This window comes from Delphinapterus leucas, chromosome 7 (genome assembly GCF_059928025.1).
Source record: "Delphinapterus leucas isolate spDelLeu-1000000601 "Yukka" chromosome 7, BTC_Dleu_Yukka2, whole genome shotgun sequence".
NCBI lineage: Eukaryota > Metazoa > Chordata > Mammalia > Artiodactyla > Monodontidae > Delphinapterus > Delphinapterus leucas.
The window spans coordinates 83,907,570-83,979,658 of NC_143135.1; the positions used below are offsets into that span (position 1 = coordinate 83,907,570).

Consider the following 72,089-nt stretch of genomic DNA (forward strand, 5'->3'; position numbering starts at 1 on the left):
TATTGTGGTTTTGATTTGCACTTCCCTGATGATTAGCATCTTTTTCATGTGCCTGTTGGCCATCTGTGTGTCTTCCTTGGAAAATATCTATTCAGATCCTCTGCTTATTTTTTTAATTGGGTTGTTGTTTTGATGTTGAGTTTTATGAGTTCTTTGTGTATTTTGGATATTAATTCCTTACTAGATATATCACTTGCAAATAGCTTCTCCCATTGCGTAAGTGTTCTTTTCCTTTTGTTGATCTTTTCCTTCTCTGTGCAAATCTTTTTCATTTGATGTAGTACTGTTTGTCTATTCATGCTTTTGCTTCCCTTGCCTGAGGAGACATATTCAAAAAGTAATTACTAAGACTGATGTCAAAGAACTTACTGCCTATGTCTTCTTCTAGAAATTTTATGGTTTTAGTGCTTAAATTCAGTCTTCAATCCATTTTGAGTTGATTTTTCTACATGGTCTGAGAGAGTTGTCCAGTCTGATTCTTTTCCATGTAGCACCATTTATTGTAGAGGCTGTCTTTTCATCATTGCATATTCTTGCATGAAAATAAGAATGGGTTTATTTCTAGGCTCCCTACTCTGTTCCATTGATCTATGTGTCTCTTTTCTGCCAGTACTGTACTGTTTTGACTACTGTTCAAATCAGTTCAAAATCAGGAATATGATACCCTCAGCTTTGTTCTTCTTTCTCAAGATTATTTTGGATATTCAGAGTCTTTGGTGTTTCCACAAATGCCATTGATATTTTGATAGGAATTCCATTGATCTGTAGATTGCCTTGAGTAGTATGATCATTTTAACAATATTCGATCTTCCAATCCATGAAAATGGTATATCTTGCCATCTGTTTGTCTTCCTCAATTTCTTTTATCAGAGTCTTTTAGTTTTCTGAGTATGGGTCTTTTACCTCCTTGGTTAGATTTATGCCTAGGTATTTTATTCTTTTTAATGGAATTATAAATGGAAGTGTTTTCTTAATTTCTTTGATACTTTGTTGTTAGAGTATAGAAATGCAACAAATTTCTGTATTTTAATTTTGTCTCCTGCAACTTGACTGAATCCATTGATGAGTTATATATATAGGTTTTGGTGGCATCTTTAGGATTTTCTATGTATAGTATCATGTCATCTGCAAACAGTGACATTTTCACTTCTTCCTTTCCAATTTGGAATCCTTTATTTCTTTTTCTTGTACGATTGCTGTGGCTAGGGCTTCTAATAGTAAGTTGAATAAAAGTGGCACAGGTAGGCATCCTTGTCTTGCTCCTAATCTTAGAGGAAGTACTTTCAGCTTTTCACTGTTGAGTGTAATGTTGGCCATGGGTTTGTCACATGTGTCCCTTATTATGTTGAAGTATGTTCACTCAATAGCACTCTGTTGAAAGTTTTTTGTTTTTTGTTTTTGCAGTACACGGGCCTCTCAGTGTTGTAGCCTCTCCCGTTGCGGAGCACAGGCTCAGCGGCCAAGGCTCACAGGCCTAGCCGCTCCATGGCATGTGGGATCTTCCCGGACCGGGGCACAAACCCATGTCCCCTGCATCGGCAGGTGGACTCTCAACCACTGCGCCACCAGGGAAGCCCTGTTGAAAGTTCTTTTTATCATAAATAGTTGTTTAATTTTGTCAAAAACTTCTTCTGCATCTCCTGAGATGATCATATGATTTTTTTTGAATTTTATTTATTTTTTTATACAGCAGGTTCTTATTAGTTATCCATTTTATACATATTAGTGTATGTATGTCAGTCCCAATCTCCCAATTCATCACACCACTTCTTGTTTTTTAATATGGTGTATCACATTGATTGATTCACAGATATTGAGCCATCTTTGCAGGCCTGTGATAAATCCCATTTGATCAAGGTGTATTATCTTTTTGAATTCTGTTTGCTAATATTTTGTTGATTGTTTTTTGCGTCTATGTTCATCAGTGATATTCGTCAGTAATTTTCTTTTTTTATCAGGTAGATTGCTTATCTCAACTTCTCTTAGTTCTTCTGGGGTTTTATATTGTGTCTTTCTTTGGATCATAATCTTCTACTGCCTCATTTTGCCTAATTTGCTGTTTTTATTTCTATGTATTTAGTAGGTTGGTTACATTTCCCCACCTTGGAGAAGTAGGCTTGCGTAGGAGACTTTCTATGTTCCTAGCAGTGCACTCTGCTCTGGTCACCAAATCTCTATGCTCTAGGGGTGCCCCCTATGTGGGCTATGTAAGTCATTCTATTGTGGCTGGCTGACTGCTGTATGTGATCTGGTAGGCATGACAGGCCTTGGTCTGGTCAGTTTACAGGCTACCAGCCACTGGCAGGCAAGGTAAGGTCACAAAGTGACTAGCTGCAGGGCTCTGGGGGGCCCCAGGGCTACTGCCAGCCCACTGGAGTGTGGAGCTTGATTCCACGATTGGTAGTTGTGGAATTGGGGGTTCCAGATCTAGTGTCAGCCTGCTGATGGGCAGGGCTGATTCCTGACACAGTTGGTTGCAGCTGAGGTGTCCCAAAGCTTATGTCAGTCTGCTAGTGGGTGGGGCTGGATGCTGGGGGTTGTGGGGCACAACATTGTCTCAGAGCTGGTTTTGTCCTGCTGGTGGGTGATACTGGGGCCAAAGGGATCCTTGAGCTGGTGCAGCCTGCTGGTTGGTGGGCTGGTCCTGACATAGCAAGCTGTGGGACTGTGGTAGTCCTGATGCTGGTGTCTGTTCACTGGTAGGCAGAGGTAAGGCCTGGTCCCAGGAGAATATTGAAGCTGATGTTAGCCTACTGGTGGGCAGAGCTCAGTCTAGAGTGGTCTCTGGCTGCAGGGCCCTGGTGGTCTTGGAATAATTGTCTGCCAGTTGGAGGCAGGACTGGGTCCCATGGTGTCTGTGGGCACAGGTGGTCTTACGGCAGCTGGCCTGCTGGTGGGTAGGCCTGTGTCCCTGCCCAGCTAGCTGCTTGGCCTGAGGTGTCCTGCTCTTGGTGCAGACAGGCTAGTGGGCAGGACTAAGTCCTAGTGCTAATAAGCTAGATGGAGTATTCCAAAATGCTGCTTGCCAGCACCATCATCCTTCTCATACAAAGAGTTTCCCAAAAGTGCTGCCACCAGTGTTTATGTCCCCAGGGTAAGCTCCAGTTGCCTCCTGCCTCTCTGGAGGGTCTCCAAAATCAGCAGGTGGATCTGATCCTGGATCCCAGAGTGTGAGATTTTGTATGTGCCTTGTAAGAGTGGAGTCTATATTTTCTGTAGCTCCCTGGCTTTCCCAAAAGTAAGCCTTAGTCTGATGGGCCTTGTAGAAACAAACTGAGGACCTTTTTAATTTGGGTGTTTTTTATAGTTTACTGAACCCAGAGCCAACTGACCTATGGTCTACAGCTGGCTTAAACACTAATTTGCTCTTTTCATTGTGCTCCTCTTGACTTCAGTTTATTTGTAAAATGAGGGAGCTGGACTAAATGTTCTGTGCCGCCCTCCCAACCCTAACATTCCTTCTTTACTAAATGAGACGAGTTTTGACTAGCTGAAGTTGAACTATATAAGCCTTCTATTTTTAAGAGCTGTAGGAGGCATGTTATCTAGAAATGCAGTTGTTTATGTGCCTTGACAAATAAATAATCAGTAGAGTATTATGAGAATAACTGAACCCTTTGATTACTGGGGATTTTGATATGTCCCAGAGTTTTGCATTATTTCATACACTTCATATAGGTATGGGAGATTGAGTAATAGATATCCTAACCTCAATATAAATCCTAAAGTTATTGTGTTTTTCAATAAATTCCTAGGAAAAACACATTGTTTTCATGAACTTTCTCTAAAAAGTGAAGTCTAGTGTTATTTACCAAAGCACTGATCTTATTAAAGCATTTGTGTGTGTGTGTGTGTGTGTGTGTGTGTGTGTGTGTGTGTTGCTCTGCTAAGTGTTTATAAGTTGCAAGAGGTCTGTTTAATGCAGGTTTCTCAACCTCAGCACTATTGATATTTTGAACTGGAAAATTCTTTCACATGGGGAAGGTGTCCTAGGAATCTCTAGCTCTACTGGGTAGATGCCAATAATAGCTCTCCATCCCAGTTGTGAAAATAAAAAATGTCTCAAGACATTGTCAAATGTCCACTTAGGGGCACAGATGGACCCAGCTGACAACCACTGGTTTAGTGCAGGGCAATCCTCTTTAGCTAGAGTATACTGACCAGATGGATGCAAACGTTACCGCTTGGTTAACAAATTAAATAAATTTTAATCTTGCCAAAATGAATCTAAATCTCTCATTGACAGTTAAAAATAGCTCTCTAAAGATGTGGCACATATATACAATGGAATATTAGCCATAAAAAGAAACAAAATTGAGTTATTTGTAGTGAAGTGGATGAACCTAGTGTCTGTCATACAGAGTGAAGTAAGTCAGAGAGAGAAAAATAAATGCCATATGCTAAAACATATATATGGAATCTAAAAAAAAAAAAGGTTCTGAAGAACCTAGGAACAGGACAGGAATAAAGATGCAGACTTAGAGAATGGACTTGAGGACACGGGGAGGGGGAAGGGTAAGCTGGGCTGAAGTGAGAGAGTGGCATGGACATATATCCACTACCAAATGTAAAATAAATAGCTAGTGGAAAGCAGCCGCAGAGCACAGGGAGATCAACTCGGTGCTTTGTGACCACCTAGAGGGGTGGCGTAGGGAGGGTGGGAGGGAGATGCAAGAGGGAGGAGATATGGGTATATATGTATATGTATAGCTGATTCACTTTGTTATAAAGCAGAAACTAAACAATTATACTCCAATAAGGATGTTTTAAAAAAAAAGTAGCTATTTTGTCTAACTGCTAGATGCAAGAGGCAGATTCTGAATGTGGCAATCAGTGACTTCCTTATAAGGTAACAACTCCTGGGAAATCTCAAGAAGTTGCTGAAAGAAATGTAAAAGAAAATGGAGTCTGATGATTCAGCTTGTAAGTTCTCAATGGTATCTCCTTATATCCAAGAGTAAATACTTTTTCTGAGTCCTGTTCCATTATAGTGACAGTAACAGCGAATCTGTGCTATTTTTGTGTCTGTTGATATTCTTGTGTATGTTTTAAGGTAGTCTTCTAAAAGATAAGGGTTTTTTTAAATAACCATTTCTCCATCCACCTTCTCAAGAATACCAGGGTTTTTATCTTCAGGCTTTTTAGGTTATAATAATTCTTAGTATGACAATGTAGTTTAAAAAAAAAAAGAACAGCCTCAGTTCTTTTGAAAAGAGGCAGGGGTGGACCCATATAAGCCTTCAGTATAGTTGGTGGGGTATGGAGTCTTCTTCTCAGACTAAAAGCACAGAATATAGAGGCTGTAAAATGTGTCAGTTTGATACCCATTTCTGCTGTTTTACTGCTTAAAAAGATCACAGGTCCAACATGACAATCTTATATTTAAGATCTGTGTGTTTTTTGGCAATCTTATATTGCACAAGGTAATTTAATATAAATAAACCTTCTGAAAGTAAAGAAATATAATAAAATTTTTCAAAATGCTTTGCTAATTTTAGAGAAAAGTGTGTTATGTTTGTTTATAAGGAATACTACCATTCATTATGTAACTGAGCAGGACCCTATGGGGCCTTCCCGAGACAGGCTTTCCCCATATCCTCTGCCATAGCTCCTCTCTGAAGTACCTAGATAACAGTATTTGATGCACATTCCCTGAGTTGTTTTACAGATGTGAAAACTCCCCACCAAATGGAAGAAGTTAACTACTTCATGACCATGAGCACATAGCCCCAGGTCTCTTGGAGACTAAGGAATGATAATGTTTACCCTTGTGACACCTCCCTGTTACCTCACCATCATCCAATCAGAGAACTGTGCATGAGCTGATCACATACCCTGCAAACCCCCTCCCTCACCTGGCTTTTAAAAATGCTTTGCCAAAACCCTTCAGGGACCTCAAGTTTTTTTTAGAGCATGAGCCACCCTTATCCTTGCATCACTCTGCAATAAACCTTTCTCTACCCCCAACTCCAATGTTTTGGTTCGTTTGGCCTCACTGTGCATCAGGCACAGGAACTTGCAATAACAATTACATTTTTTTTGTCTTTAAATCCAAACAATCTCTCATCAGAAATAGGCCTAAATTTTTAAGATAGTTTGTGTTCTTTAAAAATGTACATCTCATTTCTTCTCCCAGCCAATATGAAAGAAGAGGCTGAGTTTACACTCCCACCCTCAACAATTAAAAATCTGGACAAAATGAACAAAAGGACAGTTTCATGACATTGGGCATTAGGCAATGGAAGATAGTGATGACTGAGAGAAAGGGAAAAAAATGAAACATATGATTTCCGTGGCGTATTTCTTTGGGGTACATTCAGGCTGCAGTGCAAGGAAGGACAAATCAGGAGGAACACAACAAACCCCCCAAGTTGAAGAGATGAAGCTGAGAGTCTATGGAGAGCAAAAAAGCTAGAATTCACAGACAGAGTACCACTAAGGAGAGAGGTGCAAAAAGACCACCAGAGATCTTCCAAGGAGCCTCCTATATGTTTCTTAACTTACTGATTGTTGTTTGTATGTGAGAAAACTACCTGAGCCCAACAGGGAAAAACACCTGAAAGGATTAGAGAAAAAGTTCCTTGAACTCACACAAGACTTGGAAAAAATGCCAGAACCCATCAGGAAAACTGGAAAACCTCATAAATCATAGACATTGGGTATAGTACTCAGACGGTTCTTGCCTCACTAGTGGGGAATAATTAGCCCTACATGAAACACAGCTCAAGACTTGCCTAAAAATTTTAAAAAGCAAGACTTGAAAGGAAAAAATGAAAAAACTTTCCAAGTACCTTGACTACATCCCAGGACAAAGCTCAAGAATATTTATAAGAATATAAAAAATATCGAGCACTCAACAAAGTCAATTCATGATACCTAACATGCAACCGAAATTTACTAGGCATTCAGAAAAGCTGAAAAATATGACCCATAATAATGAGAAAAATCAGTCAATCAAAATTGATACAGAACTGGAGCATAGGTTAGGATTAGCAGACAAAAATATTAAAACAGGGGAATCGGGAAGATGGCGGAAGAGTAAGAGGCGGAGATCACCTTCCTCCCCACAGATACACCAGGAATACATCTAATCGTGGAACAACTCCTACAGAACACCTACTGAATGCTGGCAGAAGACCTCAGACCTCCCAAAAGGCAAGAAACTCCCCATGTAACTGGGTAGGGGAAAAGGAAAAAGAATAAACAGAGACAAAAGAATAGGGACGGGACCTACACCAGTGGGAGGGAGCTGTGAAGGAGGAAAAGTTTCCACACACTAGGAAGCCCCTTCGAGGGCAGAGACTGCAGGTGGCGGAAGGGGAAAGCTTCGGAGCCGCGGAGGAGAGCACAGCCACAGGGGTGCGGAGGGCAAAGCAGAGAGATTCCCGCAAAGATGATCAATGCCGACCGGCACTCACCAGCCCGAGAGGCTTGTCTGCTCACCCGCCGGGGTGGGCAGGGCTGGGAGCTGAGGCTCGGGCTTCGGGCGGGGCGCAGGGAGAGGACTGGGGTTGACGGCGTGAACACAGCCTGCAGGGGGTTAGTACATCACGACTAGCCAGGAGGGAGTCCTGGGAAAAGGCTACACCTGCCGAAGAGGCAAGAGACTTTTTCTTCCCACTTTGTTTCCTGGTGCGCAAGGAGAGAGGATTAAAAGCGCTGCTTAAAGGAGCTCCAGAGACGGGCACGAGCCGCGGCTAACAGGGCGGACCCCAGAGATGGGCATGAGACGCTAAGGCTGCTGCTGCCGCCACCAAGAAGTCAGTGTGCGAGCACAGGTCACTATCCACACCTCCCTTCATGGGAGCCTGTGCAGCCCGCCACTGCCAGAGTCCCAGGATCCAGGGAAAACTTCCCTGGGAGAACGCACAGTATGCTTCAGGCTGGTGCAATGTCCTGCCGGCCTCTGCTGCCACAGGCTTGCCCTGCATCCACACCCCTCCCTCCCCTGGCCCTGAGTGAGCCAGAGTCCCCAAAGCAGCTGCTCCCTTAACCCCGTCCTGTCTGAGCGAAAAACAGACGCCCTCCAGCAACCTACATGCAGAGGCAGGGCCAAATCCAAAGCTGAGACCCAGGAGTTGTGCAAACAAGAGAAAGAGAAATCTCTCCCAGCAGCCTCAGAAGCAGCGGATTAAAGCTACACAATCAACTTGATATACCCTGCATCTGTGGAATACATGAATAGACAATGAATCATCCCAAATTGAGGAGGTGGACTTTGAGAGCAAGATTTATTATTTTTTCCCCTTTTCCTCTTTTTGTGAGTGTGTATGTGTATGCTTCTGTGTGAGATATTGTCTGTATAGCTTTGCTGTCACCATTTGTCCTAGGGTTCTATCCATCCGTTTTTTTTTCTTTAAAAATTTTTTTCTTAATAATAATTTTTTATTTTAATAACTTTATTTTATCCTTTTTCTTTCTTTCTTTTCTTTCTTTCTTTCTTCCTTCCTTCCCTCCTTCCTTCCATCCTTCCTTCCCTCCTTCCTTCCTTCCCTTCTTTCTTTCTTTCTTTCATTTTTCTTTCTTTCTTTCTTTCTTTCTTTCCTCCTTCCTTCCCTCCCTTCCTCCTTCCTTCCTTCCTTCCTTCCTTCTTTCCATCCTTCCTTCCCTCCCTCCCTCCCTCTCTTCTTTCTTTCTTTCTTTCTTTCTTTCTCTCTTTCTTTCTTTCTTTTTCTTTCATTCTACTTTTTCTCCCTTTTTTTCTGAGCCGTGTGGATGAAAGGCTCTTGGTGCTGCAGCCAGGAGTCAGTGCTGTGCCTCTGAGGTGGGAGAGACAACTTCAGGACACTGGTCCACAAGATACCTCCCAGCTCCACATAATGTCAAATGGCAAAAATCTCCATCTCAACACGAGCACCCAGCTTCACTCAACGACCAGCAAGCTACAGTGATGGACACCCTACACAAAACAAGCAGTGGGCTTCCCTGGTGGCACAGTGGTTGTGGGTCCACCTGCCAATTCAGGCGAGGCAGGTTGGTGCCTGGGTCCGGGGTACCCCCGCGTGCTGCAGAACAGCTGGGGCCGTGGGCCATAGCCACTGGGCCTGCACATACGGAGCCTGTGCTCTGCAATGGGAGAGGCCATGGCGGTGAGAGGCCTGCGTAACACAAACAAAAAAACAAACAAAAAAAAACAACTAACAATACATGAAAACAACCCAACACATTAGAGATGCTGTCTAAAATCATAATATGTCCACAGACACCTCAAAACACAACACCAGACGTGGACCTGCCCAACAGAAAGACAAGATCCAGCCTCATCCACCACAACACAGGCACTAGCCCCTCCACCAGGAAGCCTGCACAACACACTGAACCAATTTTAGCCACTGGGGACAGACAACAAAAACAACAGGAACTACGAACCTGCAGCCTGCAAAAAGGAGACCCCAAACACAGTAAGATAAGCAAAATGAGAAGACAGAAAAACACACAACAGATGAAGGAGCAAGATAAAAACCCACCAGACCTAACAAATGAAGAGGAAATAGGCAGTCTACCTGAAAAAGAAATCAGAATAATGATAGTAAAGATGATCCAAAATCTTGGAAATAGAATAGACAAAATGTAAGAAACTTTTTTATTATTTTATTTTATTATTTTTTTGTGTGTGTGGTACATGGGCCTGTCATTGTTCTGGCCTCTCCCATTGCAGAGCACAGGCTCTGGACGTGCAGGCTCAGTGGCCATAGCTCACGGGCCCAGCCGCTTTGCGGCATGTGAGATCTTCCCGGACCGGGACACAAACCCACATCCCCTGCATCGGCAGGTGGACTGTCAACCACTGCACCAACAGGAAAGCCCAAGAAACATTTAACAAGGACCTAGAAAAACTAAAGATGAAATAAGCAATGATGAACAACACAATAAATGAAATTAAAAACACTCTAGATGCAATCAATAGCAGAATAACTGAGGCAGAAGAACGGATAAATGACCTGGAAGATAAAATAGTGCAAATAACTACTGCAGAGCAGAATAAAGAAAAAAGAATGAAAAGAACTGAGGACAGTCTCAGAGACCTCTGGGACAACATTAAATGCACCAACATTCAAATTATAGCGGTTCCAGAAGAAGAACAGAAAAAGAAAGGGACTGGGAAAATATTTGAAGGGATTATAGTTGAAAACTTCCCTAATATGGGAAAGGAAATATTTAATCAAGTCCAGGAAGCACAGAGAGTCCCATACAGGATAAATCCAAGTAGAAACACGCCAAGATACATATTGATCAAACTGTCAAAAATTAAATACAAAGAAAACATATTAAAAGCAGCAAGGGAAAAACAACAAATAACACACAAGGGAATCCCCATAAGGTTAACAGCTGATCTTTCAGCAGAAACTCTGCAAGCCAGAGGGGACTGGCAGGACATATTTAAAATGATGAAGGAGAAAAACCTACAACCAAGATCACTCTACCCAGCAAGTATCTCATTCAGATTTGATGGAGAAATTAAAAACTTTACAGACAAGCAAAAGCTGAGAGAGTTCAGCACCATCAGAGAAGCTTTACAACAAATGCTAAAGGACCTTCTCTAGGCAAGAAATACAAGAGAAGGAAAAGACCTACAAAAACAAACCCAAAACAATTTAGAAAATGGGAATAGGAACATACATATAGATAATTACTTTAAAGGTAAATGGATGAAATGCCCCCACTAAAAGACACAGACTGGCTGAATGGATACAAAATCAAGAACCATATACATGCTGTCTACAAGAGACCCACTTCAGACCTAGGGACACATACAGACTGAAAGCGAGAGAATGGAGAAAGATATTCCATGCAAATGGACACCAAAAGAAAGCTGGAGTAGCAATTCTCATATCAAACAAAATAGACTTTAAAATAAAGACTATTAGAAGAGACAAAGAAGGACACTACATAATGGTCAAGGGATCGATCCAAGAAGATATAGCAATTGTAAACATTTATGCACCCAACATAGGAGCACCTCAATACATAAGGCAAATACTAACAGCTATAAAAGGGGAAATCGACAGTAACACATTCATAGTAGGGGACTTTAACACCCCACTTTCACCAATGGACAGATCATCCAAAATGAAAATAAATAAGGAAACACAAGCTTTAAATGATACATTAAACAAGATGGACTTAATTGATATTTATAGTACATTCCATCCAAAAACAACAGAATACACATTTTTTTCAAGTGCTCATGGAACATTCTCCAGGATAGATCATATCTTGGGTCACAAATCAAGCCTTCATAAATTTAAGAAAATTGCAATTGTATCATGTATATTTTCCGACCAAAACGCTATGAGACTAGATATCAATTACAGGAAAAGATCTGTAAAAAATGCAAACACATGGAGGCTAAAGAATACACTACTTAATAACGAAGTGATCACTGAAGAAATCAAAGAGGAAATAAAAAATACCTAGAAACAAATGACAATGGAGACAAAACGACCCAAAACCTATGAGATGCAGCAAAAGCAGTTCTAACAGGGACGTTTATAGCAATACAAGCCCAAGTTAAGAAGCAGGAAACATCTCGAATAAACAACCTAACGTTGCACCTCAAGCAATTAGAGAAAGAAGAATTAAAAAAACCCCAAAGTTAGCAGAAGAAAAGAAATCATAAAAGTCAGATCAGAAATAACTGAAAAAGAAATGAAGGAGACAATAGCAAAGATCAATAAAACTAAAAGCTGGTTCTTTGAGAAGATAAACAAAATAGATAAACCATTAGCCAGACTCATCAAGAAAAAAAGGGAGAAGACTTAAATCAATAGAATTAGAAATGAAAAAGGAGAAGTAACAACTGGCACTGCAGAAATACAAAAGATCATGAGAGATTACTACAAGTAACTCTATGCCAATAAAATGGACAATCTGGAAGAAATGGACAAATTCTTAGAAATGCACAACCTGCCAAGACTCAATCAGGAAGAAATAGAAAATACGAACAGACCAATCACAAGCACTGAAATTGAAACTGTGATTAAAAATCTTCCAACAGGGCTTCCCTGGTGGCGCAGTGGTTGAGAGTCCGCCTGCCGATGCAGGGAACACGGGTTCATGCCCCGGTCTGGGAAGATCCCACATGCCGCAGAGCGGCTGGGCCCGTGAGCCATGGCCGCTGAGCCTGCGCGTCCGGAGCCTTTGCTCCGCAACGGGAGAGGCCACAACAGTGAGAGGCCTGCGTACTGCAAAAAAAAAAAAAAAAGAAAAAAGGAAAAAATCTTCCAACAAAAAAAGCCCAGGACCAGATGGCTTCACAGGCGAATTCTATCAAACATTTAGAGAAGAGCTAACACCTATCCTTCTCAAACTCTTGCAAAATATAGCAGAGGGAGGAACACTCCCAAATTCCTTCTACGAGGCCACCATCACCTTGATACCAAAACCAGACAAGGATGTCACAAAGAAAGAAAATTACAGGCCAATATCACTGATGAACATAGATGCAAAAATGCTCAACAAAATACTAGCAAACAGAATCCAACAGCACATTAAACTGATCATACACCATGATCAAGTGGGGTTTATTCCAGGAATGCAAGGATTCTTCAATATACGCAATTCTATCAGTGTGATAAACCATATTGACAAATTGAAGGAGAGAAACCATATGATCATCTCAATAGATGCAGAGAAAGCTTTTGACAAAATTCAACACCAATTTATGATAAAAACCCTGCAGAAATTAGGCATAGACGGACCTTTCCTCAACATAATAAAGGCCGTATATGACAAACACACAGCCAACATCATCCTCAATGGTGAAAAACTGAAAGCATTTCCACTAAGATCAGGAACAAGACAAGGTTGCCCACTCTCACCACTCTTATTCAACATAGTTTTGGAAGTTTTAGCCACCTCAATCAGAGAAGAAAAGGAAATAAAAGGAATCCAAATCAGAAAAGAAGTAAAGCTGTCACTGTTTGCAGATGACATGATACTATACGTAGAGAACCCTAAAGATGCTGCCAGAAAGCTACTAGAGCTAATCAGTGAATTTGGTAAAGTAGCAGGATACAAAATTAATGCACAGAAATCTCTGGCATTCCTATATACTAATGATGAAAAATCTGAAAGTGAAATCAAGAAAACACTCCCATTTACCATTGCAAGAAAAAGACTAAAATATCTAGGAATAAACCTACCTAAGGAGACAAAAGACCTGTATGCAGAAAATTATAAGACATTGATGAAAGAAATTAAAGATGATACAAATAGATGGAGAGATATACCATGTTCTTGGATTGGAAGAATCAACATAGTGAAAATGACTCTACTACCCAAAGCAATCTACAGATTCATTGCAATCCCTATCAAACTACCACTGGCATTTTTCACAGAACTAGAACAAAAAATTTCACAATTTGTATGGTAACACAAAAAACCCCGAATAGCCAAAGCAATCTTGAGAAAGGAAAACGGAGCTGGAGGAATCAGGCTCCCTGACTTCAGACTATACTACAAAGCTACAGTAATCAAGACAGTGTGGTACTGGCACAAAAACAGAAAGATAGATCAATGGAACAGGATAGAAAGCCCAGATATAAACCCATGCACATATGGTCACCTTATGTTTGATAAAGGAGGCAGGAATGTACAGTGGAGAAAGGACAGCCTCTTCAATAAGTGGTGCTGGGAAAACTGGACACGTACATGTAAAAGTATGAGATTAGATCACTCCCTAACCCCATACACAAAAATAAGCTCAAAATGTATTAAAGACCTAAATGTAAGGCCAGAAACCATCAAACTCTTAGAGGAAAACATAGGCAGAACACTCTATGACATAAATCACAGCAAGATGCTTTTTGACCCACCTCCTAGAGAAATGGAAATAAAAATAAACTGATGGGACCTAATGAAACTTCAAAGGTTTTGCACAGCAAAGGAAACCATAAACAAGACAAAATGACAACCATCAGAATGGGAGAACATATTTGCAAATGAAGCAACTGACAAAGGATTAATTTCCAAAATTTACAAGCAGCTCATGCAGCTCAATAACAAAAAAACAAACAACCCAATCCAAAAATGGACAGAAGACCTAAATAGACATTTCTCCAAAGAAGATATACAGACTGCCCACAAACACATGAAAGAATGCTCAACATCATTAATCATTAGAGAAACGCAAATGAAAACCACAGTGAGATATCATCTCACACCAGTCAGAATGACCATCATCAAAAAATCTAGAAACAATAAATGCTGGAGAGGGTGTGGAGAAAAGGGAACACTCTTGCACTGCTGGTGGTAATGTGAATTGGTACAGCCACTTTGGAGAACCGTATGGAGGTTCCTTAAAACACTACAAATAGAAATACTATATGACCCAGCAATGCCACTACTGGGCATATACTCTGAGAAAACCATAATTCAGAAAGAGTCATGTCCCAAAATATTCATTGCAGCTCTATTTACAATAGCCCGGAGATGGAAACAACCTAAGTGTCCATCATCGGATGAATGGATAAAGAAGATGTGGCACATATACACAATGTAATATTACTCAGCCATAAAAAGAAAGAAAATTGAGCTATTTGTAATGAGGTGGATGGACCTAGAGTCTGTCATACGGAGTGAAGTAAGTCAGAAAGAGAAAGAGAAATACCGTATGCTAACACATATATATGGAATTTAAGGGGAAAAAAATGTCACGAAGAACCTAGGGGTAAGACAGGAATAAAGCTGCAGACCTACTAGAGAATGGACTTGAGGATATGGGGAGGGGGAAGGGTAAGCTGTGACAAAGTGAGAGAGTGTTCTGGACATATACCCACTACCAAACATAAAATAGATAGCTAGTGGGAAGCAGCCGCATAGCCCATGGAGATCAGCTCGGTGCTTTGTGACCACCTAGAGGGGTGGGATAGGGAGGGTGGGAGGGAGGGTAGAGATATGGGAACATATGTATATGTATAACTGATTCACTTTGTTATAAAGCAGAAACTAACACACCATTGTAAAGCAATTATACGCCAATAAAGATGTAAAAAAATATATTAAAACAGTTATTTTAATTGTATTTCATATATTCAAAAGTTAATTTGATACCTGAACGATTAAAAAAAAAGTTCAAATTGAACTTTGAGAAAGGAAAATCACTATATCTAAGAAGAAAAATACTCTGGATGTGATTAGCTAAAGATATGGCATTACAAAGGAAAAGATTAGTAAATTTGGAAATAGAAGTGATCTAAAATAAACAGAGAGAAAAAATATTTTAAATTAACAGATAAACAGAAATATAATTATTTAATTTACAATTGTGTTTAATGCTATGAAGGAAAAAATAGGGTTTTCTGTCAGAATAACTGGAGGGAGAATAATACATTTTCCATTTATTAGAGCATACTAGGTACAAATAAAACCTGATTTAAATTGTAACACAACTGGTTTTATTGTGTTACAATAGAAAAGTAAATGTCGTTTTTTTTCTTATAATTAATCCATTTGTTCATTTATTCCACACCATCCTTGTTCATTGATACTATTGATATAATAGTCCAGATATTTGGCTCACAAAAATGACCAAGGCCCCAGTCCCTTTCTTTGAGGAGCTAGGAGTTTAATGGTTCAGCAGTACCTCTTATTAAAATAATCGCATACCAAATGAAAACATAAATATTTCGTTTTCTTTTTTAGATGAGAATAGGCATTCACTCAGGCTCTGTGCTGGCTGGAGTTGTTGGGGTAAGAATGCCGCGATATTGCCTGTTTGGAAATAATGTCACTCTGGCAAGCAAATTCGAATCGGGAAGTCACCCTCGACGCATCAATGTCAGCCCAACCACTTACCAGTAAGTGTTCTTTGGCCTTCTCCCCCTGTCTTTGGCATTGCGTTATACTAGTAGCCTGTCACTTGTGAGACTCTATTTTTTTCTTGATCCTGTTATTATCTAAGATAATATGAGTAGATCCATCCAGTCTGAAAGATAGCAATTATGTCACAAAATTTAATTTGCACCCTAAGAAAGTACATGGAAAACCTGACTTGACTGAGAGGTAAATGGAGGTTTGTCATTTCCCACAGTCTCTGTCTTCCTTAGGTATTCCTGTTTAAAATACAGGAAAGCAGGGTTTTCCCTGGTGGCACAGTGGTTAAGAATCCACCTGCCAGTGCAAGGGACATGCGTTCGAGCCCTGATCCAGGAAGATCCCACATGCCATGGAGCAACTAAGCCCATGTGCCACAACTACTGAGCCCACGTGCCACAACTACTGAAGCCCGCATGCCTAGAGTGCATGCTGCGCAACAAGAGAAGCCTGTGCACCTGAATGAAAAGTAACCCCCACTCGCCACAACTAGAGAAAGCCCGCGCACAGCAACAAAGACCCAATGCAGCCAAAAATTTAAAAAAAAAATAGAGGAGAGCAAATGTTAAGGGTCTGCAACACACTAGAAATCCTAACATTTTCAAAATGTTTCTCAATGTTTATAAAAATCAAAGGAATAAGATAGAAAAGATAATTGTCTCTTTTTATTCTTCTAAATAATGAATATAAATAGGGACTCTCTAAAGTTAAATATATACTAGATACAGAGTAAAACTTCAAACTCTATTTGTCTTAAAGGTTGTATTTGACAACTCTACACATTTTGACAGCTGAAGTCATCCTTGTTTTGTGCCTGGTAGATGTCAAGCTCCAGGCGTTAGCTATTACGTGCCATATGGGCAGAGACCAAGTCTTTTTGGTTCATGGTTATATCTACAAAACTTACCCAAAAAATGTTTAGCACATAATAAGCACTCTATTAATATTTATCAGATTAATGAATAAATGTACTGATAAGATAAATATCTCTATACTAAGAAAATAGTATGAATATCTCCTACTTGGTAGACTTTGGCCTAATGCTAAGCTTTGGTGTACAAGCGATTTCATTAGTTCCATGATTTAAATGACTTAGAAATCACATTGTAAAACTGTAAAGTAGAAATGGTGACCATGGATATTTTTATTAGCATGACTACCATGTTAATCCCAGGCTAACAAAAAACCCCAGAAGCAGAAACTTTAAATACATAGATAATAAATGTTCATTTATAATAACAAACAAAATGGTGACACTTTGAAGCTTTTGATACCACATATATACAGAGGGAAGTTAAGGTTTCTTAGATAAAAGACAAGTATTTCCAGATTCCTGAGGAGCACATGAGAAAGGGGAAGAAATTACAAATATAAAATCAAGATAAAGTTGCTTAAGAACTACATGTCATTTTTAGGGTATTTATATAAGGGTTTTGCTTCTTTTAAATTTCTCCCTATTTTTCTAACACAATTCTGGGCATAATACATATGATATGATAATAGTTTCCATATTAAATGGAATTAGGAAGCTTCTCAAGATCAATGCTCTAGATCACTGCACTTTGTTCTCTAGACCATGGGGTAAGGAAAAGTTCCTGAAGATCAACCACCTCACCTACATACTCCTACCATGGTTATGGTTTTTCCCATCATGGAGCTAATACATATGTTTCCTCTTTGTATAAGTGAGTGTAGATTTATAGAAACTCCATTTAAAAAAAATTATGTGTAAAGAATGGGTCAACCATGTGAGGAGTTATACTCTGAGCTTAAATATCATTGCTATAGCTGGCTTTGTCTACATGTGACCAATAAAGGAAACCCCACAAGCAACACAGAGTCTGTGCATTTGGGTGTTGTCTTTGAGTTTTAATAATCTTTTTCACATTGGTGGGAGTTTGTAATTATCCTTAATGATCAATAAAGTCTGAAGAATTGAATCATTTAAAACACTGTGAGCATTGAAATATTTTGTTCTGTTATGATCTGTCCCCCCACCTCCCCCCCACCAAAACACAAATGGAGACATAGATGAACAAATTGAACTGCCTTCTGGGTAGATTATAAAAGATACTTTCTCTGACTGGTCCCAAATCTTATAATTTCTAATAATACTTTATAAAAATATTTTTATGTTTGGTCTATCCTCAAAAATAACACTTTTCTTCCAACTGTTTCTGTGTTCCTCCCTCCTTCCCTTCTTTCAACAAATACTTGTAGAGTACCTACAATATTCCAAGCACTATGATAGTCACCAATGTTACAGCAATAAACAACATAAATATGATCTTTGCCTTCATAGAGGAGACTACCAGATGGTAGATGTATACAAATAAACAGTTTATTACAATAGACTAGTGCTGAGGTCAAAAGGACATGATGAGAGTATTAGAGCAACACGAGGAGTGGACTAAAATAAGGATGAAGAGATAGACTGAATTCAGACCAACTGAAGCTGTAATTCATGTTAAGGGATTTCAACTTAACACTAAGAGCAAAGAAAGACATTGAAAAGTTTTAGCAGAGGAGTGACTTGACCAGATTTGTACTTTAAAAAGATCTCCAAGGTTGTAGAGAGAATAAATTAGAAGGTGAGAAGGGCAGCAATCCAGTGCTTGAAATCAGGTAATCTTATTCCCGTTTCCTTGATGGAAATGTAGCTAATTACTGAGACCCTGGAATCCAAACCATTTGCTGTTTCGACTTGTCTTCCATGCTTCAGAAGAGTGATTGGACTCAATGACCTTTGACATCCATTTTTATCTGGGATACCATTAAAAACAATATACTTTGGTTCCTGGTAAGCTTCTAGAAAACTAAATTTAGGTATATGATCTCAGTGTGACTTGGTTTTCAGATTCTGGATGTGTTCGTGCCCAAGTGGTTTCTGTTGGTTTTATATACACCAGTCTATACACTTCAGCTATGTATAATTGTTCTATTCCACATAGCACAAGTGATTTATGAATCCACAAGTGTAGAGTATACTTCCCTTTCCCAGGATACTCAAAGTGAAATGCCAGGTGGATGTTTCATGGACATTCTCTAAGAGGAGATAAAATTGAACTTTCTTAGAGCAAATAGGAATTTGTGAAGTTAAACTGAGTATTCAGCTCATAAGAGCTTGAAATTTCCAATTTTCTTTCCTGAATTAAATGCTGAAAAATGTTCAATATTGTCTGGTTATTTTGAAATCTTCAGACAGGTTTCTAAAAATTTTTATTTTAATATTTTAATTTCATTGGAGTATAGTTGATTTACAATGTTGTGTTAGTTTCAGTTGTACAGCAAACTGATTCAGCTATACATATAAATATAATCATTCTTTTTTAGATTCTTTTCTAATATAGGTTATCAAAGAGTATTGAATACAGTTTCCTGTGCTATACAGTAGGTCTTATTTGGTTATCCATCTCATATATAGCAGTGTGCAGGTATTCATCCCAAGCTCCTGATTTATCCCACCAGCGCCATGTCTCCCCTTTGTTAACCATAAGTTTGTTTTCAATATCTATAAGTTTGTTTCTTAAATGAGTTCACTTTTATCTTTTTCTTTTAACATCTTTATTGGAGTATAATTACTTTACAATGTTGTATTAGTTTCTGCTGAATAACAAAGTGAATCAGATATATATATACGTATATCCCCATATCCACTCCCTCTTGCCTCTCCCTCCCACCCTCCCTATCCCACTCCTCTAGGTGGTCTCAAACCACCAAGCTGATCTCCCTGTGCTATGCAGCTGTATCTTTTTCTAAATTAGATTCCACATACAAGTGATACCATATATTTTTCTTTCTCTGTCTGACATACTTCACCTAGTATGAGAATCTCTAGGTCCATCCATGTTGCTGCAAATGGCATTAATACATTCTTTTTCATGGCTGAATAATATTCCATTGTATATATGTACCACATCATCTTTATCCATTCCTCTGTCAATGGAAATTTAGCTTGCTTCCATGACTTGGAAATTGTAAATGTGCTGCAACGAATATTAGGGTGCTTGTATCCTTTTGGATTATGGTTTTCTCTGGATATATGCCCAGGAGTGAGATTGCTGGGTCATATGGTAGTTCTATTTTAAGTTTTTTAAGGAACCTCCATACTGTTCTCCATAGTAGTTGTACCAATTTACATTCCCACAAACAGTGTAGGAGGGTTCCCTTTTCTCCACACCCACTCCAGCATTTATTGTTTGTAAACTTTTTGATGATGGCCATTCGACTGCTGGGAGATGATACCTCAGTGTAGTTTCGACTTGCATTTCTCTGATAATAAGTGATGTTGAGCGTCTTTTCATATGCTCCTTGATCATCTGTATGTCTTCTTTGGACAGCTATCTGTTTAGATCTTCTGCCCATTTTCTAATTGGGTTGCTTGTTTTTTTTGACCTAGAGCTGCATGAGCTGTTTGTATATTTTGGAGACTAATCCCTTGTCGGTCACATCATTTGCAAATATTTTCTCCCTCTCTGGGTTGTCTTTTTCTGTTGTTGCTGGTTTCCTTTACTGTGCAGAAGCTTTTACGCTTCATTAGATCTCATTTGTTTATTTTTGTTTTTATTTCCCTTACTCTAGGAGATGGGTCAAAAAAGATCTTGCTGTGATTAATGCTAAATAGTGTTGTGCCTATGTTCTCCTCTAAGAGTTTTATAGTATTTAGCCTAACATTTAAAAGTCTTTAATCCATTTTGAGTTCATTTTTGTATATGGTGTTATGGAGTTTTCTAATTTCATTTTTTTTAACATCTATATTGGAGTATAATTGATTTTCAATGGTGTGTTAGTTTCTGCTTCATAACAAAGTGAATCAGTTATACATATACATATATTCCCATATCTCTTCCCTCTTGTGTCTCCCTCCCTCCCACCCTCCCTATCCAACACCTATAGGTGGTCACAAAGCACCGAGCTGATCTCCATGTGCTATGTGGCTGCTTCCCACTAGCTATCTATTTTACGTTTGGTAGTGTATATATGTCCATGCCACTCTCTCACTTCGTCACAGCTTACCCATCCCCCTCCCCATATCCTCAAGTCCATTCTCTAGTAGGTCTGCAGCTTTATTCCCACCTTACCCCTAGGTTCTTCATGACCTTTTTTTCCCCTTAGATTCCATATATATGTGTTAGCATACGGTATTTCTTTTTCTCTTTCCAACTTACTTCATTCCATATGACAGATTCTAGATCCATCGAGCTCACTACAAATAACTCAATTTCGTTTCTTTTTATGGCTGAGTAATATTCCATTGTGTATATGTGCCAAAACTTCTTTATCCATTCATCTCTTGATGGACACTTAGGTTGCTTCCATGTCCTGGCTATTGTAAAGAGAGCTGCAATGAACATTTTGTACATGACTCTTTCTGAATTATGGTTTTCTCAGGGTGTATGCCTAGTAGTGGGATTGCTGGGTCGTATGGTACTTATATTTGCAGTTTTTAAGGAACCTCCATACTGTTCTCCATAGTGGCTGCACCAATTTACATTCCGACCAACAGTGCAAGAGGGTTCCCTTTTCTCCACACTCTCTCCAGCATTTATTGTTTCTAGATTTCTGATGATGGCCATTCTGACTGGTGTGAGATGATATCTCATTGTAGTTTTGATTTGCATTTCTCTAATGATTAATGATGTTGAGCATTCTTTCATGTGTTTGTTGGCAGTCTGTATATCTTCTTTGGAGAAATGTCTATTTAGGTCTTCTGTCCATTTTTGGATTGGGTTGTTTGTTTTTCTGTTATTGAGCTGCTTGTAAATTTTGGAGATTAATCCTTTGTCAGTTGCTTCATTTGCAAATATTTTCTCCCATTCTGAGGGTTGTCTTTTGGTCTTGTTTATGGTTTCCTTTGCTGTGCAAGGGCTTTTAAGTTTCATTAGGTCCCATTTGTTTATTTTTGTTTTTATTTCCATTTCTCTAGGAGGTTGGTCAAAAAGGATGTTGCTGTGATTTATGTCATAGAGCGTTCTGCCTCTGTTTTTCTCTAAGAGTTTTATAGTGTCTGGCCTTACATTTAGGTCTTTAATCAATTTGGAGTTTATTTTTGTGTATGGTGTTAGGGAGTATTCTAATTTCATATTTTACATGTAGCTGTCCAGTTTTCCCAGCACCATTTATTGAAGAGGCTGTCTTTTCTCCACTGTATATTCTTGCCTCGTTTATCAAAGATAAGGTGACCATATGTGCATGGGTTTATCTCTGGGCTTTCTACCCTGTTCCATTGATCTATCTTTCGATTTTTGTGCCAGTACCATACTGTCTTGATTACTGTAGCTTTGTAGTATAGTCTGAAGTCAGGGAGCCTGATTCCTCCATCTCCATTTTTCGTTCTCAAGATTCCTTTGGCTACTCGGGGTCTTTTGTCTTTCCATACAAATTGTGAAATTTTTTGTTCTAGTTCTGTGAAAAATGCCAGTGGTAGTTTGATAGGGATTGCAATGAATCTGTAGATTGCTTTGGGTAGTAGAGTCATTTTCACTATGTTGATTCTTCCAATCCAAGAACATGGTATATCTCTCCATCTATTTGTATCATCTTTAATTTCTTTCATCAATGTCTTATAATTTTCTGCATACAGGTCTTTTGTCTCCTTAGGTAGGTTTATTCCTAGATATTTTAGTCTTTCTGCTGCAGTGGTAAATGGGAGTGTTTTATTAATTTTACGTTCAGCTTTTTCATCATTAGTGTATAAGAATGCCAGAGATTTCTGTGCATTAATTTTGTATCCTGCTACTTTACCAAATTCATTGATTAGCTCTATTAGTTTTCTGGTAGCATCTTTAGGATTCTCTATGTATAGTATCATGTCATCTGCAAACAGTGACAGCTTTACTTCTTCTTTTCTAATTTAGATTCCTTTTATTTCTTTTTCTTCTCTGATTGCTGTAGCTAAAACTTCCAAAACTATGTTGAATAAGAGTGGTGAGACTGGGCCACCTGGCCTTGTTCCTGATCTTAGTGGAAGTGGTTTCAGTTTTTCACCATTGAAGATGATGTTGGCTGTGTGTTTGTCATATATGGCCTTTATTATGTTGAGGAAAGTTCCCTCTATGTCTACTTTCTGCAGGGTTTTTATCATAAATGGGTGTTGAATTTTGTCAAAAGCTTTCTCTGCATCTGTTGAGAGGATCATATGGTTTTTCTCCTTCAATTTGTTAATATGGTGCATCACGTTGAATGATTTGCATATAGTGAAGAATCCTTGCATTCCTGGGATAAACCCCACTTGATCATGGTGTATGATCCTCTTAATGTGCTCTTGGATTCTGTTTGCTAGTGTTTTGTTGAGGATTTTTGCATCTATGTTCATCAGTGCTATTTTCCTGTAGTTTTCTTTCTTTGTGACATCTTTGTCTGGTTTTGGTATCAGGGTGATGATGGCTTTGTAGAATGAGTTTGGGAGTGCTCCTCCCTCTGCTATATTTTGGAAGAGTTTGAGAATGATATGTGTCATCTCTTCTCTAAATGTTTGATAGAATTCACCTGTTATGCCATCTGGTCCTGGGCTTTTTTTTGTTGGAAGATTTTTAATCACAGTTTCAATTTCAGTGCTTGTGATTGGTCTGCTCATATTTTCTATTTCTTCCTGATTCGGTCTTGGCCGGTTGTGCTTTTCTAAGCATTTGTCCATTTCTTCCAGGTTGTCTGTTTTATTGGCATAGAGTTGCTCATAGTAATCTCTCCTGATCCTTTGTATTTCAGCAGTGTCAGTTGTTCCTTCTCCTTTTTCATTTCTAATTCTATTGATTTGAGTCTTCTTCCTTTTTTTCTTAATGAGTTTGGTTAATGGTTTATCAATTTTTTTTTATCTTCTCAAAGAACCAGCTTTTAGTTGTATTTATCTTTGCTGTCGTTTCCTTTATTTCTTTTTCATTTATTTCTAATCTGATCTTTATGATTTCTTTCCTTCTGCTAACTTTGGGGGGTTTTTGTTTGGTTTTTTTGTTGATTTTTTGTGTTTTTTTGCGGTACACAGGCCTCTCACTGTTGTGGCCTCTCCCATTGCGGAGCACAGGCTCCAGACACGTAGGCTCAGCGGCCATGGCTTACGGCCCTAGCTGCTCCACAGCATCCGCGATCTTCCCAGACTGGGGATAAACCTGTGTCCCCTGCATCAGCAGGGGGACTCTCAACCACTGCACCACCAGGGAAGCCCTAGAGACTTTTGTTCTTCTTTCTCTAATTGCTTTAGGTGCAAGGTTAGGTTGTTTATTTGAGATGTTTCCTGTTTCTTAAGGTAGGATCGTATTGCTATAAACTTCCCTCTTAGAACTGCTTTTGCTGCACCCCATAGGTTTTTGGTCATCGTATCTCCACTGTCATTTGTTTCTAGGTATTTTTTGATTTCTTCAGTGACCACTTCGTTATTAAGTAGTGTATTGTTTATGCTCCATGTGTTTGTATTTTTGCAGATCTTTTCCTGTAATTGATATCTAGTCTCATAGTGTTGTGGTCGGAAAAGATATTTGATACGATTTCAATTTTCTTAAATTTACCAAGGCTTGATTTGTGACCCAAGATATGATCTATCCTGGAGAATGTTCCATGAGCACTTGAGAAAAATGTGTATTCTGTTGTTTTTGGATGGAATGTCCTATAAATATCAATTAAGTCCATCTTGTTTAATGTATCATTTAAAGCTTGTGTTTCCTTATTTATTTTCATTTTGGATGATCTGTTCATTTTTGAAAGTGGGATCTTAATATCCCCTACTATTATTGTGTTACTGTGGATTTCCCGTTTTATGGCTGTTAGAATTTGCCTTATGTATTTAGGTGCTCCTATGTTGGCTGCATAAATATTTACAATTGTTATATATTCTTCTTGGATCGATCTGTTTATCATTATGCAGTGTCCTTCTTTGTCTCTTGTAATAGTCTTTATTTTAAAGTCTATTTTGTCTGAAAGGAGAATTGCTACTCCAGCTTTCTTTTGATTTCCATTTGCATGGAATATCTTTTTCCATCTCCTCACTTTCAGTCTGTATGTGTCCCTAGGTCTGAAGTGGGTCTCTTGTAGACAGCACATATATGGGTCTTGTTTTTGTATCCATTCAGCCAGTCTGTTTGTTTTGGTGGGAGCATTTAATCCATTTACTTTTAAGGTAATTATTGATATGTATGTTCCTATTCCCATTTTCTTAATTGTTTTGGGTTTGTTATTGTGGGTCTTTTCCGTCTCTTGTGTTTCTTGCATAGAGAAGTTCCTTTAGCATTTGTTGTAAAGCTGGTTTCATGGTGCGGAACTCTCTCAGCTCTTGCTTGTCTGTAAAGGTTTTAATTTCTCCATCAAACCGGAATGAGATTCTTTCTGGGTAGACTAATCTTGTTTGTAAGTTTTTCTCCTTCATCACTGTGAATATGTCCTCCACTCCCTTCTGGCTTGCAGAGTTTCTGCTGAAAGATCAGGTGTTATCCTTATGGGGATTCCCTTGTGTGTTATTTTTTGTTTTTCCCTTGCTGCTTTTAATATGTTTTCTTTGTATTTAATTTTTGATAGTTTGATTAATATATGTCTTAGAGTGTTTCTCTTTGAATTTATCCTGTGTGGGCCTCTCTGTGCTTCCTGGACTTGATTAAATATTTCCTTTCCCATATTAGGGAAGTTTTCAACTATAATCTCTTCAAATATTTTCTCAGTCCCTTTCTTTTTCTCTTCTTCTTCTGGGACCCCTATAATTCAAATGTTGGTGCGTTTAATGTTGTCTGAGAGGTCTCTGAGACTGTCCTCAGTTCTTTTCATTCTTTTTTCTTTATTCTGCTCTGCAGTAGTTATTTGCACTATTTTATCTTCCAGGTCACTTATCCGTTCTTCTGCCTCAGTTATTCTGCTATTGATCCCATCTAGAGTATTTTTAATTTCATTTATTGTGTTGTTCATTGTTGCTTGTTTCCTCTTTAGTTCTTCTAGGTCCTTGTTAAATGATTCTTACATTTTGTCTATTCTATTTCCAAGATTTTGGATCATCTTTACTATCATTATTCTGAATTCTTTTATAGGTAGACTGCCTATTTCCTCTTCGTTTGTCAGCTCTGGTGGGTTTTTACCTTGCTCCTTCATCTGCTGTGTTTTTCTGTCTTCTCAATTTGCTTATCTTACTGTGTTTGGAGTTTCCTCTTTGCAGGCTGAAGTTTTGTAGTTCCTGTTGTTTTTGGTGTCTGTCCCCAGTGGCTAAAGTTGGCTCAGTGGGTTTTGTAGGCTTCCTGCTGGAGGGGACTGGTGCCTGTGTTCTGGTGGATGAGGCTGCATCTTGCCTTTCTGGTGGGCAGGTCCACGTCTGGTGGTGTGGTTTGGGGTGTCTGTGGCCTTATTATGATTTTAGGCAGCCTGTCTACTAATGGGTGGTGTTGTGTTCCTGTCTTGCTAGTTGTTTGGCAGAGGGTGTCCAGCACTGTACCTTGCTGTTCGTTGAGTGAAGCTGGGTCTTGCTGTTGAGATGGAGATCTCTGCGACATTTTTGTCATTTGACATTACGTGGTGTTGGAAGGTCTCTTGTGGACCAGTGTCCTGAAGTTGGCTCTCCCACCTCATAGGCACAGCACTGACTCCTGGCTGGAGCACCAGGAGCCTTTCAACCACACAGCTCAGAATAAAAGGGAGAAAAAGTAGAAGGAAAGAAAGAAAGACAGAAAGAAGATAAAATAAAATAAAATAAAGTAAGATAAAATAAAATAAAGCTATTAAAATAAAAAATTATTATTAAGAAAAAAAAATTTTTTAATTAAAAAAGAAAAAAGGGATGGACAGAAACCTAGGACAAATGGTGAAAGCAAAGCTTTACAGACAAAATCTCACACAGAAGCATACACGTACACACCCAGAAAAAGAGGAAAAGGGGAAAATATAATACATCTTGCTCTCAAAGTCCACCTCCTCAATTTGGGATGATTCATTGTCTATTCAGGTATTCCACAGATGCAGGGTACATCAAGTTGATTGTGGAGATTTAATCCACTGCTCCTGAGGCTGCTGGCAGAAATTTCCCCTTCTCTTCTTTGTTCGCACAGCTCCCAAGGTTCTGCTTTGGATTTGTCCCTGCCTCTGCGTGTCAGTCACCTGAGGGCATCTGTTCTTCGCTCAGACAGGACAGGGTTAAAGGAGCAGCTGATTCGGGGGCTCTGGCTCACTCAGGCCGAGGGGAGGGAGGGGTACGGATACAGGTCGAGCCTGCGACAGCAGAGGCGGGCGTGATGTTGCACCAGCCTGAGGTGAACCATGCATTCTCTCGGGGAAGTTGTCCCTGGATCACAGGACCCTGGCAGTGGTGGGCTGCACAGGCTCCAGGGAGGGGAGGTGTGGATAGTTACCTGTGCTTGCACACAGGGTTCTTGGTGGCGGCAGCAGCAGCCTTAGCGTCTCATGCCCGTCTCTGGTGTCCGCGTTGTTAGCTGCGGCTCACGCCCTTCTCTGGAGCTCCTTTAAGCAGCCCTCTTAATCCCTTCTCCTCGCGCACCAGGAAACAAAGAAGGAAGAAAAAGTCTCTTGCCTCTTCGGCAGCTCCAGACTTTTTCCCGGACTCCCTCCCAGCCACCCGTGGTGCACTAACCCCTTCAGGCTGTGTTCACGCCACCAGCCCCAGTCCTCTCCCTGCGATCTGAGATCTGACCAAAGCCCGAGCCTCAGCTCCCAGCCCCCACCCACCCCGGCATGTGAGCAGACAAGCCTCTCATTCTGGTGAGTGCTGGTCCACACCGATCCTCTGTGTGGGAATCTCTCTGCTTTGCCCTCCACGCCCCTGTTGCTGTGCTCTCCTCCATGGCTCTGAAGCTTCCCCCCTATGCCACCCACTGCCTCCACCTGCTAAGGGGCTTCCTAATGTGTGGAAACCTTTCCTCCTTCACAGCTCCCTCCCACTGGTGCAGATTCCATCCCTATTCTTTTGTCTCTGTTTTTTCTTTTTTCTTTTGCCCTACCCAGGTATGTGGGGAGTTTCTTGCCTTTTGGGAGTTCTGAGGTCTTCTGCCAGCATTCCATATGTGTTCTATAGGAGCAGTTCCACGTGTAGATGTATTTCTGATGTATCTGTTTGGAGGAAGGTGATCTTCGCATCTTACTCTTCCGCCATCTTCCTCAAGTCCTCCTAATTTCATTCTTTTATTTGTAGCTTTCCAGTTTTCCCAGTGTCACTTATTGACAGACTGTCTTTTTCTCCATTGTATATTCTAGCCTCCTTGTTGTAGATTAATTGACAATAGGTGTGTGAGTTTATTTCTAAGTTTTCTATCCTATCCCATTCATTGATATTTCTGTTTCTGTGCCAGTACATTTTTTTTTATTTTTTTTGCGGTACGCAGACCTCTCCCTGTTGTGGCCTTTCCCGTTGTGGAGCACAGGCTCCGTATGCGCAGGCTCAGCCGCCATGGCTCACGGGCCCAGCCTCTTTGCGGCATGTGGGATCTTCCCGGACCGGGACACGAACCCGTGTCCTCTGCATCAGCAGGCGGACTCTCAACCACTGCACCACCAGGGAAGCCCCAGTACGTTATTGTTTTGATTACTGTTGCTTTGTAGTATAGTATGAAGTCAGGGGGTCTGATTCCTACAGCTCTGCTTTTCTTTCTCAAGATTGATTTGGCTATTCAGGGTCTTTTGTGTTTCAATACAAATTTTAAATATTTTTTGTTCTCCTTCTATGAAAAATGCCATTCGTAATTTGATAGGAATTGCATTGAATCTGTAGATTGCCTTGAGTACTAAGTCCTTTTGACAATACTGATTCTTCCAATCGAAGAACATCTGTTTGTGTCATCTCTGATTTCTTTCATCAGCATCTTATACTTTTCAGAGTAGAAGTCTTTTGTCTCCTTAGATGGCTTTATTCCTAGGTATTTTATTCTTTTTATGGAATGATAAATGGGATTGTTTCTTTAATTTCTCTTTCTGATTTTTGTTGTTAGTGTATAGGAATGCAAGTGATTTCTGTGTATTAATTTTGTATTCTGCAACTTTACCAAATGCATTGATTAGCTCTAGTAGTTTTCTGATAAAATCTTTAGTATTTTCTATATATAATATCATGTCATCTGCAAACAGTGACACTTTTACATCTTCTTTTCCAATTTGGTTTTCTTTTATTTCTTTTTCTTCTCTGATTGCTGTGGCTAGGACTTCCAAAATATGTTGAATAAAAGTGGTGACACTGGGCATCCTTGCCTTGTTCCTAATCTAAGAGGAAATGTTTTCAACTTTTCAGTGATGAGAATGATGTTGGCTGTGGGTTTGTCTTACATGGACTTTATTCATTGAGGTAAGTTCCCTCTATTCCCACTTTCTGGGGAACTTTTATCATAAGTCAGTGTTGAATTTTGTCCAAAGCTTTTTCTGCATCCTTTGAGATGATCATATGGTTTTTATTCTTCAGTTTGTTAATGTGGTGTATCACACTGATTGATTTGTGCATTCTGAAGAATCCTTGCATCACTGGAATAAATCCCACTTGATCATTGTATATGATCCTTTTAATGTATTATTGGATTCAGCTTGCTAGTATTTTTGTTGAGAATTTTTGCACCTATGTTCATCAGTGATATTGACCTGTTATTTTGTGTGTGTGTGTGTGTGTGTGTGGTGTCTTTGTCTGGTTTTGTTTATCAGGGTTATGGTGACCTACTAGAATGAGCTTGGGAGTGCTCTTTCCTCTGCAGTTTTTTGGAAGAGTTTCAGATGGATAGATGTTAACTGTTCTCTAAATGTTTGGTAGAATTCACCTGTGAAGCCATCTGGTCCTGGACTTTCATTTGTTGGAAGATTTTTAATCATAGTTTCAATTTTAGTACTTGTGATTGGTCTGTTCATTTTCTGTTCATTTCTTCCTGGTTCAGTCTTGGAAGGTTGTATTTTCTAAAAATTTGTCCATTTCTTCTAGGTTGTCCATTTTATTGGCATATAGTTGCTTTTAGTAGTCTCTTATGATCCTTTGTATTTCTGTGGGGTCAGTTGTAACTTCTCCTTTTGCATTTCTAATTTTATTGATTTGAGTCCTGTCCCTCTTTTTCTTGATGAGTCTGGCTAAAAGTTTATCAATTTTGTTTATCTTCTCAAAGAACCAGCTTTTAGTTTCATTGATCTTTGCTATTGTTTTCTTCATCTCTATTCATTTATTTCTGCTCTGATCTTTATGACTTCTTTCCTTCTACTAACTTTGGGTTTTGTTTGTATTCTTTCTACAGTTGCTTTAGATGTTAGGTTAGGTTGTTTATTTGAGAATTCTTTTGTTTCTTGAGGTAAGATTTTTATTGCTATAAACTTCCCTCTTAGAACTGCTTTTGCTGCATCTCTTATGTTTTGGATCATCATGTTTTCATTTTCATTTGTCTCTAGGTATTTTTTAATTTCTTCTTCTTTAGTGATCCATTGGTTATTTAGTAGCGTCTTGTTTAGCCTCCATGTGTTTGTGTTTTTTTGTGTTTTTTTCTCTGCAATTGATTTCTAATCCCATAGCATTATGGTCAGAAAAGATGCTTGGTATGATTTCAGTTTTCTGAAAGTTTCTTTCTTAAACTTTCCAAGGCTTGATTTGTGGCTCAAGACATGATCTATCCTAGAGAATGTTCCATATGCACTTGAGAAGAAAGTGTATTCAGTTACTTTCAGATTGAATGTTCTGTAAATATCAATTAAGTCCATCTGGCCTAATGTCTCATTTAAATCTTGTGTTTCCTTATTCATTTTCTGTCTGGATGACCTGTCCGTTGATAAGACTGTGGTATTAATGATATTGATAAGACTGTGGTATTCATTTTCTGTCTGGATGACCTGTCTGTTGATAAGACTGTGGTATTAATGTCCCCCACTACAGCCGTATTACTGTCCATCCCTCCTTTATGGCTGTTAATGTTTGCCTTATATATTGAAGTGCTCCTATGTTGGGTGCATATGTATTTACAATTGCTATATCTTCTTAGTTTGATCCCTTGATCTTTATGTAGTGTCCTTCTTTGTCTATTGTAACGTTCTTTATTTCAGTCTGTTTTTTCTGATATGATTATTGCTACTCCAGCTTTCTTTTGATTTCCATTTGCATAGAATACCTTTCTCCATCCCCTTAATTTCAGTCTGTATGTGTCCCTAAGATCTGAAGTGAGTCTCTTGTAGACAGCATATATACAGGTCTTGTTTTTTATCCATTCCGCCAGTCTATGTCTTTTGGTAGGAGTACTTAATCCATTTACATTTAAGATAATTATCAGTATGAATGTTCTTATTGCCATTTTGTTAATTATTTTGGATTCTTTTTTGAAGGTCTTTTTTCTTCACTTCATCTTTTGTTCTCTTCTCTTGTGATTTGATGTGTATCATTCGTGATGTGTTTGGATTGCTTTTTCTTTTTTGTGTGTGTGTACCTATTGTAGATTTTTAGTTGGTGGTTCCCATGAGGTTTTGATATAGCAATCTGTATATATACCAGATTGTTTTAGGTTGCTGGTCTCGTAGTTTCCATTGCATTTCCAATATCCTGCATTTGTACTCTCCTCTTCTCATAGTTGCTGGATTTGATATCATATTTGTGTGGGGATGAATTCCTACCTTTACATTATGTTTGTCTCTACTGGTAAGTTTCCCCATTTGTAATTTTCTTGACTCTATATGTGCCCTTTTCTTTTCTGCCTAGAGAAGTTTCTTTAGGATTTGTTGTAATGCTGGCTTGGGGGTGGTGGTGGTGGTGGTGTGTGTGCTGAATTCTCTTAGCTTTTGCTTGCCTGTAAAAGTTTTGATTTCTCCTTTGAATCTGAACAAGAGCCTTGCTGGGGAGAGTATTATTGATTGTAGGTTTTTCTCTTTTATCACCTTAAATATATCATGCCACTCTCTTCTGGCCTGCTGAGTTTCTGCTGAAAAATCAGCAGATAACCTTATGGGGCTTCCCTTGTATGTTATTTGTTGCTTTTCCTTGTTGCTTTTACTATTTTTTCTCTGTCTTTAATTTTTGTCAGTTTGATTAATATGTCTCTGCATGTTCCTCATTGGATTTATCTTGTATTGTACTCTCTGCACTTCCTGGTCTTGAGAGAGTTTTCCCTTTCCCATGTCAGGGAAATTTCTGGTTATAATCTCTTCAAATATTTTCTCCAGTTCTTTCTCTCTCTTTTCTTCTTCTGAGGCCTTTATAATATGAATGTTGGTGTGTTTAATGTTGTCCCAGATGTCTCTGAGACTGTCCTCATTTCTTTTCATTCTTTTTTCTTTACTCTGTTCCATGGCAGTGATTTCCTCCATTCTGTCTCTCAGCTCACTTGTTCATTCTTCTGCCTCAGTTATTCTGCTATTGATTCCTTCTAGTGTATTTTTCATTCCAGTTATTGAGTTGTTCATCTGTTTGTTTGTTCTTTAAATCTCCTACCTCTTTGTTAAACATCTCTTGTAACTACTCGGTCTGTGCCTCCATTCGTTTTCAAAGATCTTGCATCATTTTTACTATCGTTAGTCCAAATTCTTTTCTAGTAGATGCCTATTTCCACTTCACTTAGTTGTTCTTGTGGTTTTTCTCTTGTTCTTTCATCTGAAACATATTTCTCTGCCATTTCATTTTCTCTAACTTTCTGTGTTTGTGGTCTCATTTCTGCTAGCTGGAGGGTCATTGTTTCTCCTGCTTCTTGTGTCTGCCCTCTGGTGGGTGAGGTTGGTTCTGAGGCTTGTGCAGGCTTCCTGTTGAGAGGGACTGGTGCCTGCCCTCAGGTTGGTGGATCTGGGTCTTGTCCCTCTGGTGGACAGGGCCGTGTCAAGGAAGCAGGTTTACAGGTGGCTATGAGCTCAGTATGGCTTCAGGCATCCTGTCTGCTGATGGGTGGGTCTGTGTTCCTATCCTGCTGGTTGTTTGGCTTGGGGCATTCCAGCACTGGAGTCTGTAGGTTGTTGTTTGTTCTCAGTTTGTAGGGCTGAGTCTTGATGCCAGAGTGGCAACCTCCTGGGGAGCTCATGATGATCACTATTCTCTGGGGTTTCTGTCCCCAGTGTCCTTGCCCCCCAAGTGACACACAGCCAACCCCCATCTCTCCAGGAGACCCTCCAAGGCTCATAGGTAGATTCAGCCCTGGATCCTATGAAGTTACTGTTTTGTGCTGGATCCCAGTGTATGTGAAAACTTGTATTCACCCTCCAATAATGGAGTCTCTGTTTCCCCCAGTCCTGTGGCCCTCCTGTACTCCACCCCCACTGGTCTTCAAAGCCAAATGCTTTGGATATTCTTCCTTCTACTGCCACACCCTCATGCTGGGGAACCTGATGTGGGGCTCAGAACTCTCATTTTTGTGGGAGAACCTCTGTGATATGATTTTTTTCCAGTTCATGTGTCTCCCACCCAGTGCGTGTGGGATTTGATTATGTTGTGAAAGTGCTCCTCCTGCCATCTCGTTGTGGCTTCTTCTTTGCCTTTGAATGTAAAATATCTTTTTTGGTTGGTTCCAGTTATTTTCATTGATGGTTATTCATTCAGCAGTTAGTTTTGATTTTGGTGTTTTCATGAGAGGAGATGAGCTTAGGTCCTTCTACTCCACCCTCTTTTCCAGAGTCGAGGGGCTGCTCCTTTTAGTTTGGTTGTTTGCTGCCTCTTTCCTCAGCATGTGCTGGATGTTATCCCCTTGATATGGAATGTGATGTGGAATGTGCAGCTACAGCAGCCCTTGCCTGCTTTGGACAGTGGGGGCAGGTCCTGGCACCTGCTCATGAATTTCCTAGGGGCAGATGTTATCCACTTACTCCTGGGACAGCAGGCGCATGTCCTGGCTCTTGCTCATAGATTTCTTAGTGGTGGGAGCTATCCATACCCTTCTGGGACAGCTGGGACAGGTCCTGGTGACTGCAGGTAGATTTTCCAGTGGCAGAACCTATATGTACTCTCCTGGGACAACAGGAGCAGGGCCTGGCATCAACTCACAGGTCTGATAGAGGTGGCTAGTGCCTGCCTCTGGGGTCCAAGATGGTGGCAGTGACTCACACCTGCCCCTGGAGCTCCTGTAGGTGGTGTCCTATTGCCTGGAAGTGCTCACAGGGAAAGAAGCTTTTATGGTGGTCCTACCCCTCTCTTCATGTGACTCCTAATAATGGCAACTTGCCTCTCTGGCAAGCCCAACCTTCTTCAGAGTAAACCCTCAGTTGCCACAGCCTGGCCTCTTCAAGCTGTTTCTGCACATCTCACCCTGGTCCTCTCCCTGGATCTGACCTCTGGATCCTGAGCTTCAGCACCTAGCCCCCACCTGCACTGACAGAGGAGTGTCTCAGGTTGGGGAGTGCAGGGCACTCCATTTTGCCTTCCACAAACTTGTTGCTGCTCTCTCTTCTTAGGCTCTGAAACTCCCCTTCCATCCAGGCTGATATCCCCACCAGCAGAGAGATTTTCCAGGGTGCAGGAACCTTTCCTCCTTCACAGCTCCCTCCCTGGGGCATAGACTCTGTCTCCATTCTTTCTTTTTCTTTTTCCTTTTGTCCTACCCATTTACATGGAGGTTTTCTTGTCTTTTTGGATGCCTGAGGTCTTCTGTCAGCGTTCAGTAGCTGTTCTCTGTATTTTCAATGTTTTTGTGGGAGAATGTGAATTCCACGTCCTACACCTCTGCCATCTTGATTCCCCTGCCTCCTTCAGAGGAGTTTATATTCAATTTATTTTTAACAAGACTATATAATTATCATAAACTGTAAGAGAGTGGAGTATTTGGATATAATGAGAAATTGAAATAATTTTCTGAATAATTCATTCCAAATACATTTTGCCTGAAATATTTAAATAGTTGATTGGAAAAAAAGCACTTTTATAAATATTTTGAAGTACTAAAGTTTAAAAGGAATAATATAATACCCATGACCCCACCACTTGTTTTAGACTTTATATGTGCTTCAGATCTTGTTTAATAAAAATAAATAAGACTTTTCCTTTGGAATTTTTCCTTCCTTTCATTGTGACAAATACCCTAATGAATTTGTTGTGTTTCAAAGTCTAGTGTTTTATACATTAACTTTCTTATGTGTATCCAGAAACAATAGAATTTCATTTTAATTTGTGTAAGTGATATTTCACTGTATAAACATTTCTCTAACTTTTTAAAAATTTTATGTTTTAAGATCTATCCTTATTGAGACATAGATAGCTCTAGCCCATCATTTTAATTACTATTCAACATTTCAGCATATGACTCAGCATATTTTAATATTCACTCATCTATTCTTCTATTGATGAACACAGGTTTTGTTTTCTAAATTTTAATTATTACAAAGTATGTTCCTATGAACATGACATTACATAAATTAAGCTACTTTACATTTCATATGATATAAATAATTGAGTTTCCTAAAGGTTACTAGAATTGGAATGATCAGATGTTGCTTACCTCAGTATTCATTTGGACATAATGAATAAAGATTTCTAAACCAAGTCCATAACTTTTATATAATAGTATTCATTTTTTTAAACTTATTGTGAGTCATCTTGTTGCATGCAGTAATGCCCAATGACCATTTCCTCTTCACCCAGGGCACTTTATTACTAGTTTCATCTCTGGACAAAAAGAAATTTTTATTGAATTTTGAATTTTTCATGTTTTACGTTTTCATTTTTCTCTGAATAAATGTTATGTTTACAATCATCATTGTTCCCACTCATGCAAATTTTAAAATAATGTACATTATAAGCAGTGGTCTCTTAACATCATGCTGCTGATCTGTGAAACTGAAATAATTGCTTATACTAAGGACATTTTCAGCAAATTTTGAAATGGCATGAATAGTCAGATTATTGGCCTGAGCAGAATCAATTGTATTTCCTTGCTAAGTACTAACTAAAAATGTAGAAAAACTCTTTAACTACTTTGATATAAAATTTTCCTTAACATTTAAGCATTCTTTTTCTCATTTTACAATTGATCTACTTCTAGACTTTTCAGAATGCCTATTTTTCATTCACTGTGAGAGGCTCCTTCTTCAGTTTAAACCAAGTTACCTTCTAACTAATGCTGTATAAATAGCTCATCATATCAGAGGATGTACAATGGAGCAGGATAGGGTAGTGGTCAAGTGAACCAGAATCAGAGTGCTTAGGTTGAAATCCAGAGTCTGAAACTTATTGTCTGAAATTTAGGAACTCAAATTCTTTTGGGCCCATTGTCCACATATTTAAATTGGTATCTATTTCAGAAGATTATTGTTAGGATTAAATATGATGTTTATAAAGCTCTTATATTTGGAAAACTGTAGACATTCATTTATTATTTCAACCTGTTTCTTCCATGTAGGAATAGACTATCTTATTCTGCACTTGATTCTCATATTTTGTTTAGCCATGTTGAGTGATGTGTGATAGTTGCATTACAGACCTCATTTGGCAGTTCCAAAGAAACAGTGGGTTTGGTTATGTGGCCAAAGGCACTTTGAGCTATGACTCAGAACTGAGCTAGTAATCAGCTTATTCCTACAGGTTTTTATTAGCAAAGGCATTTTGCTGATGACTAAGTCTTAGTCATGTGGTAAACACTGACTGTTGTAAAGATAGTACGAGTTCCCCTATATTCTTTACTGTTTCCCCTAGTGTTAACATTCTACATAACCCTGGTACATTTGTCATAACTAAGTGATTAATAATAGTATGTTATTAACTAAACTTACATTGTTTTTTCACATTACCCCATTTAATATTCATAGAAAGCCTGTGAGCTAAGCACTGTTATTATCTTTATTTTTCAGATGAAAAGAAATTGAGTCTTTGAAAGGTTAAATAAATCACCAAGAACACACAGCTAAAAACACACAATGTAGGAGTCAGAATTCAAATTCATAACTGCCTTATCCTAGAACCTGAGTTCTTATCCATGGGCAAACTATCTCTGTGGGTCAATAACTGTTGATAAGGAGTAATAATTTCTGAAGATGACTTGCCTTGATGGGAGGATTTCCTCTTCAAAAGAGTGATAAAAGGATCAATAGGGAGCAAGCTGGAATCAGAGCAAAGGGAGATTCTGTTCCTTTCTTATTTCTGTACATATGAATATGTCCGGGTTACATTTTTGCTATGCCAGAGTTCTTTTCATACTCAAGGTAATAAAAAAGAAGAATGCTTGTCCTAAAATATTTGCTTGACATCTCCATATTTCTAACCATATCTGTGTCTCTAACTCTGGATCTGAACATCAACTGTGGCAAATAGAGGCTTCCGGGTTAAACGGAAAACCATCTTATGTGTCTGTTATGCTAAAACATTTTGTGTCTAATGCATATAATAAAAATCACAGTGAATATAGGCATATTATTCAGAATTTTACTTTAAAGACAATTTAGAGGAATGCATCTTTGTAGTATATTGAGATATGCATGGAATAATTGAAGAAAGATTAACTTACTTGGGTATATTTTTCTTTGCATGTAAAAGTTAATATTTACTAACTTAGTTAAAACACTAGGTAGAAAATCTGCTATTTCTTTTTTTTTTTTTTTTTTTTGCGGTACGCGGGCCTCTCACTGTTGTGGCCTCTCCCATTGCGGAGCACAGGCTCCGGACGCACAGGCTTAGCGGCCATGGCTCACAGGCCCAGCCGCTCCGTGGCATGTGGGATCTTCCCGGACCGGGGCACGAACCCGTGTCCCCTGCATCGGCAGGTGGACTCTCAACCACTGCACCACCAGGGAAGCCGTCTGCTTCTATTTCTTTGTCAATATTATTACTATACAAGAGTGAGATATACTGTAAATATTTACTCTTCTTACTATAGATACTTAAAATGGGGAAAGACATCCAAAGGAATTCTGTCTAGTAGTTTACCTATAACTTCCTGTTTTTAAAAACTCAAAATGCTCATCTGCACTAGTGGCCATATATTTTTTAAATATTTGGGCTGAAAAAATATATATTTGGGCTGGTATTTTCCTGTCCTGTCAGTCTTTTAAGTGACTTTATTGATCTTCCTATTCTTTGTAGAAGCACCAAAAATAGTAAACACTATATTTTACAAAATAAAAAAAAAATTAGTAAAGACAAATGACTTAATAGTGTTTCCAAAAGGATAAATTAAGTTGTGCCTCAAGAATTATATTTCTATTTTTCTAATTACAAAGAATAACATCCATGTTACCCTTTTAAAAGTGTCAATAGGGCTTCCCTGGTGGCTCAGTGGTTGAGAGTCCGCCTGCCGATGCAGGGGACACGGGTTCATGCCCTGGTCCAGGAAGAACCCACATGCTGCGGAGCGGTTGGACCCGTGAGCCATGGCCGCTGAGCCTGCGCGTCCAGAGCCTGTGCTCCACAGCGGGAGAGGCCACAACAGTGAGAGGCCTGCATACTGCAAAAAAAAAAAAAAAAAAAGTGTCAATATAAGTCACATATAGCAAAATTGAATGAGCTATTCTATTTAGACATTTTTATTTAACTCTTTCTTCGTCTCTCTGCTGTACCAGATAGCATTTTCCCCAGAAAATATAATTCTGAGGATTGGAAATCATAAGCTTTCCTAATTTTTAAAAATAAATCTGGTCTACTTTTTTGACTTCAGAATATTCCACCTCAATCATTCCATATATTTACCAGCATTATGAGGTCATAATAGTGAAGTCTTTGAGGATCAGAATATAATATTGCGGTTGTTTTTATAGTAAAAGTCATATATATATTTACCTAATAGCTCACTTTTATAAGTTTAATTGCTCATAGTTGTCAGAATCAATATATAAATATATAAATAAGTACTGTGTAATAATGGTTAGTTATTATTTCATTGTTATGAAATGAAAAAGTGGGTCTGGCAATTTTGAAGTTTTTTGTAGTTTGACTATTTAGCATAGGTTTGGTCTATATGATAAGGCTCTAGATTAAATGTAGAAATATTGCTGGTCCTATATTAGGGCACATTCCTTACTCTAGATTAAGGGTGTTTCTCTTTTCCCATGACAGTAATGATAAAATGTTAATTACCTAGATTAGGGTGCAGAATTTAAAGACATGAATCTGAAAAAAAAAAAAAAAAAAAGACATGAATCTGGTCCATGTCAATAGTTCTATTATGGCAGACATCTATTAATTTCATACAAAAGGGTAATTTCTATGAAGTACAAAAAACAGCTATTTTATTGGCCATAAATAATATCTTTACAAATAACACCAAGTTTAACTAAATTCTTTACATTATCTAGATCACTATAAACTGAAAATTAGTTACTAAGATAATTGAGCATAATCTAAAGCAAGAGGGAAATTCAATGCACATCCTCCTTTTTCTTTCTCCACTAAAAATGGCACCAATGCAAGCGACTGGGTCATCAATGTTTATTTTGCAATAAAGGATAAAGGATACTTTCTGAATTTTTTTAGATGTTCATATTTTAGCTAAAAGGGCCAAGTGGAAAAGTAATTTTTAAACATTTGTTGGCTATGAAACCAATTTAAGTAAACTCTGATTTAAAAATCCAGACTAGAGCATAGTTAAATATAATGTTGTTAAGGTATTGGGAGATGGTATAGCATTAAGGAAATCTTAAGTTTGGTGTGTTTATGAGTTTCCTGACATATTTTCAATGCATGCTCACGTGTGTACTTTTCTGGAAGGATGCTTTTTCTAATACGTTAGATTTCCAAAGTGACCCATAGTTTGGAAAATTTTTTTAATTGCTTCTGGCTGATTAAATAAATGAATGACCAAATAAAACGTATCAGGAGACCCAAGTTCACGTTAATGTTCTGACACTAATTAGTTTATGACCCTAGATAACTCACATGAATAATCTTATCTTCTGTTTCCTCATGAATTAGCAAAAAACAATTAGGTCTGTATTATTTCCAAAAATTTTACACTAAATCCTAGAAAAGAAAAAAGACATTAGTGGAAAAGTAGTGAAATCTAAATAAAGTCTTTAGTTTAGTTAATAACATACTATTATTAATCACTTAGTTATGACAAATGTACCAGGGTTATGTAGAATGTTAACGCTAGGGGAAACTGAGTAAAGAATATAGGGGAACTCGTACTATCTTTACAACATTTCTATAAATGAGAATGTAAGAACTACAAACAATATTTCTATTAAATTAAGTTTTGTGTCTAAAACAAAAAATAAATTATTCTAAAATAAAATATTTATTTTAAAAAAGTATCACAGTTTTAACATCTAGTAAGGCTGAGAATTTATTTTCAACTTAGAAAATATTGGATCTTATATGTTATTAGAGACCCATTGCATGTTTTTGAGCCAGTAAACCACATGATCAAAGGAAAACTTATTTGGAAGTAATGTTTCACATGGAGGGAATAAGGAAAACTAGAGGAAATATGAGTATTGAAAAGCAACTTTATTGTTCTAAACTTGAGCTAGGACTGAGGTTGTGAGAATGGAAGGAAAGCATATGAAAGTATAAAGGTATGAATATCTTTAAAGAAATAATTAACAGGGCTGACTAGGCAAAATCACATAGCCATTATATGTATTGTGTGGTCAACACTGGGCCTTGGAAGTGGAAAGTCATGTTTACTGACTTTTAAAAATAATAATAATGCCTTATGAATTTATCTTTTTCTTTCAAAACTCAAGATTTAGCATGTAATCAAACTTTTTCTAAATAAATCAATTTCTCTTTATCCCTTTTTCTCATTTATAAGCATTTTTCTTTAAAGGAATTGGAAATTTTTATATTTTATTACACTGGAGTGTTATATTAAGTAAATAGGTATGTTTCAATTCCACTCAAAACAAAACAGTTTACCTCCAAAAAAATGATCATGATTTTGTATTATGAGAATACATTTTAAAAGGTAATAAAATAAAATATGTTGGGAAAAGTCATTTTTAAACTAGAAAATTGCAATTGGTCTTAATTGGGACTTAGTCTTTTAGCAGTTAGTTCCTTTCACTGTTCTTTTCTGTGTGACTTAGTCTTTTAGCAGTTAGTTCCTTTCACGGTTCTTTTGTGTGTAACACTTTGTGCACTCTGAGAAATCTCTGATCTAAATGCTATGCTCAAGAATTATTTTCATGGCTCTGATTAAACTGCAAAAATTCTCATACTTTAGTCACCCATTACTAAATCAAAATTGCTCTGTGATCAGCTTTTATGATGTTGGCCAACACAACAGTGTTTTCTCTGGAGATCTTACTTGAGACGTTTTCAGAATTGCAAGTCTAAAACTAACATGTTTGAACATGTTTCACATGACCCTTTATAATTGGAATAGGATATAAATTGTCAACCACCATTAAATGTTTGAGTCACAAATAATCTTTGGAATAAATTAGATCAAAATCTTTCCTTTTCCACAAGGAAATTTGAGAACCAACTATTTTTTTCTGGAATTTTATTTTATTTATTTTTTCACAACTTTATTGGAGTGTAATTGCTTTACAATGTTGTGTTAGTTTCTGCTGTACAACAAAGTACAAGCTATATATATACATATATCCCCATATTCCCTCCCTCCTGAGCCTCCCTCCCACCCTCCCTATTCCACCCCTCTAAATCATCACACAGCATCCAGTTAATCATCTTGCGCTACGCAACAGCTTCCTACTAGACATCCATTTTACATTTGGTAGTGTATATATGTCAGTGCTACTCTCTCACTTCATCCCAGCTTCCCCTTCCCCATCTGTGTCCTCAAGTCCGTTCTTTACATCTGGGTCTTTTTTCCTGCCCTGCCATTAGGTTCATCAGTACCACTTTTTCAGTTTCCATATATATGCATTAGCATATGGTATTTATTTTTCTCTTTCTGACTTACTTCAGTCTGTATGACAGATTCTAGGTCCATCCACCTCACTACAAATAACTCAATTACATTCAATTTTACATCTGAGTAATATTCCATTGTATATATATGTCACATCTTCTTAATCCATTCATCTGTTGATGGACATTAGGTTGCTTCATGTCCTGGCTACTGTAAATAGTGCTAAAATGAACATTGTGGTACATGTCTCTTTTTGAATTATAGTTTTCTCAGGATATATGCCAAGAAGTGGGTTTGCTGGGTCATATGGTAGTTCTATTTTTAGTATTTTAAGGAACCGCCATACTGTTCTCCATAGTGGTTATATCAATTTACATTCCCACTAACAATGCAGGAGGGTTCCCTGTTTTCCACACCCTCTCCGGAATTTATTGTGTCTAGACTTTTTGATGATGGCCATTCTGACTGGTATAGATGATACTTCATTTTGGTTTTCATTTTCATTTCTCTAATGATTAGTGACGTTGAGCATCTTTTCATGTATTTGTTGGCTATCTGTATGTCTTCTTTGGAGAAATGTCTATTTAGGACTTCTGCCCATTTTTTGATTGGATTGGGTTTTTTTAATATTGAGCTGCATGAGCTGCTTGTATATTTGGAGAGTAATCCTTTGTCTGTTGCTTCACTTGCAAAAATTTTCTCCCATTCTGAGAGTTGTCTTTTTGTCTTGTTTATTGTTTCCTTTGCTGTGCAAAAGCTTTTAAGTTGCATTAGGTCCCATTTGTTTATTTTTGTTTTTATCTCCATTTCTCTAAGAGGTGGGCAAAAAGGATCTTGCTGTGATTTATGTCATAGAGTGTTCTGCCTATGTTTTCCTCTAAGAGTTTTATAGGCTCTGGTCTTACATTTAGATCTTTAATACATTTGGAGTTTATTTTTGTGTATGGTGTTAAGGAGTGTTCTAATTTCATTCTTTTCCATGTAGCTGTCCAGTTTTCCCAGCACCACTTATTGAAGAGGCTGTCTTTTCTCCACTGTATATTCTTGCCTCTTTCATCAAAGATAAGGTGACCATATGTGTGTGGGTTTATCTCGGGGCTTTCTATCCTGTTCCATTGATCTATTTTTCTTTTTTTGTGCCAGTACCATACTGTCTTGATTACTGTAGCTTAGTAGTATAGTTTGAAGTCAGGGAGCCTACTTCCTCCAGCTCCATTTTTCTTTCTTAAGATTGCTTTTGCTATTCAGGGTCTTTTCTGTTTCCATACAAGTTGTAAAATTTCTTGTTCTAGTTCTGTGGAAAATGCCTTTGGTAATTTAAGTGGGATTGCATTGAATCTGTAGATCGCTTTGTGTAGTATAGTCATTTTCACAATATTGATTCTTCCAATCCAGGAGTATGGTATATCTCTCCATCTGTTTATATCATCTTTGATTTCTTTCATCAGCATCTTATACTTGTCTGCATACAGTTCTTTTGCCTCCTTAGGTAGGTTTATTCCTAGGTATTTTATTCTTTTTGTTGCAATGGTAAATGGGAATGTTTCCTTTATTTTTCTTTCTGATTTTTGTTGTTAGTATATAGGAATGCAAGAGATTTCTGTGCATTAATTTTGTATCCCACAACATCACCAAATTTATTGATTAGTTCTAGTAGTTTTCTGATAGCATCTTTAAGATTTCTATGTATAGTATGTCATTGTCAAACAGTGACAGTTTTACTTCTTCTTTTCAATTGTGAGCCCTTTTATTTCTTTTTCTTCTCTCAGTTCTGTGGCTAGGACTTCCAATACAATGTTCAGTAATAGTGGGAAGAGTGGACATTCTTCTGTTGTTCCTGATCTTACAGGAAATGTTTTCAGATTTTCACCATGGATAATGATCTTTGCTGTGGGTTTGTCAAATATGACTCTTGTTGTGTTGAGGTAGTTTCCCTCTAAACCCACTTTCTGGAGAGTTTTTATCATAAATCAGTGTTGAATTTTGTCAGAAGCTTTTTCTGCATGTATCAAGATGATCATATGATTTTTATTCTTTTATTTTTTAATATTGTGTATCACATGGATTGTTTTGCATATATTGAAGAATCCTTGCATCTCTGGGATAAATTCCACTTGAACATGGTGTATGATTTTTTTAATGTGCTGCTGGATTCTGTGTGCTAGTATTTTGTTGAGGACTTTTGTGTGTATGTTCATCAGTGATATTGGTCTAGAATTTTCTTTTTTTGTGATATCTTTTTCTGGTTTTGGTATCAGGGTAATGGTGGCTTCATAGAACAAGTTTGGGAGTGTTCCTCCCTGTGCAATTTTCTGCAAGAGTTTCAGAGTGACAGGTATTAACTCTTCTCTAAATGTTTGATAGAATTCAGCTGTGAAGCCCTTTGGTCCTGGACGTTTGTTTGTTAGAAGATGTTTCCTTACAGTTTCAGTTTCATTACCTGTGATTGGTCTGTTTCTTCCTGGTTCAATCTTGGAAAGTTGTACCTTTCCAAGAATTTGTCCATTTCTTCCAGGTTGTCCATTTTATTGGCATATAATTGATTGTAGTAGTCTCTTAATGATCTTTTGTATTTCTGCAGTGTCTGTTGTAACTTCTCCTTTTTCATTTCTAAATTTATTGATTTGAGTCCTCTCCCTTATTTTCTTGATGAGTCTGACAAAAGGCTTATCAATTTTGTTTATCCTCTTAAAGAAAAAGCTTTTAGTTTTATTGATCTTTGCTATTGATTTCTTTGTTTCTATTTCATTTATTTCTGCTCTGATCTTTATGATTTCCTTCCTTCAACTTTCAGTTTTCTTTGTTCTTCTTTTTCTACTTGCTTTAGGTGTAAGATTAGATTATTTCAGATTTTTCTTGTTTCTTGCAATGAGTTTGAATTGCTATAAACTTCCCTCTTAGAACTGCTTTTGCTGTATCCCATGGGATTTTTTTTTCTTTCAGAGATTGTTTTATTCCTTGAAACAGTTCAAATAAACATTCATATTGAGGAGACACTGATTTTCACCTCCAGAAATGAATTGAAATTCAGAGATGTTTGGTTGGATTTTAAAAATAAATTTCTATATACCATGCATTATAGGCACAAATTATTTTAAATTTTCAATATTATAATGTGTATTAACTTGGCATTATCCTGCCTCAAGTGCCACAATTTCAGATTTGAAATTCTAAAATTCTGAGAACTTATTTGCTATCTGCATCTAATCTTACCTGAAGTGATGAGATTCTTTGTTTTTTGTGTTGTTTTTTTTTTTCATTTTTATTTTTTACGTCTTTATTAGAGTATAATTGCTTTACAATGCGGTGTTAGTTTCTGCTTTATAAAAAAGTGAATCAGTTATACATATACATAAGTCCACATATCTCTTCCCTCTTGTGTCTCCCTCCCTCTCACCCTCACTATTCCACCCCTCTAGGTGGTCACAAAGCACTGAGCTGATCTCCCTGTGCTATGTGGCTGCTTCCCATGAGCTATCTATTTTATGTTTGGTAGTGTATATATGCACATGCCACTCTCTCACTTTGTCCCAGCTTACACTTCCCCCTCTGCGTATCCTCAAGTCCATTCTCTAGTAGGTCTGTGTCTTTATTCCCATTTTGTCCCTAGGTTCTTCATGATCTTTTTTTTTTTTAAGATTCTATATATATATGTGTTACCATATAGTATTTTCTGTTTCTGACTTACTTCACTCTGTATTACAGACTCTAGGTACATCCACCTCACTACAAATAACTCAATTTCGAATCTTTTTATGGCTGAGTAATATTCCACTGTATATATGTGCCACATCTTCTTTATCTTCTTTACCATTCATCTGTTGATCGTTGCTTCCATGTCCTGACTATTGTAAATACAGCTGTAATGAATATTGAGGTACATGACTCTTTTTGAATTATGGTTTTCTCAGGGTACATGCCCAGAAGTGGGATTACTGGGTCATATGGTGGTTCTATTTTCAGTATTTCAAGGAACCTCCACACTGTTCTCCATAGTGGCTATCAATTTACATTCCCACCAACAGTGCAAGAGGGTTCCCTTTTCTGCACACCCTCTTCAGCATTTATTGTTTGTAGATTTTCTGATGATGGCCATTCTGACTGGTGTGAGACGATATCTCATTATAGTTTTCATTTGCATTTCTCTAATGATTACTGATGTTGAGCATCCTTTCATGTGTTTGTTGGCAATCTGTATATCTTCCTTGGAGAAATGTCTATTTAGGTCTTCTGCCCATTTTTGGATTGGGTTGTTTGTTTTTTTGGTATTGAGCTGCATGAACGGCTTGTAAGTTTTGGAGATTAATCCTTTCTCAGTTGCTTCATTTGCAAATATTTTCTCCCATTCTGAGGGTTGTCTTTTCATCATGTTTATGGTTTCCTTTGCTGTGCAAAAGGATTTAAGTTTCATTAGGTCCCATTTCTTTATTTTTGTTTTTATTTCCATTTCTCTAGCAGGTGCGTCAAAAAGGATCTTGCTGTGATTTATGTTTTAGAGTGTTCTGCCTATGTTTTCCTTTAAGAGTTTTATAGTGTCTGGCCTTATATTTAGACCCTTAATCCATCTGAGTTTACTTTTGTGTATGGTGTTAGGGAGAGTTCTAATTTCATTCTTTTCCATGTAGCTGTCCAGTTTTCCCAGCACCACTTATTGAAGAGGCTGTCTTTTCTCCACTGTATACTCTTACCTCTTTTATCAAAGATAAGGTGACCATGTTTGTGTGGGTTTACCTCTGGGCTTTCTATCCTGTTCCATTGATCTATATTTCTGTTTTGTGCCAGTACCAAACTCTCTTATTTACTGTAGCTTTGTATTATAGTCTGTAGTCAGGGTAACTGATTCCTCAGGCTCCGTTTTTCTTTCTAGGATTGCTTTGGCTATTCAGGGTCTTTTGTGTTTCCATACAAATAGTGAATTTTTTTGTTCTACTTCTATGAAAAATGCCAGTGGTAGTTTGATAGGGATTGCATTGAATCTGTAGATTGCTTTGGGTAGTATAGTCATTTTGACAACGTTTATTCTTCCAGTCGAAAAACATGGTACATCTCTCCCTCTATTTGTATCACCTTTAATTTCTTTCATTAGAGTCTTATAATTTTCTGCATACAGGTCTTTTGTCTCCTTAGGTAGGTTTATCCCTAGATATTTTATTCTTTTTGTTGCAGTGGTAAACGGCAGTGTTTTCTTATTTTCACCTTCAGCTTTTTCAGCATTAGTGTACTGGGATGCCAGAGATTTTTGTGCATTAGTTTTATATCCTGCTACTTTACCAAATTCATTGATAAACTCTGGTAGTTTTCTGGTAACATCTTTAGGAATCTCTATGTATAGTATCATGTCATCTGCAAACAGTGACAGCTTTACATCATCTTTGCAGATTTGGATTCCTTTTATTTCTTTTTCTTCTCTGATCGCTGTGGCTAAAACTTCCAAAACTATGTTGAATAATAGTAGGGAGAGTGGGCACCCTTGTCTTGTTCCTGATCTTAGTGGAAATGCTTTCAGTTTTTCACCATTTCGGGCGATGTTGGCTATGGGTTTGTATATATGGCCTTTATTATGTTGAGGCAAGTTCCCTCTATGCCTACATTCTAGAGGGTTTTTATCATAAATCGGTGTTGAATTCTGTCGAAAGCTTTCTCTGCACCTATTAAGATCATCATATGGTTTTTCTCCTTCAATTTGTTAATATGGTGTATCATATTGATTGATTTGTATGTATTGAAGAATCCTTGCATTCCTGGGATAAACCTGCCTTGATTATGGTGTATGATCCTTTTAATGTGTTGTTGGATTCTGTTTGCTAGTATTTTATTGAGGATTTTTGCATCTATGTTCATCAGTGCTATTGGCCTGTAGTTTTGTTTCTTTTTCACATCTTTGTCTGGCTTTGGTATCAGTGTGTTGGTGGCCTCGTAGAATGAGCTTGGGAGTGTTCCTCCCTCTGCTATATTCTGGAAGAGTTTTAGAAAGATAGGTGTTAGCTCTTCTCTAAATGTTTGATAGAATTTGCCTGTGAAGCCATCTGGTCCTGGGTTTTGTTTGTTGGAAGATTTTAATCACAGTTTCAATTTCAGTGCCTGTGATTGGTCTGTTCATATTTTCTATTTCCTCCTGTTTCAGTCTCGGAAGGTTTTGCATTTCTAAGAATTTGTCCATTTCTTCCAGGCTGTCCATTTAATTGGCATATAGTTGATTGCAGTATTCTCTCATGATCCTTTATGTTTCTGCAGTGTCAGTTGTTACTTCTTTTTCATTTCTAATTCTATTGATTTGAGCCTTCTCCCTTTTTTTCTTGATGAGTCTGGCTAATGGTTTATCAATTTTGTTTATCTTCTCAAAGGACCAGCTTTTAATTTTATGGATCTTTGCTATCATTTCCTTCATTTCTTTTTCATTTATTTCTGATCTGATCTTTATGATTTCTTTCCTTATCTTAATTTGGTGTTTTTTGTTCTTCTTTCTCTAATAGCTTAAGGTGTAAGGTTAGGTTGTTTATCTGAGATGTTTCTTGTTTTTTAAGGTAGGATTGTATTGCTATAAACTTCCCTCTTAGAACTGCTTTTGCTGTATCCTATAGGCTTTGGGTCATTGTGTTTTCATTGTCCTTTGTTTCTAGGTATTTTTTTATTTCTTCTTTGATTTCTTCAGTTATCCCTTGGTTATAAAGCAGTGTATTGTTTAGCCTCCATGTGTTTGTAATTTTTACATATTTTTTCCTGTAATTGATATCTAGTCTCATAGCATTGTGGTCGGTAAAGAAACTTGATATGATTTCAATTTCTTAAATTTACCATGGCTTGACTTATGGGCCAAGATATGATCTATCCTGGAGAGTGTTCCATGAGCACTTCAGAAGAATGTGTATTCTGTTGTTTTGGGATGGAATGCCATATAAATGTCAATTAAGTCCATCTTTTTTAATGTATCATTTAAAGCTTGTGTTTCCTTATTTATTTTCATTTTTGATGAACTGTCCATTGGTGAAAGTGGGGTGTTAAAATCCCCTACTATGATTGTGTTACTGTGGATTTCCCCTTTTGTGGCACTTAGTATTTGCCTTACATATTGAGGTGCTCATATGTTGAGTGCATAAATATTTACAATTGTTACATCTTCTTCTGGGATCAATCCCCTGATCATTAGGTAGGGTCCTTTTTTGTCTCATGTAATAATCTTTGTTTTAAAGCCTATTTTGTCTGATAGGAGAATTGCTACTCCAGCTTTCTTTTGATTTCCATTTGCATGGAATATCTTTTTCCACCCCCTCACTTTCAGTCTGTACGTGTCTCTAGGTCTGAAGTGGGTCTCTTGTAGACAGCATATATATGGGTCTTGTTTTTGTATCCATTCAGCCAGTCTATCTTTTGGTTGGAGCATTTAATCCATTTACATTTAAGGTAATTATTAATATCTATGTTCCTATTACCATTTTGTTAATTGTTTTGGGTTTGTTATTTTAGGTCTTTTTCTTCTGTTTTGTTTCCTGCCTAGAGAACTTCCTTTAGCATTTGTTGTAAAGCTGGCTTTGTGGTACTTAATTCTCTTAGCTTTTGCTTGTCTATAAATGTTTTAATTTCTCCATCAAATCTGAACAAGATCCTTGCTGTGTAGAGTAGTCTTGGTTATAGGTTTTACTCCTTCATCACTTTAAATATTTCCTGCCACTGCCTTCTGGCTTGCAGCATTTCTGCTGAAAGATCAGCTGTTAACCTTATAGGGATTCCCTTTTATGTTATTTGTTGTTTCCCCTAGCTGCTTTTAATATGTTTTGTTTGTATTTAATTTTTGACAGTTTTATTTATATGTGTCTTGGTGTGTGTCTCCTTGGATTTATCCTGTATGGGACTCTCTGTGCTTCCTGGACTTTATTAACTATTTCCTTTCCCATATTAGGGAAGTTTTCAACTATAATCTCTTCACATATTTTCTCAGTCCCTTTCTGTTTCTCTTTTTTTTCTGGGACCCCTGTAATTCGAATGTTTGTGTGTTTAATGTTGTCCCAGAGGTCTCTGAGACTGTCCTCAATTCTTTTCATTATTTTTTCTTTATTCTACTCTGCAGTAATTATTTCCACTATTTTATGTTCCAGGTCACTTATCCGTTCTTCTGCCTCAGTTATTCTGCTATTGATTCCTTCTAGAGAATTTTTTATTTCCTTTATTGTGTTGTTCATTCACTGTTTGTTTGCTGTTTATTTCTTCTAGGCCTTGTTAAATGTTTCTTATATTTTCTCCATTCTATCTCCAAGATTTTGGATCATCTTTACTATCATTATTCTGAATTCTTTTTCAGGTAGTCTGCCTATTTCATTTTCATTTGTTAGATCTGGTGGGTTTTTGCCTTGCTCCTTCATCTGCTGTGTGTTTCTCTCTCTTCTCATTTTGCTTAACTTACTGTGTTTAAGGTGTTCTTTTTGCAGGCTGCATGTTCTTAGTTCCCATTGTTTTTGGTGTCTGTCCCCAGTGGCTAAGGTTGGTTCAGTGGCTTGTGTAGGGTTCCTGGCTGGAGGGGCCTAGTGCCTGTGTTCTGTTGGATGAGGCTGGATCTTGCCTTTCTGGTGGGCAGGTCCAGGTCAGGTGGTGTGTTTTGTGGTGTCTCTGGCCTTATGATTTTACATAGCCTATCTGCTAATGGACGGGGTTGTGCTTCTGTCTTGCTAGTTGTTTGGCATAGGGTGTCTAGCACTGTAGCTTGCTGGTCATTGAGTGGAGCTGGGTCTTGGTGTTGAGATGGAAATCTCTAGGAGATTCTCACTGTTTGATATTACGTGGAGCTTGGAGGTCTCTTGTGGACCAGTGTCCTGAACTTGGCTCTCCCACCTCAGAGGAACAGACTTGATGTCTGGCTGGAGTACCAAGAGCCTGTAATCCACATGGCTCAGAATAAAAGGGGAAAAAAATAAAGAAAGAATGAAGATAAAAGAAAAGAAAGTAAAATAAAATAAAATAAATTTATTAAAATAAAAAATAATTATTTTTAAAAATTTAAAATTAAAAAGAAAAGAAAGATAGAAGAGAGCAGCCAAACCAAAAATCAAATTCACCAATGATAATGAGTGCTAAAAACTATACTAAAAATTAAAAAAAAAAAGGACAGATAGAACCCTAGGACAAATGTTAAAAGCAAAGCTATACAGACAAAATCACACACAGAAGCATAGGCATACACACTCACAAAAAGAGAAAAAGGGGAAATATATATATATATATATATATATATATATATATATATATAGTTGCTACCAAAGTCCACCTCCTCAATTTGGTATGATTCATTGTCTATTCAGGTATTCCACAGATGCAGGGTACATCAAGTTGATTGTGGAGATTTAATCCGTTGCTCCTCAGCCTATTGGGAGAAATTTCCCTTTTTTTCTTTGTTTGCACAACTCCTAGGGTTCAGCTTTGGATTGGCCCTGCCTCTGTGTGTAGGTAACCTGAGAGCGTCTGTTCTTTGCTCAGACAGGATGGGGTTAAAGGAGCAGCTGATTCGGCAGCTCTGGCTCACTCAGGCCAGGGAGAGGGAGGGGTACAGAATGCAGGACGAGCCTGTGGCAGCAGAGGCCAGTGTGATGTTGAACCAGCTTGAGGCGCACTGTGTGTTCTCCTGGGGAAGTTGTCCCTGGATCACGGGACCCTGCAGTGGCAAGCTGCAAAGGCTCCCAGGAGAGGAGGTGTGGATAGTGACCTGTGATTGCACACAGGCTTCTTGGTAGCTGTAGCTGCAGCCTTAGTGTCTCATGCCCGTCTCTGGGGTCCATGCTGATAGCTGTGGCTCACTCCCATCTCTGGAGCTCCTTTAAGTCTCACTCTTAATCCCCTCTCCTCATGCACCAGGAAACAAAGAGGCAAGAAAAAGTCTCTTTCTTCTTCGGCAGCTACAGACTTTTTCCTGGACTCCCTTCCTGCTGGCTGTGGCACACTAGCCCCTTCAGTCTGTGTTCACACAGCCAGCCCCAGCCCTCTCCCTGCAGCCCATAGGTTTTGGATCATTGTGTTTTCATTGTATTTTGTTTCTATTTTTTTATTTCTTCTTTGATGTCTTCAGTGATTTCTTGGTTATTTAGCAGCACACTGTTCAGCCTCCACGTATTTGTGGTTTTTACAGTTTTTTCCTGTAATTGATTTCTAACCTCATACCATTGTGTTTGGAAAAGGTGACTGATAAGATTTCAGTTTTCTTAAATTTTCCAAGGTTTGATTTGTGATCCAAGATGTGATCTCTTCTGGAGAACAGAACCAGAGAACTTAAGTGACTTAAAGAAATCCTGTAGTTCTCAAAAGATTCTTCAGTCACTGTCTACCAACACAAATATTTCTCTTTCTTCATATAATGAAGATCATGGATCTAAATTTATTTGAATAGCCAGAGGGGCACAATTTGTCCCCATTGGAATGGCAGGTTTTGCAGCAATCGTTGTGTATGAATTATATAAATTGAAGAGAAGGGAAAATAGTAAAATGTCCATTCACCAGATTCACATGTGCCTGGCAACCCAAGGCTTTGTTTCAGGAACAATGACTCTTGGTATGGACTATTCTATGTATCAGGAATTCTGGCCAAAAGCTAAACCTTAGAAAAGATGCTGTCTTGGTCTTGTTGATAGTGCTTGCTTTAGTCAGACATCTTATATTGAGGTTATATATTTATGTTGAAAATAAAGTGTTTGAGTGGGTGAGACAATAACATGGTAATTTGAAACTGGCTTCTTTTTTTGTAGGTTTGATTTGCCTGGTCATGAAATTATTGGTGACTAGCTCACTAGCTATGTCATTCAAGGGAATCAAATTAGCACAAAAGAAACATGTCACTTTTACATGCACATGATAATGGTAAAATGTCCACCTTCTTAAGCTCTCCTCATGAAATTAGTTCTAAAGAAGCCAATCGTGAAATACTCCTAGCTGCTACAAAATATCACATGCTTTTGATGTTACATAGGAATTCTATTTGTTTTATGGCATTCTGTTTTTAGGACTGGTTGGCTCTTGAAGAAACCTTTCAGAGCAATACATAGAATATAATAATATAATATTATAAGAATATAATATTATAAGCCACACTAACCAATTGTGTGTGTTTAAACCAAACATGAGAAGCTGATAACAGAGCTGCTTAGAAGTAGTATTGATTTCAGGATCATACTTGTAAATATGATAATAACTTAATTATGGATCCTAGTTTTGCTTTTTTGTTATTGCAGAATTTTATTTTGCTGCTGCTATTTTAGAATAATTTTTAAATGTCACCTTCAAGCAGAAATATGTATTTTAAGTGCTAATGAAAAGGTAAATGGAAAACACTGTTTAAAATGTGTATAGTATGTTTATTTTCTAAGAATCATAAATATTAAACTAAATAAATTATCTATAATGGAAGTGATTAATGATTTTTGAGCAAGCTGACTTGGTCAGACATTTTATACAAACTTTGGTATACTACAGAATGCTTTATTGCATTTGTGAAGTTCTCTCCTCTAACCTGAATTTATATTCTGTGGTGATAACATGGGGAATGTAATGTTAATAAAATGTAAACACTTTAAAAGAAAAAAAAGGAAGAATGAGGAGGAGGAGGGTTAAACTCTTGAAGAAGAGAAAAAACTTCACTTTTTGTTTTCTAGCTCCTAAATATTTTCTTCAGGCTGATTTGCCTTCTTTGGGACTGAAGTCATTACAACTTTCTATGTTCTCCTTACAAAGATCTAGGCTAATTCTACTTATGATTGGTTCAGAAATACATCAAATAGAGAACACAGAATTCTTTAAAATTGTTTCTGCATTTAATATTTTAATAATGAAGTCAATGAAGGATTGTTCATTTTAAAAATGTGCATATTTTTTTCCTTCCACTCCATCCTTTTCCTTTTATACAGAAACACTAGTGTGATATTGGACTTTTTTTGTTTTTAACATCTCTATTGGGGCACAATTGCTTCACAATGGTGTGCTAGTTTCTGCCCCACAACAAACTGAATCAGCTATACATACACACACGTTCCCATATCTCTTCCCCCTTGCATCTCCCTCCCTCCCATCCTCGCCATCCTACCCCTCCAGGCGGTTACAAAGCACCGAGCTGATCTCCCTGTACCGCGCGGCTGCTTCCCACCAGCCATCTACCTTACGCTCAGTAGTGTATACATGTCCATGCTCCCCTCTCACCCCATCACAGCTCACCCCTCCTCCTCCTCATATCCTCAAGTCCATTCTCTAGTATGTCTGTGTCCCCATTCCTGTCTTACCCCTAGGTTCTTCATGACATTTCTTTTCTTAAATTCCATATATATGTGTTAGCATACGGTATTTGTCATTCTTTTTCTGTCTTACTTCACTCTGTATGATAGACTCTAGGTCTATACACCTCATTACAAATAGCTCAATTTCGTTTCTTTTTATGGCTGAGTAATATTACATTGTATATATGTGCCACATCTTCTTTATCCATTCACCCGAAGATCGGCACTTAGGTTGTTTCCATCTCCAGGCTATTGTAAATAGAGCTGCAATGAACATTTTGGTACATGACTCTTTTTGAATTATGGTTTTCTCAGGGTATATGCCCAGTAGTGGGATTGTTGGGTCATATGGTAGTCCTATTTGTAGTTTTTTAAGGAACCTCCATACTGTTCTCCATAGTGGCTGTACCAATTCACATTCCCACCAGCAGTGCAAGAGTGTTCCCTTTTCTCCACACCCTCTGCACAGTTTATGGTTTCTAGATTTTTTGATGATGGCCATTCTGACTGGTGTGAAATGATATCTCATTGTAGTTTTGATTTGCATTTCTCTAATGGTTAATGATGTTGAACATTCTTTCATGTGTTTGTTGGCAGTCTGTATATCTTCTTTGGACAAATGTCTATATAGGTCTTCTGCCCATTTTTGGATTGGGTTGTTTGTTTTTTTGTTATTGAACTGCTTGTAAATTTTGGAAATTATTCCTTTGTCAGTTGCTTCATTTGCAAATATGTTCACCCATTCTGAGGGTTGTCTTTTAGTCTTGTTTAGGGTTTCCTTTGCTGTGCAAAAGCTTTGAAGTTTCATTAGGTCCCATTTGTTTATTTTTGTTTTTATCTCCATTTCTCTAGGAGGTGGGTCAAAAAAGATGTTGCTGTGATTTATGTCATACAGTGTTCTGCCTATATTTTCCTCTAAGAGTTTGATAGTTTCTGGCCTGACATTTAGGTCTTTAATCCATTTTGAGCTTATTTTTGTGTATGGTGTTAGGGACTGATCTAATCTCATACTTTTACATGTACCTGCCCAGTTTTCCCAGCACCACTTATTGAAGAGGCTGACCTTACCCCACTGTACATTCCTGCTTCCTTTATCAAAGATAAGGTGACCATATGTGTGTGTGTTTATCTCTGGGCATTCTATCCTTGTCCATTGACCTATCTTTCTGTTTTTGTGCCAGTACCATACTGTCTTGAATACTGTAGCTTTGTAGTATAGTCAAAGTCAGGGAGCCTGATTCCTCCAGCTCCATTTTTCGTTCTCAAGATTGCTTTGGTTATTCAGGGTATTTTGTGTTTCCATACAGATTGTGAAATTTTTTGTACTAGTTCTGTGAAAATGCCAGTGGTAGTTTGATAGGGATTGCATTGAATCTGTAGATTGCTTTGGGTAGTAGAGTCATTTTCACAATGTTGATTCTTCCAATCCAAGAACATGGTATATCTCTCCATCTATTTGTATCATCTTTAATTTCTTTCATCAGTGTCTTATAATTTTCGGCATACAGGTCTTTTGTCTCCTTAGGTAGGTTTATTCCTAGATATTTTAGTCTTTCTGTTGCAATGGTAAATGGGAGTGTTTTCTTGATTCCACTTTCAGATTTTTCATCATTAGTGTACAGGAATGCCAGAGATTTCTGTGCATTAATTTTGTATCCTGCTACTTTACCAAATTCATTGATTTGCTCTAATAGTTTGCTGGTAGCATCTTTAGGGCTCTCTATGTATAGTATCATGTCATCTGCAAACAGTGACAGCTTTACTTCTTCTTTTCTGATTTGGATTCCTTTTATTTCCTTTTCTTCTCTGATTGCTGCAGCTAAAACTTCCAAAACTATGTTGAATAAGAGTGGTGAGACTGGGCAACCTTGTCTTGTTCCTGATCTTAGTGGAAATGCTTTCAGTTTTTCACCATTGAGCATGATGTTGGCTGTCGGTTTCTCATATATGGCCTTTATTAAGTTGAGGAAAGTTCCCTCTATGCTTACTTTCTGCAGGGTTTTTATCATAAATGGGTGTTGAATTTTGTCAAAAGCTTTCTCTGCATCCATTGAGATGATCATATGGTTTCTCTCCTTCAATTTGTTAATATGGTTTATCACATTGATTGATTTGCATATAGTGAAGAATCCTTGCATTCCTGGAATAAACCCCACGTGATCATGGTTTATGATCCTTTTAATGTGCTGTTGGATTCTGTTTGCTAGTATTTTTTGAGCATTTTTGCATCTATGTTCATCAGTGATATTGGCCTGCAGTTTTATTTCGGATCCTTGTCTGGTTTTGGTATCAAGGTGATAGTGGCCTCATAGAATGAATTTGGGAGTGTTCCTCCCTCTGCTATATTTTGGAAGAGTTTGAGAAGGATAGGTGTTAGCTCTTCTCTAAATGTTTGATAGAATTCACCTGTGAAGCCATCTGGTCCTGGGCTTTTATTTGTTGGAAGATTTTAATTCACAGTTTCAATTTCAGTGCCTGTGATTGGTTTGTTCATATTTTCTATATCTTCCTGATTCAGTCTTGGCAGGTTGTGCATTTCTAAGAATTTGTCCATTTCTCTCAGGTTGTCCATTTTATTGGCATAGAGTTGCTTGTAGTAATCTCTCGTGATTTTTTGTATTTCTGCAGTGTCAGTTGTTACTTCTCCTTTTTCATTTCTAATTCTATTGATTTGAGTCTTCTCCCTTTTTTTCTTGATGAGCCTGGCTAATGGTTTATCTCTTTTGTTTATCTTTTCAAAGAACCAGCTTTTAATTTTATTGATCTTTGCTTCGTTTCCTTCATTTCTTTTTCATTTATTTCTTATCTGATTTTTATGATTTCTTTCCTTCTGGTAACTTTGGGTTTTTTTTGTTCTTCTTTCTCTAATTGCTTTAGGTGCAAGGTTAGGTTGTTTATTCGAGCTGTTTCCTGTTTCTTAAGGTGGGCTTGTATCACTATAAACTTCCCTCTTAGAACTGCTTTTGCTGCATCCCATAGGTTTTGGGTCATCATGTCTCCATTGTCATTTGTTTCTAGGTATTTTATAATTTCCTCTTTGATTTCTTCAGTGATCACTTCATTATTAAGTAGTGTATTGTTTAGCCTCCATGTGTTTGTATTTTTTACAGATATTTTCCTGTAATTGATATCTAGTCTCATAGCATTGTGTTCAGAAAAGATAGTTGATACAATTTCAATTTTCTTAAATTTACCAAGGATTGATTTGTGACCCAAGATATGATCTATCCTGGAGAATGTTCCATGAGCACTTGAGAAAAATGTGTATTCTGTTGTTTTTGGATGGAGTGTCCTATAAATATCAATTAAGTCCATCTTGTTTAATGTATCACTTAAAGCTTGTGTTTCCTTATTTATTTTCATTTTGGATGATCTGTCCATTGGTGAAAGTGGGGTGTTAAAGTCCCCTACTATGAATGTGTTACTGTCGATTTCCCCTTTTATGGCTGTCAGTATCTTCCTTATGTATTGAGGTGTTCCTATGTTGGGTACATAAATATTTACAATTGTTATATCTTCTTCTTGGATCGATCCCTTGATCATTATGTAGTGTCCTTCTTTGTTTCTTCTAATAATCTTTATTTTAAAGTCTATTTTGTCTGATATGAGAATTTCTACTCCAGCTTTCTTCTGGTTTCCATTTGCATGGAATATCTTTTTCCATCCCCTTACTTTCAGTCTGTATGTGTCTCTAGGTCTGAAGTGGGTCTCTTGTAGACAGCATATATATGGGTCTTGTTTTTGTATCCATTCAGCCAATCTGTGTCTTTTGGTGGGAGCATTTAGTCCTGGACTTATTTTTTTTTTTAATTATTTTGATCAAAGGAGTAAAAAATGTGAAGAAATTATTTAATTTATAAGAACTGATTACAGTTAATTTTTCTAATCTCTCATTTGCCACCTCTTTTTGAAATTTTGCCTGTAGACATGTAATTCTTCTTTGTGTTCTTAATTTTAACTCTCTTTGATTTTTAGTTTGTTAAATGGAGGTTTTAGGCTTTTACAGCTGAAAATTGACAATGTCCACAGAAACCAATGGAGCAGAATTATCTTCAGCTATTCAGTATCCTAAAATTAAGAATTTAAGAAGCGTTTGTTTTGCCATCCAAATAAGAAACACATACCAGAATGTGCACTCCCTAGCAAGCACCAGGCACACAGACTGTGGAATTTATAATAAGCACACTTTGCTATGAATACTTAACACAATGTGGTTGCAAAAAGAAATGAGCCAGGGTGTCACAGAGAGCCTTTATGGCTCTCTGCCTTATACTTTTCAGGGACATATAGGGAAACTGTCCCCTTTTGAAAACTTGTCCATTAACTTGAATTTTAAAACCCACAAACATGTTTCTATAAAATTGCTACAAAATCTGCAACTTAAAATCTTTGTAACCTTAAAATGCATACAGATTTGGTGAGCTCCTTCTGTTGATTTCATAGTAAGCCAGATTCTTACTTTCCTTATTTGGACAGGAGTGTTATTTCCAAAGAATGAATCATTGAATTTCAAGGGATTTTAGGCTGTCTGACTCAATAACTATAGTTTTATTGGGCCTATTTTCAAACTGTATCAGATTTTGGAGCAGTGAAGCATAAAGCAGAAATACAGAGCAGAACTTTTATTCCACTCCAATGGAAAGAAGAAGGTGAATAGGAAAAATTGGGAACTACAAAACACTTAGAAAACCACAAAGAATTTTTATCTTTTTTTCATTTTCTTTTCTCAGAACTGTTATCCTTCTCCATCACTCAAGGACGTAGTGTCTAATGCCATCATAACAGAGTCCAAATGCATTCCTTTGCAAAAAGATATTCAGGTAATTAGCAACAGTAGAAAATTCTAATTTAACATTGCAGATCGAACACCTGAGTTTTCATTAATCTTTTCTGAAATGGTAGGAAAATGATAGTAAAAATATAAAACAAATATAATCCTCTCCCAATGTATACATACAAAAAAGGGAAAAGGAGTTAACAATGGAAGAGAGCAAGATGAAAAGTGTATACTTTAGTGGTATTTGGCTTAGTACAGAGGGGAACAATGATGTCTCAAGTCTTACAGAAGAAGGTACAGATAAGAAGCAAGCTTATACACTCTAACTCTAAATATCAGCCTATTCAGAAAAAGGGAGGAACTAATTAAAGGATTAATTTACAAAGTCTAACACATAACTGAGAGAAATTTCAGAAAAATACAAGAAGTAGAAACAACCCCAGGTATTTTAAGATGGAAAAGGTTTAATACAGTGAATGATATGCTTACAGAACCATGAAAGGGGGAAAAAAGAGCAGATTCTAAACTGGGTATCTTGAAATGATGCCAGCAAATATAAAATTGGCTAGTTAAGCCTCTGATGTCACTACTGGAGTTATAATGGTCTAGGTCTGGAGCCATGGCCACAACCATACTAAGCTTTGAATCTCAGGAAGCTGAAAAGTGGTTGCCTAAATGTTCATTCCAGCGATTAGGAGGTTGGGTGAAAAAGTCACCACTACTGGGCCATTTTCCTGATAGGAAACTAGAAACTGGAGCCTTCTTCTGCAAAATTCTAATCTGATAGCCAGGGTTAATAGTCAGTTGCCAGAAGAAAATGGAATCAACTTCACTTCTGACATTCAAATCTTGAACGAGTGACTCTAATTGTAGGAACCTAATAATCACTCAGAAACTTAGTTGTGAGGATTTTGAAAAATGTGGTTTCTAGCTGGGTAGCCATGTGCTCATCTGAAACTCTTATTTAGTAAGAATAGATTTGGGAGGGACAAATAACTCTAGAAGTATACAATAGTTTATTTTCCTTGAGATATTGAATGAAAATGGCTCTAAATTTGAGCAGATGAAACAGGGGGACTAAGTAACAGTCTATATACTGAACAGTGAGATTCCCAGTTCATTTCCTCCATTTAACTTCCAGAATGCTGGAAGCCAGGTTTAATGCCACAGGCATGATTGGAACATTGTTACTTGGACAAATTAACCCAAGGGAAAAATGCTAAATATATTGATATTTGGGAGCCCTAATGAAATGCCCAAAAGAAACCCACAATTTTATAAAACCTTGCCACACATAAAGCTTCCAATCAGATTGTACTGTATCACAGTTAAGTAAAAGAGACTTCCAATGATATTAGTCATTTTTGAATGTCTTTAATATGAAAGAGAAAAACCAAAATAAGCAAGCAAACAACAACAACCAAAAAAAAAAGTATCCCAGCAACAAGTAGTCAATAATCATTTGGAGGAAATGGAGGCAATATAGAGAACAGAAGAAAATCAAAAAGGATGATTAATATTATCATAGATTTAAGATTGTAAGTAAGAACAAAACACTTAAAAAATGAAACAATCATATAACAAATATGAGCTCTTGGAAATTAAAAATATAATACCTGAAGTTATAAAATTGTTTTAAAATCCTTGTGAGGATTGCAAGATAATATTAGAGGAAATCATACAGAAAGTAGAATAGAAAAATGAGCAAGTAAATCACAGAGAAAAGAAAACAACTGGAGGATCAATTTACCAAGTCCAATATATAACTAATCAGAATAATAACTAAGCAGAAATCCAGAAAGGAAAATACAGAATAAATGTAAAAAATTATCAACAAAATTACAAAAAAATTCTCAAAACTGAAAGATACAACTTGTATATCAAAAGGTTCCACTAATGGTCATTTTACTGAATAAAAAGATGCACTGAGGCACCATTATCATTAATTTTTATAAAACCAGAGACAGAAAGATGATGATGATGATGATAAAAGAGAGAGAGAGAGACTGACAGAAAGTTTATACCCACCGGAATAGGAAATGGAATGACACGTGACTTTTTAGCAGCAAAATATTGAGGAGAAGATAATTTCCAATCAAGAATTTAATGATGCATCAAACTAATCAAGTTGAGAAGAGAACGAAATAAAGACATTTCAGATATTCAGTCTTCAAAAAGTCACTATCCTCAAAAAAAAAAAGTCACTATCCTCATATGCTTTCTAGGCCTCAGTCTGCAAAATGCCTCATATATTATTGTCTCTTGCCTTGGTCTTAATGAATTCTTCGGTGAGCAGTAGCATGGAAATGAATAGACAAGTTAGTAATTACTTTGGTACATAGCATTCTGAGTTGTTGCTCTCTTACAACTTTGCATATTACACAGGTTTATTTAGTTGTTGAAACAAACAAAAGATTTTCCAATCTTGCATGATGATCTCAAACATGCAGATGTTAGAGGACTGCACATCTAGTTGGTCACTATTAGAGACTGGAAATACATATATTAATTTCAGCAAGGTTTGTTTTGTCTAGGGAGTTACCCATGACATCAACTCAGCTAAAACAAACAAACAAACAAACAAAAACACTTTATGAAAAGACATTTTCAGCAAAAATAAAAGTTCCTTCTTTCCATCTCAGTCCTCTCCTGTCCCATAACTATTACAATCAAAACTAGCAATGCATTTGTTCAGCACCTAGCTCTTAGAAGGCATTTAGGAACTAACTGTTGACCAGCTAACTGCTGAACTCATTGACCAGAAGACTGCATGAAGGTAAAGACTGGCTTGAGAATTGTATTACTGGTTATCTTTCCTAATTCTACAGTCTTGGAGTACTATGAGAAATGCAAATAGCAAACAGCCCTAAAGGCCTCCCTAATTAGCAATCAAATCAAAGTATAGATTTGGAGAAAAAGGAATAGAGTAATAAAAGATCAAATCCTAACCTAAGCCATTAGTTTAGAATAATAAACCATTAGGTTAGAATAATATATGACCATCAACCTGTGTATATGACAATTATACATAAGTCATATATATGTATATATGACAACCTGTATATATGACTGTATATATGACAATGAAGTATGATCTGAAAAAGACAATAAATCCTAGAATACGATGCCTGAAATGTCACTGTTACAACTTGATTACTTTTTTATAACTCTGGATCTTGTGTTAAAATGGAAATTACATTTAGTTCATTTGTACTTCAGTGAAATTTAGTTTCAGGTCCTTTTCTGAGACAGAATACAGGAGAGCACAATGCTTAGTGAAAACAAGGGTAATGGGCATTCAAACAAGAGCTGAAGGAATCAGAGAACAGCTTCATTACACAGCAGTGAGGGAGCAGCTTCATTACACAGCAGTGAGGGAGCAGCTTCATGGACCTCCATGGAGGTCCGTGGCATGCTTGAGGGCAATCCGATGATCCGTAGAAGCAGTTAATTTTCATCTTGAAAATCAATTTGTAGAAAAAATTCTGTTGAGAAGAGGAAGGGTGACAGGCAGGTAAACTAGGATTTGTGTGGCTTCTGAACACTTGTTAAACATGTTGAAATTCCCAAGTTGTATATCAACCACTTAGGGATTCGAGCTGGAGATTAATTTAGATTTATGTAGAGTTTAAGCTTCCATATCAGTCCTGAGCTGCTGAAGAAATGAACTTCTAGGCAAAGCTTTAGAGCCAGCCCAGGGACCTGGACTTAATAAAGCATATTAGAAGGGTCAGAAGTTCTGAGGTGATCACTGTATAAATTCTTAATCCCTGTATACACATTTGATCATTTATTTATCACCATGACTCATCATGACCAGGTGTGCTGTGTGAAATGTTTCCCCCAACCTCCTGCACAGACCCGCCAGTAACTCATTCAGATTTTCCTATTGGAAATCATCTGAATATTGCACTTCAGTGTTTATATATAAAAAACTTGCTAAATACTGGATATCATAGGAGCTTGATAAATTTATCCTTATGTGCTCTCATTTTTATAATTAAAATTTAAAACTGTATTTAGTTTATTAATACCAAAACATATACTTATAAAAGAATAAAACTCCATAAAAGTTGATGCATTTGTGATTTTAGCACAGTATATATGAGATGAATTTAAAATGTCAAGAAATTAATTCATTATTAAAAGTTTCCTCCCAGACAAAGTCCAGTGAATTATTTAAGTTGTGGCATCCAAAGTCACTATTGCACCCTCTTTCAGTCATTTACAAGGGTTTTCATAGAAGTTATCCCAATTTTATTATTCATTGTCATAAAAATCTCAATTATAGCAAAATATAAAGACTTTAGTAAGGCAAACAAACTGTAAAGATAGCAAAATTAGGGGGCTTAACATGTAGGAATAGAGAAATGTAGTTTATGTAGAATCCTATTTGTTGATAATGGGCCTTTAAGGAAACTTGTTGGAAAGATTGAGCTTATGGCTCTATTTTATAATTCGTGGAAGTGAACTTCATTGCTCTGGTTCTAGAATTTTGTACTAAGATCCACAGTCATCATTTCTCCCTTTACCCTACAGAATTTCCTCTTTTGGATGTTATCATATGTTGTACCATATGCTGGCTTTTATTCTTAATTTGTATCATCAGTATTTCTTGCCCTTTAAATTTTATATTAACATATTCTGTGCATGTCCACTTACTCTCTTCCATTCAGAGGACTATTTCAGCATGTTACAAGCACTCAACAAGTGTCTATTGATTGATTGGCATCATTGATACCCACATGTTGCACATTGATGACTGTTCTGAGCTAAGAAAAATTATTCTGGAATTCAATGCTAAATTAAACTATTGTTTAGGGAATTTTACATTTTTTTCTTCTGAAGTAACTGATTGTATATTATATGTAAAGACAATCAACATTTATAAAAACAAAAAGAAAGCAAACAGTACTAAAATGACTTCCATTCTGATTGTGATGTAAAGCTATCTCTAGAGATGTGATGTAAAGCTATCTTAAAGAGAAGTGGCCAAGATGGTAGAGTAAGAAGACCCTGAGCTCACCTCCTTCTATGGGCACACCAAATTTACAACTATTTACAACTATTTGCAACTATTGATGAGAACAACCTGAAGCCTAGCAGAGAATATTTTATACAATTAAAGCTATGAAAAATGAACCACAATGATATGGATAGAAGAAACAGAGATGCACTGTAGTCAAGACCCATACCCCTAGGTAGATGACCCAGAAAAGGGAGGATATTTACAATTGCAGAGTTTCTCCCCAAGGAGCAAGGGATCCCAAACCCCATATGGGTTTCTCAGTCCAGGGGTCCTACACTTGGAAGACCAACACCCAGATTGTTTGGCTTTGAAGAGCAATGGGGCTTACTTTTGGGAGAGACAGAGGGCTGTAGAAATAGACACCACATTTAAAGGGTTCATGCAAAATCACATGCTCTGGGACCCAGGGCAGAAACAGTAATTTGAAAGGACCCATTTGCTGTTCTTGGAGAGCTTCCAAGAGAAGTAGGAGACACCTGGGACTCTATCTACTACAAGGACACTGGTGGTTCTGACCAGTACCATTTTGGAATCTTCCCTCTAGCTTTTAACCACTGGGACTCAGCCAGTCAGCACCAGTTCTGGGAAGCCAAAGGCCAAGCAGCTACCTGTGTGGGGATAAAATCTCACTCACCAGCAGGTCGGCTGCTGTAGGAACCTCTGAGCTCCAGCTGCCCCGGGACACGGTTCCACCCAACAGTAGGATGACACCAGCCCCAGGTCACCCTGGGCTCTGGCCCACCTAACAACAGGCAGATGCAAGCCCAGGACCACTGCAGCCTTACAACCACCTGTTTCAACCTGACCCACCCACAAGCAGGTTGGCACCAGAACCAGACTCAAGATCTGCTGAACTCTGTCCTGTCCACCAGTGGGTCAACATTAGTTTCTGGACACTTTGGTGCCCTCAGCCAACTACCCTAGGATCTGGTCTCTCCCAGCAGCAGGTTGACACTAGCGATGGGGTCTTTAACCCTTCAGCCAGCCACCACAGGACTTGGTCTCCCCCACCAGTGGGCTGGCACTAGCCCCAGGAATACCCAGGTTTCTGTATCCAGCCTGTTCATAACCCAGCCCTGCCACCAGCAGACCAGCACTAGGAATGGAAGTTCCCAGGTGATGCAGCCAATCATGCCAGGACCCAGCCCTATCTACCAGTGGCCTACAGCCTTTACCCTAGTCAGAGTCTGGCAACCAACTGGACCTGGGGCCAGCCATGCCTACAAGTACACCCACAGTAGCCAGTCCACCACAACAGAAGGGCCCATGTAGCCCACATAGAGAGCACCCCTAGAGCATATAGCTCTGGTAACCAAAGGGGAGTGTGCTGCTGGGCCCCATATGTCATCTCCTAATAAGATCACTTCTCCAAGATTGAGAAACATAACCAATCTACCAAATACATAAAAATAAAAACAGACAATTAAGCAAAATGAGGCAAAAGAGGAATATGTTCCAGAGGAAAGAGAAATATAAAAACCCAGAAGAACTAAATGAAGTTCACGATAAGGAATCTAACTGAAAAAGAGTTCAAGGTAATGATCATAAAGATGTTCAAAGAACAGGGGAGAAAAATGAATGAAAAAAGTAAGAAGTTAGGGGCTTCCCTGGTGGCGCAGTGGTTGGGAGTCCGCCTGCCAATGCAGTAGACATGGGTTCATGTCCCGGTCCAGGAAGATCCCGTATGCCACGGAACGGCTGGGCCCATGAGCCATGGCTACTGAGCCTGTGCGTCCAGAGCCTGTGCTCCGCAATGGGAGAGGCCACAACAGTGAGAGGCCCATGTACTGCAAAAAAAAAAAAAAAAAGTAAGAAGTTAAAAGTTTTCAACAAAGAGTTAGGAAATGTGAAGAAGAATGAAACAGACCTGAAGAATAGAATAACTGAAATAAAAATACACAAGAAGAAATCAAGAGTAGATTAGATGATACAGAGAAATGAGTCAGTGGACTGGAAGACAGAGTAGTGGAAATCACTCATGATGAACAGAAAAAGAATTTTTTTAAAAAAAGTGAGCTTAAGAGACCTCAGTGACAACATCAAGCATATTATTAACATTATAGGGGTCCAAGTAGAAGAAGAGAGAGAGAAACAGGCAGAGAATACATATGAAGAGCTAATAACTGAAAACTTCCCTAACCTAGGACAGTCAACAGACATCCAGGTCCAAGAAACACAAAAAGTCACAAACAAGATCAACACAAAGAGGACCAGACCAAGACACACTGTAATTAAAATGGCAAAAGTTAAAGATAAAGAACATTAAAGCAGCAAGGGAAAAGCAACGTGTTATGTACAAGGGAATTCCCATAAGACTATCAGCTGACTCTGCAGGCCAGAAGGGAGTGGCATGATATATTTAAAGTGATGAATGGAAAAAGCCTGCAACCAATAATACTCTACCTGGCAAGCTCTTTTCATATTTGATGGAGAAATCAAAAGTTTTACAGACAATAAAAAGCTAAAAAAGTTCAACACCAAAAACCAGTTTTACAAGAAATGCTAAAGGGCCTTCTCTAAACAGAAAAGAAGAGGTCAAAACTAGAAGCACAAAAGTTACAAAGAGAAAAATCTCATTGGAAAGGGCAAATATACCATAAAGGTAGTAAATCAACTATGTATAAAACAAGAAGTTTAAAAGATAAAAGTAGTAAAACCAAACTGCATAATAATAAGTAGTTAAGGGATACACAAAACAAATTGATGTAAAATATGTTTGAAACAGTGAATGTGGGGGAGAAAAATTCAGGGTTGTTAAGATGTGTTTGAACTTAGAGATCAATAATGTAATATAATCATGTACGTATATTTTGCTATATATAAACCTCATGGTAATCACAAACCAAAAATCTATATAGATACATAAACACAAAAAAGAGAAAGGAATCCAAGCATTAAAGATAATCATCAAATCACAAGGGAAGAAAGCAAAGAAGAAAATGGAACAGAAAAGAACTACAAAAACTACCCCAAACCAATTAATGAAATGGTAATAAGTACAAACCTATCAATAATTACTACAAATGTAAATGGACTATGTGCTCCAAAGAAAAGACATACAGTAGCTGAATGGATACATATATGTTGCCTTCAAGATACTCACTTTACATCTGAAGATACACACAGACTGAAAGTGAGGGGGTGGGAAAAGGTACTCCATGCAAATTGAAATGAAAAAAAAAGCCAGGGTAGCAATACTTATATCAGACAAAATGACTTTAAAACAGAGACTTTAACAAGGGACAAATTAATATATTACTTAATGATCAAGAAGAAGATCTAACGATTGTAAATATATATACCCAACGTAAGAGCATTTAAGTATACATAAAGCAAATACTAACAAACGTAAAGGGAGAAATTGATAGGAACACAATAATAGTAGGAGACTTCAACACCTCACTTACATCAATGGGCAGATTATCCAGACAGAAAATCAATAAGGAAGCACTGACCTTAAATGACACATTATGCCTGATAGGCTTAATGTATGTATATTGAACATTTTATCCAAAAGCAGCATAATACATATTCTTTTCAAGTGTACATGGAACATTCTCCAGGAAAGATCACAGGCTAGGCCACAAAACAAGTCTCAGTAAATTTAAGGAAAATGAAATCAGATCAAGCATGTTTTTTGACTTGGGAAGGGAAGTCAACTATAAGAATAAAAACTGCAAAGATCACAAACATGTGAAAGGTAAGCAATATGCTACTAAACAACTGATGGGTCACTCAAGATATCAGTAAGAAAATCAAAAAATACCTTGAGACAAATGAAAATGGAAACATAACAGTTCAAAATCTATGGGATGGGGCAAAAAGCAGTTCTTAAAGAGAATTTTATAGCAATACAAGCCTACCACAGGGAACAAGAAATATCTCAAATAAATAATCTAATCTCACACCTGAAGGAACTAGAAAAAGAAGTACAAATAAAACCCAAAATTAGTAGAAGGAAGGAAATCATATAGATCAGAGCAAAAATAAAGGAAATAGAGAATTTTTAAAAAACCAATAGATCAGTGAAAATGAGATATGAACTTTTGATAAGATAAACAACATTGATAAACATTTAGCCAAACTGAAAAAGATAGCCCAAATCAATGAAATCTGAAATGTAAAAAAGTAAGTTACAACCAACACCACAGAATTACAAAGGATCATAAGATATTACTGCAAACAATTATACATCAATTAAATGGACAAATTCCTAGAAATGTATAATTTTCCAAGACTGAACCAAGAAGAAATAGAAAATATGAACAGAAAAATTACCAGTAATGAAGTTGAATCAGTAATTTTAAAACTCCCAACAAATAAAAGTGCAGAACCAGATGGACTCAGAGTTGAATTCTACCAAATATTTAAAAAAGCATCAACACCTAATCTTCTCAAAATATTACCAAAAAGTTGAAGAGCAAGGAACACTTCTGAACTCATTCTATGAGGCCAGCATCACCCTGTTACCAAAACCAAACAAAGACATCACAAAAAAGAGAAAATTATAGGCCAGTATCAATGATGAACATGGATGTAAAAATCCTCAACAAAATATTAGCAAACTGAAGTCAACAATACCTTAAAAGGATCATATACCATGATCAAGTGGGCTATATCTCAGGGAATCAGGAATGGTTCAATATTTGCAAATCAAACTATGTGACAAATCACATTAACAAACTGAAGAATAAAAATTATATGATCTTTTCAGTAGATGCAGAAAAAGCTCTTGACAAAATTCAACATAGATTTGTGATAAAAGTTCTGAACAAAGTAGGTATAGAGGGGACATACCTCAACATAATAAAGGTCTTATATGACAAATCCAAGCCAACATCATATTCAATAATGAAAAACTGAAAACCTTTCTTCCTGAACAAGACAAGTATGCCCACTCTCACCACTTTTATACAGTAAAGTATTGGAAGTCCTAGCTACAGAAATCAGACACACACAAAAAAAATGTTTTTAAAGAATCCAAGCTGGAAAAAAATAAGAAAAATTGTCATTCTTTGCAAATGACAAGATACTATACATAGAAAATCCTAAAGATGCCACAAAAGAAAACTACTAGAACTTATCAATGAATTTGTTAATATTGCAGGACACAAAATTAATATACAGAAATCAGTTGCATTTCTATACACTAAAAACAAACTGTCAGAAAGAGAAATTAATAAAACAAACCCATTTACAGTTGTATCAAAAAGAATAAAATACTTAAGAATAAATCTAACTAAGGAGGAAAAAGACCCATACTCAGAAAACTATAATACACTGAGAATAGAAATTGAAGATGACACAGATGGAAAAATATATAATGCTTATGGGTTGGAAGAACTGATATTGTTAAATGACAATGGTACTCAGTCAGTCTGCAGATTCAATGTAATTTCTATCAAAATACCAATGACATTTTTCACAGAACTAGAACAAATAATTCTAAAATTTGTATGGAAATACAAAAGACCCAGAATAACCAAAATAACTTTGAGAAAAAAGAACAAAGCTGGAGGTATCAGGCTCCCTGATTTTAAACCATACTACAAAGCTACAGTAATTCAAAACAGTATGGTACTGGCAGAAAACAGACACAAAGGTCAATGGAACAGAATAAAGAGCCCAGAATTAAGCCCACAGTCATATGGTCTATTAATCTACAAAAAAGAAGAATGAAAATACAATGTGGAAAAGATAAATGGTGTTGGTTAACTGGACAGAAGAATCAAATTGGACTAATTTTTCACACCATATGAAAAGTAAAATCAAAATGGATTAAAGACTTAAATATAAGACTTGAAATTGTAAAACTTTTAGAAGAAGACTTAGCTAATATGCTTTTTGTCATTGGTTTTAGCAATATGTTTTTGGACATGTGTCCTTAGGCAAGGGAAACAAAAGCAAAAATGAACAAATGGGACTACATCAAACTAAAAAGTTCTGCACAACAAAGGAAACTATCAACAAAATAAAAAAGCTCTCTACTGAATGGGAGAAGATATTTGCAAACCATTTATCCAAAAAGGGTTAATATCCAAAATATACAAAGAACACTTACAACTCAACATCAACAAAACACAAACACAATTTAAAATCTGGGAGAGGACCTAGGTAGACATTTTTAAAGAAGACATACATATGGCCACCAGGCAAAGGAAAAGATGCTAATCATCAGGGAAATGCAAATAAAAATCACAGTGAGATATCACCTCACACCTGTCAGAATGGCTATTATCTAAATATCAACAAATAACAAGTGCTTCCAAGAATGTGGAGAAAATGGAACCCTAAATCACTGTTGGAGGGAATGTAAATTGGTGCAGCCATTATGGAAAACAGTATGGAAATTCCTCAAAAAATTAAAAATAGAACTATCAAATGATCCAGAAATTCCACTCCTGGATGTTTATCTGAAGAAAACAAAAACACTAATAAGAAAAGATTCATGCACCTCTATGTTCACTGCAGTTTTATTACAATAGCCAAAATATGAAAGCAACCTCAGTGCCCATCAATGAATGAATGGATAAAGAAGATATGGCATATGCATACAATGGAATATTACTCAGCCATAAAAAAGAATGAAATCTGCCATTTGGGACAACATGGATGGACCTAGAAGGTATCATGCTATATGAAATGTCAGAGAGATAAAGACAAATACTGTATGATTTCACTTTTATGTGGAAGCTAAAAAGCAAAACAAATGACTGAATATAACAAAACAAAACCAGCATTATGTATACTGTGAACAAACAGGTGGTTGCCAGAGAGGAGTTTGTTGGGGGGAGGAGAAATACTTGAAGGAGATTAAGATGCACAAACTTCTAGTTACAGAATAAATGAGTTATGATTATGAAATGTACAGTGTGGGTGGGCAATATTGTCAATAATTATGTAATATCTTTGTATGATGACATATGGTAACTATACTTATCATGGTGATTATTTTGAAATGTATAGCAATATCAAATCACTACTGGGTATGACAGGAGCTAACATAGTGTTGTAGGTCAAATATACCTCAAAAGTGAACAAACACAGTAAAAGAGATCAGATTTGTGGTTTTACCAGAGAGGAGTGGGGGAAGCAGGAATTAGATGGATGTAGTCAAAAGGTACAAACTAACAGTTATAAAGTAAATAAGTACTGGGAATGTAATGTACAACATGAAAAATGTAATTAGCACTGCCGTATGTTATATATGAAAGTTGTTAGGAGAGTAAACCCTAAGAGTTCTCATCACAAGAAAAAAAAATTTTTCTGTTTCTTTAACTTTGTATTTATATGAGATGTTCACTAAACTTATTGTGGTAATTATTTCATGGTGTAAGTCCAACCACTATACTGTTCACCTTAAACTTATACAGTGCTGTATGTCAATTATATGTCAATAACACTGGAAGAAATAAAAACTATCTTAGTGTAGCTTTATTATTTATTGTAGTGCTAAGTTTGATTAGGAGTTAACAGGTCTGGACTCTACTTTCAGTGCCAACACTGTCTTACTGCTCCCACTAGCAAAGCACTCTATCTTACTCTGGACTCAATTTTACCCTCCATAAATTTGTCAGAGAAGAGCATGTTTAGACTTTGCATGGAGTTACATTATGTGGATAAATGAGATAAGTTAATTGAAAGAATTTTGAAATGTTAGAATGAGACTCATTTACCTATATCCCAAGTTAATATAATCACTGTGTAATATTTTTAAAGGAATGGTCAACTGGAAGTTTTTAAAAAGGAAAAACCACAATGAGATATCACCTCTCACCTGTTATAATGGCTATTATCCAAATGTCAACAAATAACAAGTGCTTGCAAGAATGTGGAGAAGGGCTTCCCTGGTGGTGCAGTGGTTGAGAGTCCGCCTGCCGATGCAAGGGACACGGGTTCGTACCCCAGTCCGGGAAGATCCCACATGCCGCAGAGCAGCTGGGCCCATGAGCCATGGCCGCTGAGCCTGCGCGTCCAGAGCCTGTGCTCCACAATGGGAGAAGTCACAGCAGTGAGAGGCCCGCATACTGAAAAAAAAACAAAACAAAACAAACAAAAAAAAAGAATGTGGAGAAAACGGAACCCTCAGTCACTGTTGGTGGGAATGTAAATTGGTACAACCACTGTGGAGAACAGTATGGAGGTTCCTTAAACCACTAAAAATAGAACTACCATATAATCCAGCAGTCCCACTCCTGGGCATATATCTGGAGAAAACCTTAGTTCAAAAAGATACATGCACCCCAATGTTCATTGAAGCACTATTTACAATAGTCAAGACATGGAAGCAACCTAATGTCCATCAATAGAGGAATGGATAAAGAAGATGTGGTACATATATAAAATAGAATATCCATTTAAAAAGAATGAAATAATGCCATTTGCAGCAACATGGATGGACCTAGAGATTATCATACTAAGTGAAGTCAGTCAGAGAAAGAAACATCATATGATATCACTTATATGTGGACTCTAAAAATATGATACAAATGAACTTATCTACAAAAGAGAAACAGACTCACAGACTTCTAAAACAAACTTCTGGTTACCAAAGGAGAAAGATGGGGCACGGGGATAAATTAGGAGTTTGA

At 37.4% G+C, this 72,089-nt stretch overlaps 1 pseudogene; it reads left to right on the forward strand.

Moving 5' to 3' along the window:
- Positions 1-15,699: 15,699 nt before the first annotated feature.
- On the forward strand, positions 15,700-52,735 carry LOC149748800 (uncharacterized; annotated as a pseudogene).
- Positions 52,736-72,089: the final 19,354 nt, after the last annotated feature.